We start from the raw sequence: 71,108 nt of genomic DNA on the forward strand, positions 1-71,108 counted from the left end.
TAGTTTTAACTATAGGAATCCGTTAAAAAAAGACGTATTAATTTTGGGTATACGCTGTACAGTTTGTAATGTCCGCCAAAATAATGACGAATGCCGTTTCCCTGCAGATATGGATTAGGAAAAACTGTCCTTGTCAATAAAAGTTCAAGGTAGGCGAGTTAAGCACAAAAACAAAGTGTGCATAAACTCCAAGAGAAAATGAGGGGACAGAGAGGGAGGCTCCCGGTCCAGCCCTTGGGATATGTCATGTCCACGAAAGTTATTTTTAGACGAGCGGAAGTCTTTGTTCTAGCGGAAGTCTGTCTTCCGAGACGTCCGCATACAGGTCAACCTCGGTCTGATGTTTGAAAGAAAAGCAAATATTTCATGTAATGGCGGGCGAAGTGGACTTAACGTCTGCATGCGAACGTCTCAGAAGACAGACTTCCGCTCGTCTAAAAATAACTTTCGTGGACATGACATATCCCGGCCAACGCCCGGAGCCTCCCTCTCTTTCCCCTCATTTTCTCTTGTAAACTCTCAATGTACCTGAAGAAGGCTGGTTTGCCCAGCCGAAGTATAGTACACCATTAAAATCAAATCTACGTTGTATCGGCTCTTGCTTAAAGTATTTTGCATAAAGAAAGCCTATTTAAATGAAGGAGGCTAATTAACAAGGAAGATTTAAGGCGGGGAATTATCCTCTGGGCAAATGTTTTCTTTAGTTAGTTTAAAGTACATTGGTGTTAGAGTCAGGAAACTAAATGTTTTAAGCAAGAGCCGATACAACGTAGATTTGATTTAAGTGCCTTTAATACACCACTAAAATCAAATCTACGTTGTATCGGCTCTTGCTTAAAATATTTAGTTTCTCAACTTGTAATTACGCCGATCAGATCAAGCCACTGATCCAACGTACACCGACAGGAAGATTGTCCACGGTTGCTTGCTTCAAAACTCTTAGAGTCAGGGGCTTTTTTCCGGGGAGTGGTGACCTGCTTCAGCTCTTGAGTAAGTTATTTGATCCACGAAGACACAGGGGCCGCGGAGTACGTTTGAAAGTGAAGGGGGAGGGAGGTGGGGGTGGGTTTTGGTATGGATCACGGAAGTGTGAGGGGAGGTGGAGAGGTGGAGAAGTTTAGAAGAAAACAACTCCGTAGGAAAAAAGTGTCCTCTGGACATACGCTCGAAGTGATACGTGCGTCACTGCGTCATTGTCAGTACAGTCGTTTCCAAGTTAACCTACTCTAGCTTTTCCCAGATTTCTCTTTGTCCAACTGAACCAAAACCCGTGAGGTCCATGGCATATTAAAGGACTAACTTTAAAACTCAAACCAGGCATACGCATAGCGTTCTATTTCAAGCAGGGTGATCAAACGATTGCATATTCCAATTAACCCAAAGACAAACCCCTGCTTTAATTTATCAAAATTTCTTCTGCTGCTTTACGTTATATCGTTCAGGATGTTGCACAAACTGAGCCAAAAACGAAGAACTAACTGTGGTGTGAAAAATACGGTAAGTCAATTTTTGTTTAAAAATTGGTGACAATTACTGGAAAGCATGTGTTATGTGCTTCTTATTTATCATGCTCGATTTTATTAACAAAATCCAAAATCCTTCGCTTGCTATGCATGTCCAGATTTTGATTGAACGTGTGTTCCTTAGACTTCTTCTAAAGACTTCTGTCTGCAAATTCTTGAGAATGTCGAACCGATACTCTAATGAACGAAAATATTTATGACGAGTAGCTTCGGCACCAATAATTTTTCGTTGCTTCATTGTACAGCCGCGTCTGAACTTCGGCGGAGGTAATAGTCAGGCAGTAAGGTTTTATTTAATGAAACACTGCTTCGTCTGTCTTTGGTATCACTTGCTGCATCATTTGCAGACTTTGAGTCCTTCATCGATGGAACTCGTGATTTCACGTGAGAGTAGTCGGATTTGAAGTGCGGAATTCTTACGCTGCTTCTTCGCGGTTTGTAACCTCCCATTCCACTGTCAATCTTGGATTGGGCATTCCAATTTAATTTCCCAAAAGTTAGTTTTCTGCGTCTTCCTCTTCCTTTCCTGGAGCCTCTTTTTGTTGCCTTAGGTTTAGCTGCGCCCGACGGGCTATTTTCACTATTTTCCGAAGATGCCTCTCCTCGATAATCCTCGTCATCATCATTATCATCGTCGTCATCATCGTAATCACCTTCGTCGCTCAAAATTTCGATACTCCGCTTTCTATCATTCTTTTCAGCCCTCTCCCCTTGAAGAACGTTTTCTTGTTTCTTCAAGGCTTTGTCTTTTATGCCACCAGTAGAATCTGCATCTTGTTTACCGATCGTGTCATTGTCACCGCCAGCCGGAAAAGAAATTTTGTCCCCTTTATTTGGGCTGTTTTTCTCAGGTTTGTCTTCTCGTGTCTCCTGTCCACTTTTTCCCGCTTTCTTCATGCCTTTGTCTTTATCATCTGTTTTCTTTTCGTCTTTTTCGGTTTGCAGGTTGTTTTTATCTGCATTTTCGTTATCGTTAAACAGCCAACTTGAAATCTTTCTATGGGCCGGTTTCTTTTTCTCTTTATCCTCTTCACTTCCAGGCCCCTCGCTCTCACCTTTCACGTCACCAGCAGCTTTGGGTGGTGTTGAGCTCTTTGCAGTTTTTGTGGGAAGTTCAGATAATGTAACCTGTGATAAAGACGCCCGATGTTTTGCATCGTAAGTTTCCTTGTTTGCAGGTGTTTCTATGTCTTCCTTACTCCTGCTCGCTTTCCTAAGTTGCTCGGAACCCGGACTTGACCCTGGCGAAACCTTTTTGCCTCTTTCATTCTCATTTTCACTTCTGCTTCCTTTATTCAGTTTCTTTGGAATGTTCTCCATAGCCGGGTCAAGGGTTGAATTCTTGTTTGACTTATCTTGAGTCTTCTCGTCAATTAAAGGTTTTGCGGGTGTTGCGTCGATGCTCTTCCTTCGTAAGGATTCCTTTTTGGGGGGTATGGCAGTTACCGGGAGTTGTTGAACAGTGGATGTCGTTTCCGGTGGAATGGGTGTCGGTGGTGTCTCCACCAGTATAATCCGTTGCGTGGTGGGGGTTGAGCCCTGTGAAAATATTTAGCCTGATTTATACAACCTTCAAGCCTAAGATTAAGATATCTAAACAAAACAAATGGCTTTCTTCTGAGGGTGTACTGAGGTAATGAATTATTTTCCGTATAACTAAAGGCAAACTTGTTTCTCTGGCCAATTTAAACTAGTCAGATTCAAAACAATTATAAGCAGCTAGCGGTTAGCGCGAGGAAATGTGTGGGAGTAAGATTGATTTTGAAATTTTGCATTTTAACTGGCTGAGAAAATGAAACGAGATACCTTTGCAAATCGCATTGCATGGTCTTCAATATCAAATAAATAGGAAAGTTAGGTCTCTACCTGTGATTGTGAGGGACTTTGCTGATACTTGACATCTATAGGCTTTGTTTTGACTGTTTCAAGCTCCTTGCGCAGTTTGGCTATTTCCTCATCTTTCTGTTCATCAAAGTTAAATATCCATCAATGCATGAAGCCATCTTATTATATACTCAACCGAATATCGCGTTTCTTATTGTTAACGACGAATGTATGCATAGGTTGGAGGGCTTTCAAAACATCGCTCGTGCCAATAAAACACGAAACGCACAAAAAAATTCATACTATTTCCAATACATATTGTATGCAAGTTATCAGATCCCTTGTTGCAGTGGCATTAATGGATTCCAGTGGTTTTCTTTACCAAGTGAGGTCCCATGGAAACAAGGCTCAAACTCGTTTCCAAAATCTACCAGCAAACTAAGGTTGCCCCTTTAACACGCCAACCAACAATGACGCGGGCATGCCGCGTCCACGGCGCCGCCCTCGACAGAACGTAACTCCTTACCTGTGCCAAATTTGCTTTTAGTTTCCTCCTCTCTTCATCCGACATAAAATTCTCCATCACCCGGGAGCCTCTCCTGGGCTGTTGACTGCTAGAAATACTCGTTCGTCTGATTCCAGTATTGACCTGCGATAAAAAAAAAAAACAGGAAGGTTGCTTCGGTTTCTTCTTGTCTAAATCCCAGAAAATATGCTGATTTCTACTTAAAAATTAATGTGAGACCCACTCGATTGTCTCGATCACACGAGGAACGCCAGTGACCCAACTCTTACCCCTGCTTACGGATTCCGCGCCCGCAGTGCGCGCGGCAGCCAAAACTGTGCTATCCTGTCAATCATTGGCCCTTTCACCGGAAACGGTGCATTTCTGTGCAGGGACGCCACCAAAGTCTTTTTTGCGCGAAATTAACACAAATAAATACATTATCAATACAGTTAATTCGAAAATAAAAGACTGAATTCGTCTGAAAATAGTTACAAAAAGCACAAATAACAGCCAAAGCACAACAGCTGTCGCTCGAATCGTCGCTCTGCGACAACCCAGTTTTGGAGCCAAAGTTTGTTGACAAAAAAATTGCCACTAAATCTTTTTAATGGTTTTTTGGGCTTTAACTACGAACCTATTGACGTGACGTCGGATAGCACAGTTTTTCCCGCTCGCTGAATTCTGATTGGTCAATTTATATTTCAGTAGCTCTCACCGTATGCACGGACTAAATAATTTGACGACCAGGAGGATTTTCCTCGTCGAGGAGTAACTAGATACAATACAATAGACCATTTTACAGTTGTAGCTGAGTCACCTGGCCTAAGAATGGAAGTGAGGCTGCCGGTGACCCTGTTTTAATACAAACCTTGTAGCATTGTTAATGTAGGCTAATGAATTTATTGGAGTTGAGCCTGCAGGCACATTTTCTTTCGTTTAAAACTACATGCAAAAGAGGCTTAAGGGTCAATTCAATACAAAATGCCCCCTCGTTTATGTGACAAAACCGCTGATAACTCCGATAAGGGCTTTTGTTCGTGTTACCTTGCTTTGCACATGGGAGTAGTCAGGTGCCTGATTGAATATCGTGAATTTATTAGCTGCGCGTCGAAGACGCCGTGAAGCCTCAGAGCCTTGTGAACCCTCGATGTCACTTGCGTTGTTGTCACTCATCCCGCAATCGGAATTGTATGCATTCCACACATATCTGTCGTTGTCATCCATGGTCTGAGTCCAAATGCTCTTGACCGTGCCTTTGTAGCCGAGATTGTTTAACTGCGAGTTTTTCTAATGGGGAAAGAACAGATCTGGTTAATGCATTTTTTTTTTTTGATCTTCTAAAAGAGATTCGGTAGAGAAAACAAAGACACAAAGAGAAAGAGAATTTTAAACCCTACCCAAGAAAATAAGTAACTACAAGAGAAAATGAGGGGACAGAGAGGGAGGCTCAGGGCGTTGGCCGGGATATGTCATATGTTATTTTTAGACGAGCGGAAGTCTTTGTTCAAGCGGAAGTCTGTCTTCTGAGACGTCCGCATGCAGACGTTAAGTCCACTTCGCCCGCCATTACATGAAATCTTTGCTTTTCTTTCAAACATCAGACAGAGGTTGGCCTGTATGCGGACGTCTCGGAAGACAGACTTCCGCTAGAACAAAGACTTCCGCTCGTCTAAAAATAACTTTCGTGGACATGACATATTCCCAGGGCTGGACCGGGAGCCTCCCTGCTCTCTGTCCCCTCATTTTCTCTTGGTAACTAATAATAATAATTTACCCTCGGATTTCAGAGTAGCTGGTAGCTAATATCTCCGAGTATTGAACATATACAAGTGTTAAGAATCCCAACTGGCGGAAGGCAAATCGATTGGCTATTTTTCAAGTGCGCCAGGAAATTGAACCACGGAGTACTAGAAACAAATTCAATGAGAGGTCAGAACGCGGTCTTGAAACCAGGATCTCTGGATCTCAAGGCACGGGCCCTTACCACACTTGCTCCTTGGTCACCACTTTATTGTTGCTAAAACGTCTGAATGTTGGTATCAATGTTTTTTGTCAGTCTGTGTGAAATCAACGAAGAAGAAATTATATAATCTAAGAATTTCTAAGCAAAACAAAGATAAACTTACCTCTCGCAGTTCATTCCTGAGGCGCAAAATATCAGAACTTTTGTCTTGAGGAACGCCACCAATATAAAAATCAGCGTTAGCGTCTTCTCCACCACCTTCAGAAGGATGTGTGTGGGACTTGCACCCGAATATCTTGCGGAAACATGCGTACAGTTTGGAGCACAAGAAACACGAGCAAAAAGCCATACAACAGGCAGCCGAGCATGCGCAACAGGAAAAAAGTTTTGCAAAGGCAGCCCCACAAGTGAATTTGTTGATATTGTTGTTGTCTGTAGTCTGTACAGTTCTCACGGTTCTTTTTGGTCTACTTCCACAGGTTAATCGAGTGATCTAAAGACAAAGAAAAAAAAAAACAAACTGAGACTATGGCAGCACAGATAGTCTTTCTATAACAGCAATTGCGCAATCTCTACTCGACGGATCCACTCCTGCCTATATATGGGCATAATAAATGCACTGAACCAAACAAAACTGAGCATTACGGTTTAATTAAGTGTTATCTGCTATTTGCTTTCTAAAAGAAAAAAAAAATTACCAGTCCAGTGAAAGCTAGTCACTGAGTACTGGAAGACTACTCAAGAATTTTCACTCACCTTGTTCGCAAATAACAGCAAAAGAATCAGTGTGGTTGCGATGATTATAAATACTCCAATAACTCCATAATAAGCACTTGGGTACAGGGTTGTTGTAAACGCCACAATGGCACCAATTAGACTGAACAAAATCACGACAAACATACAAGAAACGCAGTGCTGGGTGTCATTTAGCGATGTAATGTAAACACGCCTCGTCTGCCAGGCAAGGAAGCCACCCGTCAGGAGAAGTAAGACTTTGAAAGTAAGAATCACTGCAAGCCAAAGAGTCAGACTTGCGCAGTTGCAATACTCGACGACCTCGATTTCTGCTCTGAAAGCTTCCGCGGTTATCGGCTGAAAACGAGTTCAAAGAGCACTTATTTAGATAAAGGTTGTTTTGCATTGTTCATTTTAAAACTTAGAAATCCCTAATTGACAATATTTGGTTTACCAACACTAAAGAAAAAACAACAGCAACACATATGAAAGATAGGTATTCACAACGTAAAAGACACACACACACAACACAAGTAAGGACGAGGTCTATACTTGCAGCATCCATTTTCACATATAATTCAAAACTATATGAAATGATTGATTGATTTCTTTAGGGGTGCTCTCCAATCTAGACCATTTACGTGGAATGCGTTTAAGGTACTGCCGTCTTTTACGATAAACAGCTTTGCGACAAATACGTGTCTTTTCCGTTACAGGCCTTCGCAACTTCTTCTCACGATTTTACCACGGGTGAAAACTTGAAGTGTTATTATGCAAACGAAACGTAGCTCTATCCTTATGGAGATATGAAACCGCCGAGAAAACTTGTTGCTAGGAGGGGGAAGTAGGATTAAAGACGTTGGAAGCGTGATCTTCTCTGAGAGATAGGCGTATTATTTACGCCGCGGCCAGAGTAAGCCGCGGCTTAATTTCTCTCGTGTAAACGGCCCTATTGTCCTCAAAGTTTAAGACTTGGTCATTTCAGGTTGTAGATTTGCAGAGAACTGTGAAGAAATGTACAAATCTTTACACCGCACGTGCGGAGCGATTGTTAAATGCTATTGTTTGGTGGCGTTCTCGTTGACGTTGTATAATCTTACTTAAGGTCCCTAATATATTGAAATACTCTGTTTTAATCTGTACATGGTGTCTCTAAATGTTTATTCTATGAATGCGTAATCCTTATGTATAACTCCAAACGAAAGCTACTGCGAAGTATCTTCCTGTGCTGCCATTAATTACACTGAACAAGATGTTTCCAACTTCTTACAATGAGTAGGAAGTCCTCAAGTGCAAACATTCAAATGAAGGCATCCACGCAGCACGCTTCGGTGATGCACAATGTTGCGCATTGTTTTCTTTGAGCTCCAGAATCTAGGGCATCAACTTACCTCAAAGCACTTATATTCCGGCTGAGATCTGACATATTTTAGAGCTCGATATAGGGGATCCAAGCCTTCCCAGCATGCCAAGATAATGACGTCAATGATGACAAGAAGAAGCAGGATCCCCAGCATCCAGAAAGTCATGGAATTCTATCAAAATAAGTTACAACGTTAACGTCAGTGGAGTTGAACATAGCTTAAACTCTGTACCTTTCGCTTGGAGAGTAAGTCTGTAGCCAAGAGAGGACGTGGGGAGAGAACATATCCCATACTCCACGATAGTTTTGTTTTCAATCTTTTTTAAACTTCGCGTCATGCATTGAAAGTTATTTTGGTCTCATACCTATTGTCGCGCGGCCATTGATCAATTACAACTAAACAACCAATCAGGTGTCTTCCTTAAAATAGCCGCGGATCATGACCACGGGCTAAATTTAGATTGAAAACAATTATAATTGGAAGAGGCCCATGTGGGGTGGATGTGTTCTCCCCCTTCATTGTATCCTCTCTTGACTGTGGCTCAAACACATAGTGAAAACCACGTTTGAATCATCAACACTGACAATTCACTACTTGCACAAATACCATAGATAGAGAGATAGATGACCTTTATTTAAACACGATGAAAATTAAAGCTACAAGCTTTTACCCCCAAAAAGTTGCATAGGCATTGTGTTTTGATTTCTCTGCGGTCATCTTCATGTTCCAGGTGACATTACAAACAATGACTATGCTAAATTTTGGGGGTAATAGAGGTGTATTATGGGATGATTGTCCAATCGTCCAATCTCTATCTCTGGGATAATCGTCCAATCGTCCAATCTTTCCAGTCTCAGATTTTTAAAGTTAAAAACTTTATCAAATAAGAAAAGCCCTACCCTACTCCTGACGGATCGTTCTTTGAGAACACTGTAGGCTATCCACAGTTTAGCTGTTAGTCCTCCAACTGACAGAGTGAAGCCGATGGCGAATGTCCAAGCACGCGCCTGCAAACAACAAATTAAGATGTCGTAAGTCTTAATTCACGATATGAAAACCAAAGAGACAAAGTTTCAATTGATCCTGTTTCCCAGAATAGTTCCTCTTGTATCTGCCAAAAGCGAAATTCTCTCAAACCGAAATAAAAGAGAAGACAAGGGGAAAAGACAGGAGCGGTTTGGTTTTAGCACATTTGTTATCTGTTAGCTACAGTTATCTAGCGACTTCAGAAAAGAGCTAGAGAGACGATTTAGAATAAATTAAAGAATTTTCATGATTCACCTGTCGTTTCACGTCGACGCAATGCTCTCTAACATCTAGCAACCTTGATTGTGGTCCGAGAATCGCTTATAATCGTAGTCAAAAAACAGCCATTTGAAGGTTATGAATCAATGGTCTCCACATGTCAATTTCCTCCCTGTCGAACTCGAACCACTCCTTTTTCGAAAGTCCTTAAACTTTTTTATGGATGTATTTTAGGTCAACAAACTTTACTATCATTTTTGCTTTTTGTTATCTTGAAAACATGTTTAAAGATCAGCTTATGAAAACAAGCGGAAGGTAGTATCGTAAATGGCTTTTCAGGCCCGAAAAGGTACCGGGACTTTCGAGAAACGGGCCCCAGTAGCTGCGATAGCCTTTATTAAACGTATGTTTGAAGCAGTAGGTATGCGTTTTACATACCCGACAAAGTCTGGTGACCACATCTGTTGACACCAGTGAATAGTCAAACCCATAAAGAATGACAGTGACGTAATTTAAGACACAGCCAATGATTATCAGCAAACTTATCAGTGGACCAGAGTTTCGAACAATTCTGAAAATTACAACGAAAAATATTGTCAGTATAGTGTGTCATAAGAGTATTATTATTTATCATATGGCCCGTACGGCCCCGCTCGCACTTTCATTGTAAGCATGTTGTGACTGGGCAGGCCGTATTCCAAAGTTTTTACTTACTTTTTCTTGAAGTTCAACACCAACATCAAAAGGCAGGACAAAGCATAAACAATGCCAAGAGAAGCAAGAACAATCAAGGCGATGAACAGATTGCGGTCAATTGTCCGATAAGTGAAGGTCTCTTGTGTCTTGGTATAAGGTGTACCGGCTGCAATATGGACACGAAATAAAGTTATTCGAGAAGAATAGGCCTCATTCAAAATGGTGGCCAAATAAAATATTATTTATCGGCCACTTTCAAAAATACCATAATACTCTTTGTGCGTCCCGCCCAAATTTTGCATAAGGATTGTTTCTGTTTTCTCTTGGGAACATTGTAAGTCATAAGAGAAACTGGAAACAATGCTTGTGCAAAATTTGGGGGACAAGCAAAATATATTATGGTATTTTCGAAAGTGGCCTATTAAGCGTTTCCAGCCTCGCTACGACGAGCTTAATCGATGGTCTGAGAGGATTTGTTCCAAAATGAATCAATAGGTTTCACTCATAAAAGACTGTCAAGTTGGCTGCCATTTGTGAAAGTGGTCTATGCGGGTGTGTAGTATAGAATAGATAGTAGTGATGTTACTTTGTGTAACTAGCTGAGAAAATGGCTTCTCTCTTTATGGTGTTAATAATTTTATGGTGGCAACGTTGACGATAACTCCAGTGACGTTGATCGTAACGTTGGCGACGGTAACGACAAGGATGACAATAGTGATAACGATGATGATGACAATAACGATGACGATGATGAAGACGATGATGATGACGATGGTGAAGACGATGACGATGACCATGACGATGATGATGATGATCATAATCGTGATGACGATGACGATGACAATGACGCTGGTGATGGTGACGATAGATAGAGGCAAATAGCGATGATGATGTTTCGTTTACGGTGATGACAGTGACGATGACGACAGAGACTAGAAATTATTATTTTAAGGATTAATTTGCTCTCAAAAGAACTGATCATTTAAATAAAGACTCAATGATTGTGAAAAATTCGCTTCAGCCTTAGTTGCTCATATTAACATCACTAAAAAAGCACGCTTACCAAACCAATGAACGTCAGTGGATTTAGTAAATACTTTGGTATCTACGCTGTATTTCCCACCACTAATCAACTTAAACTTTCCATCTGCATGGATGAAAAAAAGAGCAAAGATATCCATTAAATTCGTTTTCAAATGAATGGTGACCGTACACCTACCAAAGACGGGGGTCTATTAGTATCAAAAGTATTTTCGAGATATGGGGCTCTAGTATATTGAAGAACTATAGCATTTGCTTCAAATCCATGCGTCACATTCTTCTTAGCCAATCAGAGGTAAAGACAAACCTACGTGAGTTGGTTGCACGCTTTTTTCCCGCGTTCAGCGCCGGCTGCAAATATTTGCTTTTGCATTTTGATAGGCTCATTTTATTATGCGCACGCAACTCCTGTTGTGATTGTCCAAAGTAATCACTCATTTTACGTCTTATGACAGTAAAATGGAGAACCTTTCACGGTGCTTCAATAGGTTTGTAATTTAGACGTTTAATAATTCACGAAAATCCAATGAACACAAAACAGCAATAGGTCACGTGTTTCCATGCAATGCACACAATACTGAAGATCCCTTACCGGAAATCACTAGCTGTTTTAATACAATCGCATTTTTCCTGTCACCGTTGGCGTAGTACCTCACACTCAACTGTAACAATAGAAAGAGCACTTTTAGTTTGTGACGTCAAATCAGGAAAATTGCCTTCGGTCTTGGGACTAGAAACTCCTGGTCTTGTTGACTTAAGATACATAAAGTTCGCAAAATGTGTTATCTTCATCGAGAAAAAAAAAATGGGAGAAGGAGGGACAGAATGATCTTTAAAAATTAAAAACGTTTGACGATAGGTACATTAACGCACTAAAATACCTCGGGCCATTTTTTTAACCAATGAGAGGCGAAACCATCGGCGAATTGAACCCTGGCCATTTTTCAGCGCTTTGAGCTAGTTACATGAAGCTGCATCGAATTGTTATGAATTCATTTCTATGTTATTGCGATTTTGCAAAGCATTTCGCTTTACGTCATTCACTTGGAAAGTCGCTTTCAATTTTTCTACGAAATATATAAATGGGACGTAGATTTTACATAAGAAATGTAAAGTGAAGTACGTTTACTTAGCTAGTGTTTAGTAAACAGATTTTTCTCTTACCCCTATGTTTGGTGAAGGAAAGTTCAGATTCACTGCATTTCTTCTAAACACAGCGGTTGCATTCTTGTCGCCATACGTCAAATTCTCCAAGACTTTTCCTTGCATATGAAACAGCTGTGCTCTTGATTGGTCCAATACAAATGCCATCGACCACACTGCATCGTAAACATCGAGAAAATTCTGGCTCTTGTTTGATGTACCGTCGTTGTTTTGTACACGAGCATTGTAGTCAGCAATGATTTGACTTCTGTTCTGTGTGACAAAACAAAAATGCGCAGACTTGAAATGTTGTCTCGACCTCATTGTCGGGCTTGATTTAATCGGACACAATAGGCAAACATGTGCAACATTAAGTTAAGTCGAGGCTTTTAGCTGCTTGTTAAAGTATCAACGCCAGATCCCCTCAAATTCTCAGCCAATCTGTTGCCACCTGAACTCATCGTCTTTACAACACTTCTCAGTGATTTATAGAAAAACCCCGCGACTCCTCCTTGGGGTGCAGGGATGGCGCAGTGGTGAGAGCATTCGCCTCCCATTAATATAGCGCGTGTTCGATTCCCAGACTCCGCGTCATACGTGGGTTGAGTTTGTTGGTTCTCTACTCTGCACTGAGGGGTTTTTATCCGGCTACTCCGGTTTTCTCCTCTCCTCAAAAACCAACATTTGACTTGATTTGCTTTGATTGTTGATTTCAGTTTACAGTGTCCCTAATAGACCTCTTTAGCTTGTACATTTTGTTTTCCCATTTCAGACCACGTGATGTTACTCTAGGGAAAACTTTCTTTCAAATGTCGTCCTATGCACGTGAATATGTACGCATAACTTATGAAAAAACAAAAGGAAAATTCCCTTGAGAACATCACGTGGTCTGAAATGGGAAAACAAAACGTACAAGCTAAAGAGGTCTATTAAGGCTTATTTACACATACGACGCAAGCATAACCAAAAGCAGCATACGCAGGCGCCTTAACTTGTTGTTAGTGTTTTTTTGTTCAAATAGAGACCTTATTCATAAATGGAGGTCAATTTATAATTCTTTTGTCAAAGTGCAAATTAGTCTACTAAGCCTCGTTACCATACAGTGAATTGAAAATGAGGCTTGGTAGGCTAATTTGCACGTGGACAAAAGAATTTTAAATTGGCCTCCATTTATGAATAAGGTCCATGAAAGGTAACAATTATCAAAACGCTACTGCGTCTGCGTATGTTACTTGTGCTTATGTTTACATAGCCTTTAGCGCTCCATCGCTAGAACAGCTAGACAAAAAAAGTTCCTATTAAAGTTCCTTTCCTTCCAAAACAATCATGACGCGACCAAACTAAATCCAAATCTGATTGGTTGTATTAAATGTGTTGGCATCTGTGATTGGCTGAAGTAACTTGATAAGTTAAAGTTGGTTTTACTGACGACCGACACTCAATACGTTTACTTTATATCTGTAGTTACCTTATTGGCGTAGCTGTAAAAACGCTTCTTGGAAGCGATGATTCTTGTGTGGTAAAAGGAAAAATGGTTCTGAATTTGACATTTCATTTCCAAATCCGAGCAAGCGATGTCTTCACCCTTCTTTGGTATCCACCAATTGTTATTAACACTGTTTATCAACATCCAAACGAAATGTGGACCATACATCTTCTGTCGATAAGCCTGACAAAAAATAATAAGCCAAAGGACCCGGTTAGATACCCTCTTGCGTGTTCTCATGGGTGAACTGCAACAAGCATGGGGAAAATGGATTTGCAAAAAGAAACGTGAAAATACGTACAAAAATAATGTATTGCAGGATAAAAAAGTCACACTGTAATATACCACGCTGTGGTTTCCTCACCTCGCAAATCATCCTCCTTGTCACCGCATTAAAAGGGAAAATTCCGAGGATAACGTGTATTCCTTTGTCCTGTAAAACCAGATTGAAGGCACGTTTGTGGGGGGTCATTACATCAACTAATCAAATGCGAAGAAACGTAGAAGAACTTAATAAGGTGTCAATTTTGATTGCCTTAAGAACACAGCAATTCTTATTAACTGTGTATTCGTTACATCACATCTGTAGATAATAATTATAGCTTTTATGGGAGGAGCACCAAATTTTGTAAGTTTGAAAATAATTTTTTATAAGAGGATATATATACCCTGTACGATGAAATCCTTATGTCGGTTCTTGTCATTCTATGCTCTTAAGTTTATGAATAACAAAACAATTATTAGATTCAGTTGTTGCATAGTATTCTACAGTTCTGAGCTTAGTGGCCAGGCCACTGAATGGCATCGAGGCTGGAGGTGATCACCTCGGTAGTTTTCTCAAGTGCTTCTCATCCGCACTAGTTCGTATCAAAAAAAGAGTAGCAGTGAGGTTTTCATTAAAACGAGGTCAATTGCAACCTCTGAGTCACTTTCATCTGTCATCCTCAATCCAAGGATTTCTTCAGCTTTCAACATGCTCACTGTTATTTTGAAATCCAAGAAGAGCCTGGAGACAAGGTTATTTATCGACGGGTCGCAATTGTTAGCTAGTCTATTGTCACGATCTTTCAGCCTTTGTTTCCTCAACGCTGTCGTTGGTCTTTGCAATACCAAAGGGAAATAGAGCCAAAGAGTTTGTCAGCTCGCTCTTGGTGCACTCTCTCTTGGTGGGGCAAATACAAAGAAAAAAGGAACTTCTTCCATTCCCTGTCCCTCATAGGTCTTGTTCGCCAGCATACATTCAAATAATCCTTCCAGCCAGAAAACGTGCAGTTTCCCTCCCTTTTTTGAATTCATTTTATAACACTCTTTACCTTTATAGTTCGGATGGCTCTTGCTGGATCGTTTGCCTGTAACCGCACCTCGGCTAAAACGTTGATATTATTCTGTCTCAATCTTGCTGCTAACTGATTGGAGAGCTGTGGAATAAGGACATGCAAACTTATGGTGGATCAAAGACATTCTGTAACCCCCCTCGCCCGAGGAATCGATTCTCTCCCTTTCTCAGATCCTCCGCTACAATGGCTAGAAAGGATAATACTTGGTGGCAAAGTTGTTTTAGTCAGAAGTCCATGAGTAGGAGTTCGCCTCTCCCATACAAGCCCTATGAATCAACCTTTTTTCAAACGAAGACAAAAATAGCACAAGCAATGTGCAAATTGATGTAAATGTGAGTCTCCAGCTGAAGGTTGAGTTCTAAAAATAGAAAGATACGCTCAAAGATTGACTCAAGGATATAGTGCATATAGGGAAGCTCCAACTCAGGCGCTATTGTTTTAGTAAAACAATACAATGCATACTTTATTGACCACTCCCCATAGGGGCTTTTCAGGGCCAATGAAACACAATCACAACAGAACAGAACATTCAACACTCAACGCAACTGTTAAGAATCCCAACTGGCCGGAGGCAAGATAGTTGGCTATTTACAAGTGCAGCTGAGAAGTTGAATCAGGGACTCAACCAGTGGTCAGAGCGGTGTCTTCAACCCGGGATCCCAGGATCTCAAGGCAAGCGCCCTAACCACTGGGCCGCTCTGCCCAGGCCCCTTGCCTTGTCTCCCGCAAGTATTTTGCTTTCTAGCCAATCAACGCACAATATGTACCCATTTACATCACATGGGTATAAATAGGAAGTGTAAGAATTGACGACGGCTTATGCAACGCCACAAAGCAATAATATCATTGGTTAAAAGAGGAAGGATAATCGTGCTTCACGTGCTGCACGTGCGATTTATTTCCAAATCGCACTATTTTTCGCTCTAAATCGCACCATTTCCCAGCCAATGAGAAAGGAACACTAAAACAAAACAGCCAATCAGATTTCAAGGCTTGTTTAAGGTAACCAATCAAATTTAAGTAAAATGAAAGACAAAGAAAATCATTGAATGGAGAATTTTGAAACTTTTGTTCCCAAGATGATGAATAAAATGTTGGTACTGACTATAATCCTGTAGTTTAGCCATAAATAATGATTGTATGATTTCTAAATGGATGTAATAAAGTGGTAATTGAACTGAGTAGAGTACAATTTTCGTCTGAAATCGTACTTATGATTTCAAATCGAACTCGCCCTACGCGCTCGTTTGATTTTGAAATCACACGTATGATTTCAGACCAAATTGCACTCCACCCAGTTCAATTACCATCATTAACTACACAGGAAAAAAAAAACGATAAAAACATGAATTAAAACATAGTCAGGTATGCGAAACACGATCATTCAAAGTGTTATACTTGATTTTCTATTCCAGCAGGAGCCCAGCAGTAGAAGCATTCCTGCAAATTGACTTCTGGTCGGGCGTTTTGACAGACCAACTGTAGTTTTTTTAGAAACGTCTTTCCCGCGAATGAAACTCCCGCGGGAGCCGGATGACCAACCACAAGAAACTAAGTTGACGTCATAGCGTCATCCAACCGGAACTGCCTTTGTTTCTTACGGAAAAGGTAGTCTAGAGATATATCTGTCTGCAAAAATGCTATGACATAGGGTTCGTGTGGGAGTTGTTCGCTCCTAGTAATGGACTCCTGTTTCCAGTCATAATTCTCTACTTCTGTACAGGCATGATTCAGTGATTCAAATGGTAAATTAGTGGAGTGGATCGTACTCCTCTCGGATAACGAAAGCATCGTAGCTTATTCTAGGCATGCTTACCTTCAAATGATCCACACTGTCTCCATAAATGATTCCCACCTCGTTCCATCCGTACGCCTTAATGAATTGTATTCTTGGTGCATCCAGTGACGCTGCAGATGTTACTGTCCGAAAAAAGTTGGGATACAAGTCTCGTCTGCTGGCGAGCTCCAAATCATTGGTTCCATAGGAGAACTGCGGAATGCAAAGAATGCTAACTTAAGCTATTTAGCCGTACGCTCGACTCTAAAAAAGCCTGTGAACTAACGGAGAGTGATGAATAAAAAATATCGAACAGGGAAGTAGGAACAGGAACCCGGGAACGGGGAGCCAAAAATAATTTTTTTTTATCAATAGCAGTCACCAAAACATAAGTACACCTGTACTCATGCTATTGTTGTAGGAGTCTTTTGCCGTCTAACTTAGTAGAGAATGTAAATGACTTTAATTAGGTTTGAAAAAATGCCATTAATTGGACACTTCATTTTCAAAAATGGATACGAATGTGACGAATGCTGTAGGCGTGAGCAAAAGTACAATGATTTTCCCTTCGTAAAGGGGTAAAACAACTCTTAAGGAAGTGGCTCTTTATAACCAATTTTTATATCTTTCCAAAGTAAGCTACCAACTACAAAAATGAATTTCAAGGGTTTGGAGTAACGAGGCAAGTCATTTTAACAATACAATGTTGATTGTCAGTTGCGAAATATATAAGGTACAATTACAGCCTATTTTTATCTCTGGCGTTCAAAAAATGAACCGGCGCTACTAAGCGATACTTTCCTCTAGTGAGTGGTACTGTTCAGTGCGCGACACAAGATGGATGGTTCGATCTTTTCCTGTAAATGCAAACTTTATTTCTGTGAATAACGCATGTCGAGATTCGCTATGGTATACCCACCTGCATCAGACTAATTTCAGGGATCCCAGCGTACGCCGCGATTGATTTAGCTAATGAATCCTCTCCTGGTCCCAGCAACATGATTTTCTTAGGTCCTTTGTTAAGATACTCATAGAAAACTTTCTGTCCAAACCCAAAGCTTCCCTGTGAAAAAAAGTAAGAAAGGATTTTACAAAGATAGGTTCTACCGGATCGCCTTAGTTCTAAGAAGCCTGTCCTTGTCGAATGTTGGAAGTTAAGGGCCTTTCGCGGGAAATCGGTCACAACCTTTAGCTCTCAATATTTTGCAGGAAATCATGCCCTAGGGCACCAGGGAGTCTTGAAAGCTTGAAAGTAGTTGGCATGCCGTCTATTTCTTTTAAGCTATTGACCTATAATCTGTAAACGTCCATCTGACTTTTTTCTTGTACGGGCTATATAACCACTTACTTGCGTTGAGATTGGCACGAGTTCAAGGCGATAACCTGGCAATATATTCTCGTTATTGTTAACCTCTTCTATTGCCTGTTCCGCCATTGGCAGCCTACCGTATCCGCTCTTACTGTCGAGATCAAAAAACGCTCCAATGTACAAAGTGGTGAGATTTGTCGTAACATTGGGACTGTTACTGCTGCTGTTTGTGGTAATGCTGGCGTTTGTTGCGTTTGTAAAATTTGCTGTTCCTTGGGTGAGCTTTACACTCAAAATAAAGAAGAAGATTGCACTCAATATCTGCCTCATTGTTGTATCTGTAAGAAAAATAAATGAAAGAGGTGAAAATGTTTTTGATTTTCAACCATTCTGTACTGATAATGTAATAATTCCTATTTTCAATGCTCACTGAATGATTACCTCGTTTTGTGGGTAATCTTGCCAAAAATTCTAACACTGAATCGAAAGACAAATCTCAAAACTCAAACTCGATCTCGAAGACCTGACCCCGTGGCGGGTTTATATATCTTTGAGTCCTTGGTGAATAACCTTAACCGGTATTAAGCTCTTTGAGATCCTTTGACGGTTTTGCAGTGGCTGACATAAAGCTTTTAGCAGCCACGCTGTAAAACCGAAATAAAGAAAATATTTACATAACAATGCAGATAGAAGATTAGTTTGGTACACCAACATGGCTGGGATTACTTTGTTTTGGGAACGAAAATGGGTGCCATGACGTCATATGCATATCTGTGAAATCCGTGGATACTTTCTGGGCCATAGTTTTGTTGTTGTCGCTCAAAAATCGGCTGTGTACAAAATTAGCTTTCCATTTGCTTTAAGGTTAGGAATTCCTTTGAAATGAGGCTTCTTATTATAAGAAAAAACAAGAGATTATTCAATATTTATGAAGAACATATATATATATATGATCACAAAGAACCTAATAAGAATGCGTACATGTTATTTCAAACGCTTCACTTGAAGTGAAAACTGTCTTGTGTCATGAACATAAGCTGGCACAGAGACTGGACATTTTAGAAGTAAGGCAAAAACCCGATCTTTTTAAGTCGGATAAAAAAACCCAAAATAAGTAAAAGACGGAGTTTTCGTTGATCATCATTGTTTCATCAACAATGATTATCATGATCGAGTTAAGGAAGAAAAGGGGTCCAACAAATCATTTATAAATAGAGATGCCTTTTGGGAACTTATTACTGAACATGCAAACATTTTATTCCTCGTTTCCTTTCGAAGACTTTGCAGTTTATGATGATATATTGGAACAACCATCTATACCGAGAGTTGTTCCCCAAAAAAGATTTAGTGATTGGTACACACAAGGAGTTATCCATGGAGAGCAAGAGCATCATTGAAGAGACTTGAAAAACGCAGAATGAGGGCATTAGGGCGTTCCTTTATTTATTTTCCCTTGTTTAGGGTTTCAATTCTAATTATCCAACTGGGAATTAATAGTAGCGTAATCTTTTCTATAAAATATCAACTTCGGGGTCTGAAAAGTTTTCCTGTCACAAAGGAAATTCGTGAAGTTCTGGCAATTGAAACCCCTCATCCTCTAAGTTAGGGCGTGTTACCCTCCCAATATTCGAACATGGCGATGAAAACTTAACATTGAGCCATCTCGTTGAAATCGAATTCAATACTCGATGCAACTAATTAAAGTCTTAGAGCATATAACCCCCTAATTGCATGGTTTTGTGTTCAATACTGATAGATGACGCCAGTTCGCACTTCTAAAAATTGTAATGCAAATCCCTGGTTTCTTGAGAATATAAAAAAGATTTGCATGGAACTTTCTCGAAGCCTAGAAATGATGCCTTTTCAACACGCACTTCTACATTTTGGACATAATCTCAATAAACCGAAATAAGAATTGCCTTGGTGTGTATTCAATTAAAGAATCTTTTGGATGTTCTATTATATAAGAATTGGGCAGTCACCATGCCGTGAGCAAAATGCGAGAGGGAGAATTATATGGACAAACAAATAAATTTTGTTGAGAAGATAAAAATGTAGTTTACATGATTGCAACCGGTTGGCATAAAGTTTTAAAAAAGGCCATGAAAGTCTCTTGAATATGTTAATTAAATCAATGCAAACACAGCTTGCAACACAATTTATGTACTTCTATTTCGTAAACTGTTTATCATATAACTGTTTTTTTTTTTCATGGTGATGAGAAATTGATCTATGCTGTTTGCTTTAGAAACAGAACAAACAAATTGCTATTCACCCAGTGATAGCGTTTCAACCAAAACGAAAAACAATATTTGAAGAACAATAGAGTACAATTCCTTGGGGATCACATTTCGACATCAGCATGGCCTCGATTTCTTAATTTGGCACACCAGCAATATCGTCCTGACGTCACAGGCATGCGCTTTTAAAACTTTGTAGCGTTGCTCAACAATACGGCATTAAACAGTATGTACGCTTTGCGGGCCTATTTGGTTGCCACCACCGACGCACGGTCAGACAGAATGATACACTGAATCACACAGAAAGCATTGGAAAATACCGAGTCTACTGTCCACTAACTCCTGAAAACCATTTAATTATTTGCATGTCATTGAATAAGAATAACGTATCTTCTTCTGGCTCGCTCTTTAAAGAATGCCGCCAAATGGTGGTATCAGTTTTCAGAAGTGGCCGGTGTTTTGATCAACAATTAAAAATGTTGATTATTTTATCAAAAGAAGCAAATAAACAACACGCTTTTGACCCAATGGAGGAAGAGAGAGGAGCATGGAAACCCAATACAGAGAGAAATACTGAATACAGGCAGACTTTGTGCTTGTCAGATCAATTAGATAATTCGTAATTAATCGCGTATTTGGAGGTCCGCGTAGCTGGAAATTTCCAAAGTACTAGCGCAGCAAAATATAAGAATTATGAGCCGTAGTTTTGGCAGAGTGTGTTGAGGAACAGGCTTAAACCCTACAAGTTACGCAAGCGTCTTTGTTGGCAAAAACAGACAGAACAGATTTTCAGGCTACTTTCATGTAAGAAAAAATGGAGAATCGTTGCGTAATCGATGTCAAAGTTAAACCGTTCCATTTTCGAGGGTGTGAGAGTAAGACGAATCGCTTACAACTCTCTCCACGAGTCGTATTTTACACGACATTTGTAAATAGCTTTTTTAGCAGGGGCCAGTTTCTTTAATGTCGCACACCGGTAACTAAAACCATGCAAGCAAATCCGATCACCTTTTTCCAAACCTGATCTTTTAATTGTATTTTCTAGCGAAAAAAAAATACTTGAGGAGAACTGTAACGTTTCCTACTTAGAAATGTCTTTCTTTTGAAAATAAAGAGCGATTCTGCTACGTGTCCGACGAAAATGTCTGGAGCTTTCTTCAGCCCAAAGCCAGAAAGATGTTACTCGATGATTTGGCGGTAAGGTGGCTCTTCTTCTGCCGTACTTCACTCACCATCATCAGTCCATCAAGTTAGAACTTGTTTTCTTAAATTTCCTATTATAGGCTTCTCTTTTGTTTTGGGCGAAACAGTCTGAGGTTTGAAGGTATTTGAACTCCGTTCCAATTGTTATTTGGTATTTCTTATCATGCTAGGATTTTATATAAAAACGACGTTTAGCTACGTTACGTCGGAATTTTGCATTCGCATGAAACAACACTTCTAACTTGAAAGGATTGTGTCTCAATATTTCGATGCTGAATAGTTTTGAACGCTCATGAATTCGATTCGTTTTTCGCTAGCATGCACGGAGCCGCCTTCTTGAGAGGAAACGTCCGCCAACACATTGGGAAGAACACCTTTCTTCTCGAGTGTGTGTGTGGGTGTCAGTGTCTCTATAACTGAGTAGTGTGTTTTGCATGCTATAAAGCTTAGTCGTGTGTCATGCTAACATAAATAAAAGTTTGTACTTACCTATTTCTTCTCGCGTGAAGTGCCACTGTGCTAATAGTACATAAACTTCATAAGAGAGCTTTACAATAGTTAAGTGTCGGAAAACAGAAGTCACAGTTTCTTATACACAAGCGTATCTCTTGGCCTCACTCTTTGCACTGGCCGCTTTAAGATTTACATAAACAATAACTAGATCTTGACGCTTTTTAGCGAAATTTATTCAAATATTTGAAAAAACGCTTTTCCCTGATAGGTTTCATTGTGCTTTAAATACCTGCACACAAAGAGATCGCGCTAATTGTTCATTCTAATGAAGCCTAATTAATCGAATTTACGGCAAAGGTCGGATTAAGGCGGGCTTAGTCCTAAAATGGTGTCGAAACGATTAACAAAAATGCGTTTGAGGTCACTCGAAGAGAAAAAGGAATATCTGTTGTTTGAGTTTGGATATCAACCCAATCAGCTACAAATGTTAAAAGGCCATGTTTAAAGGCCTCGTTCGACCGAACCTCTCAAAAATTATCTCAAGCAACATAAGAAGACAGTTTAACTTGAAGTTAATTAGGGTCTTTTGTTCTAGCCAAAAGTCCTGATGATCAAAATGGTACTGCGTTTGTTGGGTATCCTTAATAAGTCCTTCTCGTTTTGCGTAAAGAAGCCTTTTGTCAATTCCATTAGGAAAATCTTGTCGGGCGGCTATACGTCAGAGAAATCAATGTAACGTTTTTGTTATTAATCCAGCAGAGTTTGTAATCGCAAAGCTTGTTTGCTTTACACTTTGCAGTTAATTACGCACCAATCTATGTAATAATCCTGCCCGGAACTAGCCCTCGATGACTTCTGTGGCTTTTGTCAAATTTTCATGGAGTTTGTTGAGCATGGGACTACGATGGGGAGGGGCGAGAGACCGGGTCGGACCAGCGGCTGGATCGCCTTCAAATGGCACGGTTAGATTTCATGTCTTGTCTGATAAGGAATGTAAAACGAAGGCCCCTTCTCATAACTCTTTCTGTTAACAATGTGGCAGGTTGAATAAAAAGGCGACCCACTCATTGTTCGTAAAGAGTAGGGCATGAGTTCCGCGAATTGATGTCTCATATCTCTGGATTAGTTTCACTGACTTATAATGCGCGAATGAGATCACAAAAGCAAAATACAGTTGGGAATCAGGCTATTTACAGAGTGCTGAAACTTAAAACAAACAAACAAACAAACAAACAAAAACGGCCCATTACTACCTCTAATCTCATGAGACCTGGTTGAGGTAATATCAGGGTCTAAATAATCTGTTTTTTGGTTTTAGCCACGATGTTTCCTTACTCGATGTCAAGAGATCATGTAATAATTCCAAATTCCCTATTTCATTTGCATGATCAAATAATATTAATCAACCAACCATCAATCAACCATGTTCGTCCCTAGAGGCCACAATTACCTCGGACAGCAAAGGGAATAACGACCTTGGCCACTCGCCATTTTGACAACGTCGGGAACCAGTATTAATTTAATTTTTGAGACTTGACAGATTAGCTGAAGTCCATGATTAGTGGACTTACTGGTTCAAAACTTACTTCTCAGACTTGACCAGCTTGTAAGCCAGGTTTCCAGTGGATTTATTCGGTGTGCAAAGCGTCTCTGAAAAAAAAAAAACTAGGCTAGCAAGCTAAGTAATGACCAAAAGAATAGCGAGTAGAACGCAGAGAGAGTTTCCTAAGCCAAATTAAGTGACGTTGCCATTTATTAGTCGGGGTTGCTAGCGGGGACTCTAATGAGCGAGTGCAATGCGCCAGCTGCCTGCAATTTCACTTTAGCCAAACCAAGAGAAAATGAGGGGACAGAGAGGGAGGCTCAAGGCGTTGGCCGGGATATGTTATGTCCACGAAAGTTATTTTTAGACGAGCGGAAGTCTTTGTTCTAGCGGAAGTCTGTCTTCTGAGACGTCCGCATGCAGTCTTGCCTCGCTCTCAGGTTCTTAGTGAAAAGAGAAAATGATGGCGCGCGTGGCGCGCGTGGAAGGCTGATGAATATATATTTTCTTTCAAACATCGGACCGAGGTTGGCCTGCATGGGGACGTTTCGGAAGACTTCCGCTCGTCTAAAAATAACTTTCGTGGACATGACATATCCCAAGGGCTGGACCGGCAGCCTCCTTCTCTGTCCCCTCATTTTCTCTTGGCCAAACCAATGGTCACTTAAAGCAAATACGGCGATTTGCGTTGTAAAATGCATGGCTGATAATTTAAACGCTGCCGGATTTATATGCGGATTCTCAGTCTGCATGAAACCATCTCTCACCTCTGGCTCGAGAAGACCAGACACGCGCGCTTCTTACCTTACGAGTTTATGCCTGTAGAATCTGTTTAACTAAAATGTCAATTCCTTGTAATTGAACCAACATCTTAATTTTTTTTTGGTAGGCTACGTATCGGAGAGCCAGAAAATTTACGCATCCGCTGACGGAATGTTTGAACAAGAGAGAAAAACGCAGTACCTCCAGACACCGGCGCTAGAGCGTCGTACCAAACGAGTCATCCCGGGATTTCGGCCCGTGCGATCCCTTTTGGACGCAGTTGGCCCTTCGCTGCTTTCTGCTACCGACCTTGCCTCCCGGTACGGCATTGAGGGAGAGATATGTCGGCCCCTAAACCATATGTGACAAATCCCACGCCTACTCACAGCTCCAAACCGCCCTTGTCAATTTAACGTAAGAATTCGATGAGTTAAATATACAAGAGAAAAGTCATTTTATCTGACATGTGGTAAGCACTGAAGGTCGCAGATTACAAAGTGTGCGCACGCGCCCTACTAAAGGTAACATACATACATACATACATGCATGCATAAACTTTATTTCATCTCGAATTTTAGGCTAACTGCAAGAGCTAATATCTTCGAGACATTACATTTACAGCTAAACTACATAGCATATACAGATACATACTAAATGCATCATATTTATAGATATAGTTACTAATTAAAAAGACAAGCCGCTGAACAAATTGAAATGCGGCCCTGGATTCTCTTTTGAAACCAGTAAACTCAGTGGTACGGATAAAATCAGGTAGCGCATTCCGCAACTTAGCTGATACGTAAGAAAAAAATAATATAAAGTAATATGAGGCGATTTTGAATGCGCTTATTGTATAGAGATGTAGAGTTTGACTTTCGCAGTGAGAGAAAAAGTAATCTGCAAATTTAAATCTGGTTATTCTCTTATTTACATTATACCGTTCCTTTGATACGAGGATCACAGCGAAAAAAGCACAACTTTGTCGCGAATTTTCTATGACAAAAATTTGTTCAGAAGTCAAAAGTCTACGTTAACTGCACACACCAGGGTTACTGCTTAGTATCTGGCTGGAAATCGTCTTCTCACTCTTTCTGCCGGCCGCGCTTCAGCCATTTGATGAGGGCCAGTCTCGTGCTTCTCAAGTTGCCTCCTTCATGCCCAAAAGAATTCTGGGTAATTGTGCTATTCCATGACAAGGGAAGACACCCGATTGTCATTTCCTGTTGAAACAGAGCTGAGTAACGCAAAGGCCACGTTACAGCTCAGCGAATGGGAACGTGGGCTCACGTGCGCGCAGTTTGAAATGGCTGCGATTCGCGGGTAATTTTTTTTTCGGTACTTAAACCTGAAAAATAAGGCGGTCGTTTGAAAAATAAGGAAATTGCTTAGAATTTGGAGGAAAGAAATAAGTATCTCGAAAAATGAAGGCCTGTCGAACGTTGGCAAAAATGGTTTTGTTAAAAAAATTAGCCCTCAGAGTTACATGCCATGTGCTACTTCTTATATTCCTGTACGTAAACTTGACGATAAAAAACAGAATCCATCGAGTTCTAAGGTCCGTTTCTTGGCAAAAACCAGACAAACAAAACGTCGAAAAAACAGAATAGAAAATCAACACTTACAAACCACAAAATCGGATTTCGGCGCCAAAGTCTCATGCATGAGCAGACGTTATTTAGCTCTGTCTTCTGCAATATAGAAATAATGCTTTCATATTTTTCTATATTGCGTAAAGTAAAGAAAAGGTATTATTTTTTCTTTCTCGCTTTAAATTAGAACGTGAGGTTGGGTTCCCCGCCCTAGAATCCTCAAAATCTGTGTTACTATTATCATGATTTTAGATTAGAATGAACGGTCTTCAGCAAATCATCAGTAACATGGGAGATCAACCAAATGATAACTGTTTTTAGAAAAACCAGTCTCCAGCTTTTTAGTCTTTTTTACAATTAATGTGTTTGTTTTGAATAGTATCCGCCCCTTTCAGATGACTATCGTATAAAGTCAATCTTAATTTCTGTAAATATGACGATATAGCATCAATGCACTGTAAAAATTCTGTCTTGTTCAGCTTCGTTGATTCCACATTAAGTGCATACAAATTGTATCCTAGTTCCGTTTTGTAGGGGTGCAGGGATGGCGCAGTGATGGCCCAGTGATGGCGCAGCAATGGCGCAGCGATGGCGCGGTGGTGAGAACACTCGCCTCCCACCAATGAGGCTCCGGTTTGATTCCCATACTGGGCGTCATGTGTGGGTTGAGTTTGTTTGTTCTCTTCTCTTCGCCGAGAGGTTTTCTCCGGCTACTCCGGACTAACGTAACCAAAAAAAGCACCGGATCCTGTTGAGTGATCTAATCAGCGTGTAACTATTTTAACACCCTGATGAAGAAAGACAGTACCTTTCAAAATATTGGTAAATACAACAGACATTACTTCACTATTTGATGAGCCTTTCACTTCTCGTTCAACCAATAGAGCGTTTTCACTCTCGTGATTAGAATGGATGCTAATTTATGAAACAAAAGAACTATTTGCATAAAAATAGAGTTACAATAGACCAATTTCGATATATTAAAATTCAGTCCTAAACAAAAGGCATCATCTCGAGGCTCTGGGGAATAAACTCATACAAACCCTTATATTTATTCCCCAGAGCCTCGAGATGATGTCTTTTGTTTTCGACTGAATTTTAATATATCGAAATTGGTCTATTTCCAGAGGATTAGTTTGGTACACCAACATGGCCGCCATTTCTTTGTTTTGGAACACCAACATGGCTGCCGTGACGTCATGTGAAAACGCTCTAAATTTGTTTCAATCTGGAGGCGATCAGGAACTTGCACAGGCAGGTGCGAACACAATCCAACACAGGCCACCCACAGTGTGTTGACCTGTCACACCTCACTAGACGAAAAAACCGTCTCACCATTTCCATTCTCGTGAAGTATTCAAAATGAGGTGACCAATTAAAGACGTATGCGGGACGATTTGTGGTATGCTTGTCTGTAGTTAAAATCCGCAAAAATGCAGCAAAATCCCTCGAGTGTGAACAGCGGTCTCTTTCAACACGTCGTCATCAGGAAAACCAAATCGGCTCAAGGAACTTATTATAGATATTGCACACTGATAAAGACGTTTCCACTGTAAAAGTAAGACAACTTAGGCGTTCATCACAGGAAAAAACATCAAATCGTCAACTCTGGGAACCGGATCTTAAAAATGGCTGCATTAGCAACAGAGGTCGACAGCTTGACTACTCAGACAACTCAGAGTTTGGTCAAAAGAGCGATCAAGCAAAACAAAGAAAATTTCGACGAAAGCGAGATATTGTATACAATCGAACTGTTGGAGGCTGGGCTACAGGATATCTTCAAAGAAGTACAAGAACTGAGAAAAGATTTTGAAGAAATCGAGGAAGACACTGAAATTATAAAAGAGGAACTTAATATCTGTGCGTCAAGGCTGGAAAGTGATACGGAGTCAAGTGACTGAACTTATCATTAAGAAGGAAGCACCAAGCTGAATTCAAATTACGTCTTAATCAAATAATATAAACCGTTGTACAAGCCAGTGAGAAAAAAAAAACTATTATTTGGCTAGCACAAAACTATAGATTTATATGAAGCGGTAAACTTCGTTTCACAAATTCACAGAAAATCGATATAAACCTTATAGAAACGTGAATTGGTTCGCCCGACTTAACTTGTAAACAACCTTGATATATTGCACGTCAAAATTACATATTTTTACAAGTTATATTTTGCTTCAAAACAGATTAAAGGGATTAACAGTCAAGTCGTCAAGAAACTCTGTCAGTTATTAAACACAGTATATTTTATTTCAGTCATAACGCTCCTTTTTTTCCGATATTAAAACTAAAGAAAATAACAGGATATTTTTCTGGCATGGAATTGTACGTGACGTTCAAATTATAATATATCCACAATTGGCCGCGTAGAACCTATTATAAAAGAAGTGATGTTTGCATATTTATGAAAAAGACGACATGGTTTTTCAATTTTGTCGATGACTCCACACAAATTCAGTCAATTTCGCAATGAGAATATATTCTTTCATCAGTCCTAGATCACCCAATGTGGGTAGACAAATTATCGTCCAACATATTATTTCATCGAAAAGAAGAGTTGATTTTGCGACCAACTCAAAGATTTAGATTTTCTGAGTTTTTATTTTTTCCAGACATGTTTATTAACATTTAAGTCATCTTCGATCTGTGCATGGCAGTGAACCAATTTTTCATTAACGAGTCTGGCTCACGACATGGATGGTTGCCATGTTATCAGTTGTACCGAAAGCCACCAATTACCAGTTGACCTTGTTGCTTTATCATAATAGCGTTTATTTCTACTCCTAAATGAATGGTTGAAATTTCCACTGAGTCTACTTTGCACCAACAGATCTGCGAAATTTTGAATTGGAGCTTGAAGCGCAATACTCAGATAATCGTCTTTGGTAGTGGAAACTGGATGACTCATGGTGTTAAATTACGCAATAGGAATTTGTGTTTCTTAGTATTTATTACAGGTGCTAATAAAAGAAGAAGAAAAGAAGAAAGATGGAAAAAAAGAAAGATGGAAAAAAAAGTAGGAGTTGGAATTCATCATACCGCTCTACCTTGCAGACCACTTCGACTAAGATGATACGATTGTGGCTTGCGCCAGACTTAGTGGTCGGCTCGCTGAACTCATTGCCAAAATTGATATTATCAGAAAAGCTGTCTATGATTTTCGAGAATAAAGTTATCAGTTTAATGTAAGGATTATGGGGCTCCCTGAACTGCCGGTCAAAGCAAATCGCAATCTGAGACAATTTTCCTTTGTTTGAAGCTATTTAATGAAGCCGAAGTTTCAATACCAGACGTTGATTACGCTCACAGAGTTACTCAAAGAACCGCGAGCTCCGGTCCTAAACCAAATTACCATTGCAAAATCACCCAAAGATTGACCAAAGACAGCGTTATCACTTATCAGTGTCTCACCGCAAAGATGCCTGCAGGACAGAGCCAACCAAATTGTGTCATGATGCTCGGCTGTCGCCAGAGGCTATCAGGATCTTCAATATCTCTCTCCCAGGATGCAACAAGTGCTACTGGATGCGCATGCGAAGAAATTTAAAAAACGACATCAGATTCAGTTTTGTTGGACAAAAGGATCTGTAACGTATCTTCACAAAGATACTGAATCGTTTTGAAAATCAAAGAGGCTGCTTCCTATGATAACTGAGTGACAAATTTGAGTGCAGTTAAGTAACTTACTTATTTATTTCATTTGTTTTATTCAATAATTACTGATGGTGATGAGAATAAGTTAGGTAAAGAAATATTTCGCGAATTACCATATTTTGTTGTTAATTTCGTTCCACACCATGGGCAGTTTAACAATAGTTTACAACGTCATCTCCCAACTGAAAAATCTTTGGATAAACTCTCTACCATTCATGATTTAGACCTATTTACTGTCAATACTAACAATTAAACCCTGATTTACATCTTTTTTTGCATAGTCATTATTGTTAAATTTTCAACCTCGGTTAATGCATTTCTCGTGCTCTGATTGGTTCATTCAATCTCGGTTATCAGCTCACAGCAACCTTAGTTTGACCTAAAATGGCAATTGATTGCGCTAAGTGTTAGCTAAGCTAATTTTTTTTTTCGCCGGAAAGCGGAATTTCTCTCTGAATAAAGCAAAAAAAAACCTTTTTGTGGAAAATTTGGATCAATTCCGATGTTTAGAAGTACGCAAAAAGGCACGAAATGGTTTTGTGATTTAGCCTGCGTCTGTCTGACCACAAGGTATTACACAACATCGCACCTTCATCAAGTTTTTCCGATTTCGCCCGGATTTTCTCGCTTTTTTCGCTCGTATTTCGTACTTCCAAACTTTTAGAGTTTAAAGAATTTAATAAAACAGTTATTCCATTCGCGCTTGTCGGATATGAGACTAGTTATAGCCAACTCGGCGCTACGCGCCTCGTTGGCTATTTACCATTTCATATCCAACGCGCGCTCATGAAATACAATTGTTAATTATTCGCCGCATAGCTTCAATGTGAAAGTCTTAAAACAGCGATTATCAAAATCCGGTTTCTCTTTACTTCATACTAATGCAAAAAGCATGAAACATCACCTTGAAAATCTAGCACTTAAAAGGGCGGCTAATTAGCATTTTGTACAAGAAAATTCTTCTCTGCTAGTGCCAATTGCTATGGTGGCAAGTGTGAATTTTAGCCTCTCAGACAACTGCAATCTTCAACATCCCACTTTCGATTTTCATGCTTTGGATTAGACTACCACAAAAAGAAAAAAGAGTTGAAAATGGTCCGGAATGATATTATTACAGAGAAGCCACGCTTTTGACACAAATAAAGAACTGAAGGGGAAAAGTGGTCTTAACTTTCTTGCTTGAAATGTCCAAGAATGAAGTTGTTTATACTGCTAGGCTACTTGCATTGTTCTCAAGGGACTATAAGAGTATCACTGTAATACTTTGTACGTTATTAAGTAACAATCTCGCAGCCGCTCCTCGACTGGGTTGCTGTGAAGCTCGCGTTTCTCTTTCAGAACCAGACGCCACTTTCCTGTTTCTTCCAACTTTTGGCAGGTTGAACTAAACCCGTACTCTGTCGGGTCATACGAGTCACAACGAATGGAGAAAATGAACAGACCACCTGAAAAAGAAGCAGCATCACAAAATAAGTGAAGTTTTTATTTTCAATTTATGGTCTATGGATGTTCTCCGATGACAGGAGTGATTCGTAAAAGGAGTATCTCCATCAACCAGGCTCCGACCCAACCATTCAACTATCTCACAGACAGGGAGCTTCGCGCATGTAAGAAGAAGTCTATCGGGCTGCTCTATTTAAGAAGGCAAGATATCATACCATTTTCAGATGTCACTACCAAGGCAGCACTGTCTCCTCGGTCATTTTGTTACCCTAAGTGTTTCTCCGACCCGGCGGGGTTAGAACCTTTGCCTTCCCTCCAGGATTCATACAACTAAGCCAGATGGTTAGCAAAGGTTGCGTACCCCTCCTCACTTGTTTCAAAATGCAACCCTCCAACCACGCCGTTCTACTGAGATGTGCATGACACCGATTTAAAAAAAATTCCAAACATTTGATCCCGGCCTGTTACCGGGATAAAACTGACTTCTGTTCCTGTAATCCCCAGGATCCCGATCCACTCATCACCGAGATAAAAGTGATGATGCGAATATTCTTAAAACCCGCATGGCAAGTATTTGCCGCCTTTGCTGGTTTAATAAAGCTCAAAATACTTTTAACTTTACCACTATCGACAGATATTAATCAGAGCTTAACTACAGAAGACAAAAGAAGTAAAAAAATTTAGATGTTGTCCGTTCTTTAACGAAAATGCATTGTACGATTTTCACACCAGGGGCCCGTTTCTCGAAAGTCCCGAAAACTTTTCGGGCCTAAAAGCCATCTGTGAAATTGCCAACCGCTTGTTTTGGAAAGCCGATCTTTTAACATGCTTTCAAGGTACCAAACAGAAAATTAAATGTGACGTTTGACGAATTAAATGCTCTCCGTTCTTGAGTTACAAAAGGAATTGTGACACCCGAAAATGGCCCGTAAAGTTTCGGGACTTTCGAGAAACGGCCACCTGAAACAGTACTTAAGGAGGCTCGAACCAGTTTCAACGCCTCCAAGTGACGCTCTTATTAGAAGGATCGGCACCACAACGTTGTATCATGTATTGGCAATATTGTGGTACCAAATGAAACACAAATTATTGCTGAACAAGATACAGTCATTATTGTGACATAATATGTCACCGTGGCAACGGGCAAGCCCTGTAAAAACACCCTTTATTTTGTTTTTAGTTGCTTATATCTCAAAGACGAACTAGGTGACCCCCACTTTTTATTTCTCAAAAGTAATCAGAAGGGCATGATGAAACTTTCTGCAACTGTAAGTTTTAAAAAATTATGTCTAACGGATTCAGAGCCACCTTAATTTTGTGATTTTTTTAAGGTAGCTCTGAATTCTCTAGACAGATTTTTTTTTAACTTTCCCGAAAGTTTCATCGTGGCCTTCTAATCACTTTTCAGCAATAAAAAAGGGGGTCACCCACTTTGTTTTTGAGATATGAGCAACTAAATCCAAAATATAGGGTGTTTTTGCTGGGCTTTCCCGTTGCCAAGGTAACTTATTACATCACAATAATGATCACATCTTGTTTGGAAATGATCGATGTTTCATATGGTACCATATTAAACATTGCTGTTACGTGATACAGTGTTGTAGCGTTATGCGATCAAAACAGAGAGTCTTTTAAGCGTTGAAACCCTTTCGAGCCTCCTTAATTGTTCAAAAGGAGATATCTCTTTCCCAGTAACCGAGATCTCAGTAACTGTGTCAGTCCGCCCTCTCGTGTGAACTGAGCAAAACCGTTTTACAACGGCTTCAGTGGCGAGGCGAGATCTCGGAAACCGAGCCATCTCGGTCAACTAGGCTCATAAGAAGAAGCTACAAATCTTGAATTGACTCATACAACCAACAAAACGATTTGGTGGAAATAGGTTCCTTACCAGGCTTCACAAACCGCGCGCACTCTTCAATCGCGCCAGGCTTTACTTGTCCATACACAATGACACCTGCGCACAACACGACGTCATATTCAGCAGTACCTATCACTTCCATGTGTGTGTCTGTCAAAGGAGCACAGATGAGTTTCTTGTATAATCCTCTTTCTGCTGATAAATTCAACATTTCTTGAGAAATGTCCAAAGCGTCGACATTGATGTAACCTCGAACTTTTAACATTTCGCCAACAGCCCCGGTCCCTGCTCCGGCATCCAAGATTTTCATGTCTTTTTGTGGATTGGGGAACACGTCTTTTGAATTCATGGCACGATCAAATGCTTCCACGCAAAGGACATGCCCTTTGTAACCCTGGTTATCCATAATCTGTCGTATAAAGCAGAAAGTTAATAACTGAAGGAAAGAATGTTTCCCTGTCCAGAAGCCTTTGTTTATCGATTTACCGATTTACCCCCTCGACCCTGGAAAACGAGCTTTCCGTTAAGTAAGTACTAATTTGAGGTAGAGTGTATAAATCGGATTTTTAAAGTCGCTGATTCGCCAAACCAGCGGTCAAAACGTCGTGATCCCAGATGACAGCTGCTCACAATTCAGTACGATTAACTTTACCATTATTACCAACCCAACAGAGAGAAGTAATCAAATGAAACATCTCCAATGACATTGAATAACTACGTTATTAAACGCTTATGAAACCAAACCAGCGGTCAAAACGTCGTGATCCCAGATGACAGCTGCTCACAATTCAGTACGATTAACTTTAGCATTATTACAAACCAAACAGAGAGAAGTAATCAAATGAAACATCTCCAATGACATTGAATAACTACGTTATTAAACGCTTATGATCCATAAAGGAGGTCACCAGTACTTGATATTTACCTGATTCCAAACGGGAGCCATTTCATCATAAGCCAGTTTGGATTCCTCCACAGAGGAATCTTTGCTCAGGTCCAGGAATCGCTGGCTGTACCCTACTTTGCTCGTCATATTTTCTTATGATGCGGATCCTGTGAAAGAGTGCATTAGAGTTAAATATTAACATGCATATTCCCTTGACTGTTCTTGAGACAAGATTTCATTGTTTTAATGAAATTTTGTTTTCCCATTTCAGACCACGTGATGTTACTCTAGGGAACCGCTTCTTTCAAATGTCATCTTATGCACTTGCATATGTATGCATAACTTATGAAAAAACAAAAAAGAAAACATCACGTGGTCTGAAATAGGAAAACAAAACGTACAAGCTAGAGGTCTATTGCTGGTTTTCACTCACGTGATCAACAGCCATGTTTTTCAACGAAAACAAAAAGAAGCGTTTGCATAATAATAGAGTTAAATTCCCGGAGGATTTAGTCGGGGCACCAACATGGCCGCCTTTTCTTTGTTTAGGGGCACCAACATGGCGGTCGTGACGTCATGTGAAAACCGAGAATTGGAGCCGACATTGTTTGCGACCGCATTGGGGAGTTAACACTGGTGTTAAACTAGTGTTAAATCAAGTTCTATTGTTTAGTGTTTGCCTAGGGATTCAAAGCACCAGAGAGCTGACACAAGAGTACTGTCAACACTAGTGTTACGCTGTCTTTCTCTCAAGTGTTACTTCAACCATTGATTACGCACACAAAGTTCCTACAAGAACCGCGAGAGACGGCCTAAACCTTTTATTTGCAAATCATTCACCCGAATATTGGCCAAAGACAGCGTTATGTCCCGCCGCAAAGATGCGAGAAAGAAAGATCCAACCAAATTGGGTCTTGTTGATCAAGTTTCGCTGGAGGTTGTCAGGATCTTCGCTCATCTCTCTCCAGACGTTTAATTTTGTGCTAGCGGACATACTTCTCAAAACCTATTATTCTCTTATTTTTTCTTACAGTTATGGTATGGGGTCAAGCTGCTGAAATGCACATGAATAAATACTTATTTTACAAAAGCGGGAAACGTTGAATTGAAATTACTGGTTGTTTGCTAAAATTCAAGGGATCCTTTCCGATAAGTTTACTGTCTGTTAGCCGAAGTTATATATTTAAAAAACTCAAAAACAATGAGATTACAGACTTATCATGTTTAGCTGCCTTTGGCCATAGTTAGTCCACTAACTATGCTTTGGCTTTGCCAGTAGCACGGCCGTACGTTGAGTAGCGCTAAAAACTAAAGGGAAAAACTCGGAAAGCACTCACCCATGCAAAGGCGCTTTTTTGATGGCTCCAATCAACTCTGCATTCCCTCCCTTAAGAACGCAGCTGCTCACCTAAATCACCACTACTTCTCCTACTCAATCAGCCACTCTATCTCACACGCAAATTCACACAGCTTTTGAACTAAACCGTGTTTGCGGATCAAGAATTCATTCGGGCTGGTCTTTCATATACCGGATCCGAAATAATTAATGTCCCTATAACAAATGAACAAAACCAATATAACAACAGCTAATCAGAAAATCCTAATCAGAATAACAATGGTTCTATGGCCTTGCGTCAATTTATTCCGGAAGATTGGGTAGACTTTCATATACCGGTACTAAATTAATGGCGGAGGACAAAAGAACCATTAGTATTCTCGGAAATGCCGTGCTAATTAGGTATTATGCTCGCTTTGTTCTTTTATTTCATGTACATTAATTATTTCGGATCCGGTATATGAAAGACCAGCCGGAATATTTTAAAAAAATCTACCAAGAAGTCGGAAACAATCCTCAGACTCTGATTGACACTTAAAATAACAACAACAACAACAAGCCCAAACAGTTAGAGCGAGTTTCAATCGAGTGTCGAAAAACCAAAACGATAGTAATTACTTTGGCCAAACAAAAAGGACGGACAATCCAGTAAACCAATCAAAACTCGAAGTAATTACACTTAGCCGACACAAAGCGCGGGGAAATGTGCACGCGCGAGCCACGATTGATTTTGGTTTAACTTCTGATTGTTTGAAAAAGTGGCGCGAGAACTTTGAACCAATCACTGAGTGAAGTAATGCAAATCCAAAGCAATTCGCTAATTACTTTCGACACTAAGCTGAAAACCGCTCTACCTGTGAACACACACAGTATTGGCCACTTTTCGTAGGCACATCGCTCTCTCCAAAACAGAACACTTTCTGGTAGCCCGAAAATAAAAACAAGAAGGTAAAAAGAAGACTATTGGCAGGAGTTTATTGTTTAGAAGTTGGTCTCTTTATCAAATCGATCAGCCGAATAGATGGTTTGAAACCAATCTCTAGAGACACCAGAAAGGAAGGTCGAGGCGTGACTGTGATTGGACAACTCAGTCAATGCATTCACGTCGGGAGACCCAGGGAAATAACGAAATTTGCGGTTGACAAACTACGGTCTGCCATCCCGATAAGGCTCAGTTTGTCGTCAACGGTTGAAGCCGTGGCCACGTTGGTGATAAAGCACCTCTTTCGAAAGCTGTTTTCTTGCAATCGAGTGAAAAAATTACCGCTTGAGGTCGCTCCTAGGACTACTATTGCGTTGATGGTGGGTTGAAATGAAAGTTAAATCTTTGTCAATTGAGCGTGGGAACATTTCATTAAGGAATATTTGACTCAAATTGGTGGGCTCCTGAGAATAGTGTGTTCAGCCTCGGGATTTCAAGTTATTATACGTTGACAACCGAGAAATTGAAAAATGGCTCAAATTACGTCGGATCTGGGAAATAACCACAGAGGAAGGAAGCGACCCACAATGGCAATAAGTATTTCAAGGTACCGTGGAAAGAACCGCATGGAAAAGATGACGACAAAAGATGACTACGAAATGTTGCCTTCTAGTCGTCGAATGTTCCTGATTTCAGTTACTATCATATTTTCAAGGCATTTTCAATAATCATGTAAATTGCTTTTCAATTGATTGATTTGATTGTATCAAATAAACGTTGATGAAAATTAAAAATAAATGCTGTTTGTTGTTGCCCATCCTCAGTTTCCTTGCATCTTTCACTTTCATTTACCAACCTAATTACATGCAACATAATATTGTTGTTGTTACTTCCTAGCTTAACAAAACGCGGTCTTTTCAATAAGCAAGGGGAGTACGCCAAGGCTGCATCTTAAGCCCTTTGCTATTTAACCTGTATCTTAACGACTTAGCTTTTTCATTTAACAGTATCCTATCTGACCCATTCGTTTTACCAAATGGCATGAAACTCAACTCTCTTTTATATGCAGATGACGTAATTGCTTTACTTTACTTTACTTTATCACGGTCTAAAGTAGGGCTTCAAAACTGCTTGAACACCTTATCCTCGAATTGCAACTCCTGCTGCAGGATGCTAAAAACAAATCCTAAGAAAACCAAGATAATGATTTTCCAAAAATGCAAAAGAAAGGCTACTCTAACTTTTACATTGGCAATGGAAAATCGACATTGTCTAAAACTACACCTTCCATGGAACTTTCATCTCATCTTCTGGAAACTTTACGCTTTCACTGGACCACTTGCAAAAAAAAAGGCCCTCTATACCCTCTTTAGTTTAAGACGACCCATTGATTTTAAAAGTCTGAAACCTACACTTGCATTTTGACTCTATGATCTCACTAATTTTACCTTACAATGGTGATGACTGGGGTACCTTTGTTAAATCGGATTTCAAATCCTGGGACAACTTTCCAATCGAAAAAACCCATTTACAATTCTGTAAACAATTGTTGGAAGTGCATAACAAAGCGTCAAATATGGCAAGTAGAGCAGAACTTGGTAAATACCCCATGATCAATAAAAAGATCCTCAATTACTTAAGCTATACATCTATGAGACAAAGATGATGGTTGGGGGCAAACGCTTAAATTACAGTGCATGTATGGGAATTTGGCCGACTTCAAACCTCTATAACTCCGCTACAAAGCGGCAGATTTCAAAAATTTTAAAATAGTTTTAGTCATTTTATTAATGTCATTCACTCAACGTTAAATTAGATCATATCACAAGGCACAACGTCTGAAAATTGGATATTAGAAATCTCATGTCAGGATCCCAAAAACGATGCGAATTTTGATCCCTGATTCCATAAAAAATACTGCTGATCCCGATCCCACGCGTTGTGATTCCAGATCCCAGGGCTGTGATCCCTTATACCCGGCCCTTTTCAGGCCTTTGATCCCTGATCCCGTATACCTCGTTACGACCCTGTCATAACGCTTCAAATTTTGCGGGAATTTGCATAATTTTGTTTACAAGGGTTTATACGAAATTTACAAAATTCCGTTTTGGGTCGTTACACCTTGATTTTGATCGTCATACTTCACCAAAATAATATCAATAGAAGTGCTTTTTGAGAGGTATTCTCGCTATCCACAATCACCACACCTTTAAGGATTTATAACGGATCAAAGTCGACAAAATTCCCATACATTTACTGTAATTTAAGCCGTGTTTGCCACCCTACCAATATGGCGTCAGAAACTGTGAAAGGGTCTATTTATATCAAAAGGTCGAGACAGCAGAAAGCAAATCGTTATCTTTAAGAAAGTTACGACATTTTTTAATTTCGAAGACATGTTTCGATGTTACAAACATCATCGTCAGTTACAATCAGTAACGATGATGTTTGTAACATCGAAACATGTCTTCGAAATTAAAAAATGTCGTATCTGTCTATATTTATATGATTTTAATTACAATTCATTGAATGACATCAAGATAAAGCAATTCGTGGACCTCATGAAAAAGAAACATGTCTCTTATCGGAACCAGACACTTCAGCACTCACGTTAACAAAGCTTTTATTACTCCATCAAAAAGAATTTGATTCACCACGACAATAGAATAGGTTGCCACAAACTACGTGTTGAAACAGGTAGGTACGACAAAATCCCTGTCGATGAAAGAACATGTTCCCTCTGTGAATTGTGGACGAAACCCATAAAGACGGCCACAAGACGCATTATGCGTCTGGACGAAGAATCTATTTTAGTGCGTCTTCGAAGACGCACTAAACTGGAAAGTTCAGACGCATTATGCGTCTAGTGCCCGTCTTTATACTAGACGAATTTAACAGACGCAGAAAAAATGTTTGCCCAAGTTCGTCCAAGACGAATTATGCGTCTCATATAGTTCGTCCCGTCTTTACACTACACGGATAACATGAGAGTCGCATAATTCGTCTGGACGGATTATGCGTCTCTAGTATAAAAACGGCCAATTACTATCACTATGATTACTACATTAACTTTCAATTGCGTTCATCTCATTGTGCTTTGCAATGAGAGACAAATTGACTTGATTCTTTCTTGGAATATTGGATAATTGCCATTATATTTTAATCTTACCTTATCAATGTTATATCCTTTCGACGCTTTCAAGTTGTATTGGTTATGGTCATGCAAATAAAGCTCACTTTTGAAAGGAAGCGTGACGGAGCAATAAGCGCATTGACTAATGTCACGCTGGACTGAATAAGAACTACAAAGTTTTTCCAATTATAGCGGCCGGTTTATGTAGGTTTCGGGCAATGACTGTAACTAATCGAATAATTCTGCGGGTCAGAATATTCAATTTGATAACTTTAAATTGAACTCTTCCGGAGTGACGGTATCTATTTGAAAGCAGGAACCATGTTCTTTTACCACGCAAACAATGCAAATGTAAAATGAAATTATAAAATTCGTACACAATTGTTGTCTCAAAATTTACCGATAAGCCTTACAGCTAAAAAAATGCAATGAAAATGCTTTATCGTGAAATGAACCGTTACTTTGTGCGAAGGAAACAATAACTAGGGAACACTTGAGTTACAATCTGTGAAGCTGTTACATACATACATACTATGTTTGATGAGTAGGTTAAGAAATAGAGGCAGCCAAAGGGCTGATGTGATTGATTTTCAACTCTGCTCACAGCGAGGAGGAGCCGCGAGTTATCGGTGAAGATTCTTTAAAAATTAGACACAGCAAAAGACAAGGGAAATCCTCAGTAGCAAAAGTCACCTACCTCTTATAGTTCGCTGAGTCGGAGAGAAATGCGTCACGCGCCTCTGAATCACATGATGCAGAGAGACAGTACAGTATGTTGCCCAGTTTCCGGCCACTTTAGTTTGTAATCGCCCTAACTTCTTGTTTATGCACGGAAACTTTCTCATTTTTCTACAAGAGACAGTTTATTTACTTACCTTTAAAATATTCGGAGATCGGCTGCCCACCTCAAGTACTAAAGAAATTATGCCATTTTTTGCAAAACTAGTAAGTTGCCCAGTTTCCAGTTTGGCCGGAAACTGGTACCGGCCGGAAACTGGTACCGGCCGGAAACTGGGCAACACACTGTACACCAACCATTAAACCTGGGGGAGGGGATATCTTAAGGGATTTACCCAAAAGTTGTAAGATATGTATACAAAAAAAAAAAAAAAAAAAAAGGCAAAAACTCTGTTTGGGATCCCCCGTGCTACTTTCGATCCAGAAAGATCCTCTATTAGAATATATAGATATAAAAGGATGGTCTATACGTTGCAATTTTTTTCTTGCATTTCTTCATGTGGTAAGCACACTACCAATCACACGATAGTACGTACAGAACGCATGCGTTGAAGGAGTGCAAAATGGCTCATCTTTCAATTAATCGAATAATACCGGTTACAACACGCGCGAAAGAAATGTTAGTCAAAGATTTGAAAAAAGCGAAACCCTTCTGTTATAATATCACTGAGTCGTCTTCAATGATAAGGGTGCAGTGGTACGCACTTAAGTATCTTTCTCAAATATTATTGCTGCCGCAGTGAGTGAGCCTGAAGCGAACGAACGAGGCAGTTCTCTTATCGAACTTTTCTTCGAAAGGTTAAGGGGATTGTGGTGAAAAGCCCAAGCAATTGTGGTTATGCGGGAATGGAGGAATTAAGATGAGGGGTATGTTGACTACTCGTATCATCAAACTATGGAGATAGTTTACAGTGTCACGCAACAAAAAATCAATTCGCAATCGTTCAATGAAAAAGGCCAAGCATGGGCGTAGCCAGGATTTTTCAAAGGGGGGGGGGGGGGGGTCACTCTTTGTCAAACAGAGGGTACTCGCGTTTTCGCAACCTGAATATTGTAGGTTGTTTGAGTAAAAAAACGGCTTACAAAGGGGGGGTCACGGGCACCCCAGGACCCCCCCACCCCTGGCTACGCCCTTGCCAAGAACTTGGAGTGTTGGATAGGAAGCAAATCTTTTAACCACCTCTCCAATTCTCAGGTCTGTGCGATACGTCGTTTCGGAGTTATTTGACAGAGCGTTCCACGCAACGTTACAGAGAAAAATTTGTGTGGACACGACTTGTGGGCCACCTACAGCGGCCGGTAATCAACGAACTCATGTGGAGCTCACTTTGCGAGGGAAACGTTTTTTTCTCACTCATGGGATAAAATCAATGCGTATGAACTTGAAAGGCTCAAACTGCTGAGATTCAAAGGGATAGCCATTTTTTTTCAACCAAATAGCTTTGAATCATGGTTTCACGGAGGGTAGGAAATTCAAAATGGCTGTATTTTCGAAACGAAAGACGTCAAGGAACTGGAAACACTTGAAAAAAGATTCAATTCTTGATCATCTTCAACCTCCTTTAGAATTGATGACGTCACTGTGAATTCTTTCATCTCCTGGGTGGGGTCCAGGAGAAGGTCCACTTGGACGTTTCTTTTTTCCCCAAATTTCGTTCAAACCTTTTCCCAGCTTTTTGATCCCTAAAATTGTTTTAACTTGTTTTTGTTCCCTTGTTCCCTATAATATTTTGACATATTGTTCCCCTGTTTCCCAAATCCCTTGGAAGGCCTTGCTAATAAGCTTTTCTAGCCTTGCTACGACGAGCGAATGAGTAACATAAATACAAAAGAACGTGACGGAGGTCGCCATTTCTGATAGTGGTCTATACAGCTGCATTTCTGACAACAAACACACGTCACCATGTGTCACAAGGGCGCATGTTAAATTTGGAAACTAAATATTTTAAGCAAGAGCCGATACAACGGTGATTTGATTTTAGTGGTGTACACCACGAAAATCAAATCTACGTTGTATCGGCTCTTGCTTAAAATATTTAGTTTCTCAACTTGTAATTACGCCGATCAGATCAAACCACTGATCCAACGTACACCGACAGGAAGATTGTCCACGGTTGCTTGCTTCATAACTCCGTTAAATAAGGGCTCACTTTGTGTCGCCTACATCTCATTGCCGCTCTTTTGGAAACAACCATCATACCAGACGAAGTCTTAAAACAAGATTTACGCGGTAGTGTAGCAACTCTCGTAACCTGCTACTGTTTACCCTGCGATCAGGTCCAATTGACAATCGCTCTAACGTTCTCTTATGTCGGCGCTATAGCGTAACGGAAATGGAGCCTGATCGAAGGTTACCTACTGTTTGGTATTGTAAGCAGCTTCTACTGCGTTTAAGTCTAAGTCACTGTTTCAATTGTTTAGTCTTTATTTTTGGCTATGGTAGCGAACCAATCACATTATACGTTATGAGAGCTGCTACATCACCCGAAAATGAGGGGCTTTTTCGCAAGGCAGTGGATCTGAATAAATGACGTACTAATTCGGAAAATGTTCTTTACACTGCATAGAAGTACGAACAAGGCAGTACATTTCTCTTGTCGGCCCGGCCAAAATTATTTTATTTGTTCATTAGTATAAAATCCTTTTCAATTTATTACAGCTGAGATCTCTGATATTTGAAATATATCCTTTCATCGCATGGCCCGTGCGGACTGCGCGCGCTTTGATTGTAAAACTATTGGGAAAATCCCCGTATGAGGGCCGTACTCATTAGCGCAAGCAGGGCTGGAAAAAGCCCTACGGCCTTGCTAGGAACACGAATTGATCCATACGATGCGATTTTAGAGGTTTTCGTAGCTTTAAAACATCTAAATTATTTACAGCCAGAAAAGCAAATGCAAACAACCAAGAGAAAATGAGGGGACAGAGAGGGAGGCTCAGGGCGTTGGCCGGGATATGTCATATCCACGAAAGTTATTTTTAGACGAGCGGAAGTCTGTCTTCTGAGACGTCCGCATGCAGACGTTAAGTCCACTTCGCCCGCCATTGCTCATATGAAATCTTTGCTTTTCTTTCAAACATCAGACCGAGGTTGACCTGTATGCGGACGTCTCGGAAGACAGCCTTCCGCTAGAACAAAGACTTGAGCTCGTCTAAAAATAACTTTCGTGGACATGACATATCCCAGGGCTGGACCGGGAGCCTCCCTCTCTGTCCCCTCATTTTCTCTTGAAACAACATATTAGATAAATTTTGTATGAAAACGCAGTCAATAAGCATTTTATCATATTCTCTATTTTCGAATTCCCCATAATACACTTTGTTTGCCCCCCAAATTTTGCATAAACTATTGTTTTCAAATGCTCTTGGGGACACTGCATATTCCCAAGAGCATTTGAAAACAATGGTTTATGCAAAATTTGGGGGGGCAAACAAAGTGTATTATGGGGAATTCGAAAATAGAGAATGGGCTCTTTTATAATATTCACGAGGACTCAGAAGATGAAGTTTGGACAAAATAAGTAACAAAAATGTCCATAGAAAATTTATCTAATATGTTGTTTGCATTTGCTTTTCTGGCTGTAAATAATGAAATCCTCTAAAATCGCATCGCACGGAGCAGTACGTGTTCCTAGCAGGGCAGTGCGGCTTTTTCCAACCCTGTTCGCGATAATGCGTACGGCCCCCATACGGGGATTTTCCCCACTAGTTTTACAATGAAAGCGTGCGCGGGGCCATACGGGCCATATGACAAATACATACTTCTATTTTACAGTACATCGAAGTCATTATTGGCTACCTCGAAGCGGACGTTAATACGCGAGCGCTATACGCGTTGTAAAAATTAATGTCTTAACACGCACCTCCATTTAAAGACACGAGACAATTCTAAGCTAAGTAAGCCAATACTGTGGTTTGAGCAGTGTTCAATTGAGTGTCGTAAACCAAAACCGTAACGATCCCTTTGGCCAATCACGACAAATGTTGACAATTAATTAGCCAATCACAATGTAGATGGATTACACCAACCGTCGCTGAAGGCGGGAAAAACGCACTTGAACAAGTCGCATTTGGAAAACCGAAGGAAATCAAGGAATTTCCCTGGACACTCATTGGAAAACTGTCTCTCTTAATGTTGTTTCATGCATTTTGAGCTCATCTACAAATTGAACAAATAGGGCATCAAGTGACCTTACGCCACAAACTATCTCCCCTGTGAAGAAAGTTGGGCACAACCTCTCAATGCTTGATACACTTAATATTAAATAATTATCAAATATCAATTTTACAAAAAGATCAATAATGCACACATTTTGATTGGTTCTCAGCTACGACCTATTACAGGACAGACGCATAGCTAATGTCACCATCAAAAACTCTTTTAAATTCTTTACTTTATAAAAGAAATAGATTCCATGTTGCCGAGCGTCTGTTCAGTAATAGTTCAAAGAAGATGTGAAATATGGTAAGAACATCAGTGACACACTCGCCTATCGCCACGTTTGCGACTTTTTTGTTCTCCCCATATTTCACGTCATCTCAGAGGGAGTTTAGGGCGCTTAAGCAACGACAACGGCGACGGCAACAGAGAACATCATCTCAAAATATACATTTGCGTTATTTTAATCGCTTCGTTACTATTTCAACGTTTTTAATATGACAAGGGTGTGGTAATTCCTCAAAAATGACACCAGTCGGAACGGCACTCAATTTCGGGGAGAAAATGAAAATTTATCTTCAAGTGCTGACGTTCTTCATAAAACCATAATCTTGGATATTTCACGTTCTTGTTTTGCTGACGACGGCAACGAAATGGACAAAAGTGAAAAACGCACGTGCAGAGCGTGCAAAGCTATTGTTTTTACCCACTAAATATGCAAATTTGTGACGTTCTCGTTGCCGTCGCCGTTGTCGTTGCTTAAGCTCCCTTTTCACCAAAGACGACGGCTACGGCAACGAGTGCAGAAGAGCGCGATTACATAAAGAGGTTGGCCTCAGTATCTATACCACCCTAATAAGACCCATCTTGGCCATTGTCAAAAACTGACAATAGGGCTGTTTATACGAGAGAAAAATAAGCCGCGGCTTACTCTGGCCGCGGTGTACATAATACGCGAAAGGAAGTATTTATACGAGTATAAACTCCCAGGCTAGGATATGCCGCGGTTTGAGAAAGCCGTGAACGTAGATTTTGTACCATTTATACGGGGTGTTCGCGTCTTATGAAAGCCGCGGCTTATTTTCTCTCGTATAAACGTTCCTATTATAAAACGACACTGAGGTCATCAAAGCCCACTCACTCTGCACTGCACCCGCCCCATTCCTCCCGCGTACGAATACGCCCATTCTCCATAAATAATCTGTTAAATTCTTTCTATTTGACAAATTTGGAGAATTTCATTCGTGCAACAAAGTCTTTTTGCCGGTTTATACTGGCATAAGACACATCATTGAAATTGGATCAACAATGATTACATTCAGTAATTTTCTCCAAACGTCAGCTGAAACCTGAACTTCTCACGAGAACCAAAAATTGATCGAGCTATGTACAACGTAAAATATAGATTAAAAATATTCCACTCCGCGAATGAGTAGATTCTTCTGGTGGAAAATTAAAACAACAGTCGATATAAAATCATAATATTAAAACGTTTTCCTGACTTCAACTAGTACTGAAATGGTATTTGTCAAGCAGGAAATCGATAACTTCTCTTGTTTGCAAAAGACACATTCATATGAATGTTTTTTTTATTTTTATCATCGATCCCTGGTGAAAGGGAACTGTAAGGGATCGATAAAAACGATTACGAAAATCACGTAAGGACGGTGCCTACTAATTTAAAGGTATTTTTGCCCTGGTTTATCATTATGTAAGAAATGTAGATCTTGACAAGTGTTATTGAAATCCAAAATGAAAATTGGGGTTAAACCACGCATTTTTCAGAGATAATTCATGAATAATATTTGCAAAAAGCTTTAAAATACAAAGCAATGTATGGTGTTCTTTCTCAAATTGAAGCTTAATATTGTCTCTGAAACATGCATGTTTACCCCCAATTTTCTTTTTGGATACCAAGAGTACTTTCTAAGATCTACTTTCTCCAGATAGTTTTAAACCGCACAAAAATATCACTTTATCAGTAATATGGGGTCTGTTTCTCGAAAGTCCCGAAAAGCCATCTGTGAAATTGCCAACCGCATGTTTTGGAAGGCCGATCTTTTAACATGTATTCAAGGTAACAAAAAGAAAAATGACTGTGAAGTTTCACGAATTAAATGCTCTCCGTTGTTCTCAAGTTATTTAATTAAGGGGGAAGAGGAAGGGGGGGGGGGGGATTTTCAGCATTTCACGCTAGCTAACTGCATCAATCAAACTGCAAACCCACCCCTCACCAGCATCAAAGAACGACGTACTCCTCCGGAGGTGGGGAACAGCTTATTGTGGATAAACGATGTGAAGTTTCCTGTCTTCCGTCAACCAGCTCGGGCCCAGGCTTTGAACACTCCAGGAGGCTCTCGGACAGGCTTGCACTTCGCACCGCATTATCTGGAGCCTGCGGTTTACGGTGTGACGCAAAAATAAACATGGGATAATCACCGCGTTGCATTGGCGGACGTAAAACCTGCATCAAACGTGAATAACATGAAACATTTTTTTTACCGGAATGCAAGAAAAACAGATCATCATGGCTCAATTAAGAAACATCGCGCGGAATGACACGCGAGTCCCAGTGGCGACTGTCACGCGAAAACACGCAATTTGAAAGGTGTGTTCTCACTCAACTTGGTGTTTAGGGCATCTTCCTTTCACACGACCTTTCTGTAAAGTTCTCCTAGATTTTCCTCTGATTTCGTAGGAAACATAACGCAAAGTCTTTCAAAAAGGCTATACGAAAGGTTAAATGCAAATGCATACACACTTGTCGTAATTTTAGCCATCTTTCTGTTGTACTATTTCAGAACTATCCTTACCTTAATTCATCTATAATTTTGTTAGATCATGTATCTACTGATTTTTTTTTGTCGCTTGTCTCTTTGCTTAACCGACCAGTTAAATCTTATAGATACTTTTATATATATGTATATATGTAAAGTGATTTGATTTTCGTAGAACAGTGCTCAATACATAGAAGTAGAGCGAAGTATATATTGTGGAAGAAGAAAACAAATAAACTACAAGTTCATCCCTACAAGCCTGTTTCCAGGGTTGTTGGGATGAACTTGTAGTTTATTTGTTTTTCTCTTCCACAATGTATGTATATTTGTATGTAACTCCACTTCAGGATCGTGCGCGTTTGAAGAGCTTACTTCTGTTGCTTGTTGACGAAACAGCTCAAAGTCTGCTTTTGAATCACAGTAAAATCCTATGGTGCATGAGGGATCCATCTTTTTAAATGACATTGTCCTGGGCTGAATACTGTGGAAAGACTAACAAAGAGACACGAACAAGGCACAGTTAGATTTAGCAAGATAGGGATCCCACATTCACATGGAGTCATGAATTCCAGAATTACAAAGAAAGTCTCGTTTGTCTTGAAATTATTACCGCCAATATTAACATTGTGCAAGTCTGTCATGAAAGAAACATGACCGTGTCGTTATTGTTAACAAAAGACGCTTTTTTTGTTGAAACTGGGCAATAAAGACCACTAATGATGATTTGATGTTTGAACTCTGGACCCAAATACCTCGCAGGTTTCTATCTTCCATATGACATGGGTCTTCCCTTGAATCACCAATAAATCAAGAGCAAACGTTTAAATTGTACGATTTTTGCCCCGGTTTTATGTCCGTTTGAAAAACTCAGCCAATTTCCACTTGTCCCTGTCCTTGCTATTTTCTTGATACGTAATTAACTGCTGCCTGTTGCACAAAATTCTGGGAAATTACGAGAAATGACAAAGGTGCTTGTACACAAATCACGAGACGCTTTTGTCCGGAAGGCTTGATGAAGAGCAACCTCCCCTTACCTTAAATATCCATCTGCATTCAAAAATACAACCTACCTCTGTGGGAAAATCTTCTCGTGACATATCAACCGCTGACTGACAGTAATGAGGATCCAAGCAAACCATCTTTTCATCTGTTCAACACAACACAAATCATCAAGTGGATGAAATGTGTAAAAAGTGCTGAATTAATTTACACATGAGTTTCGTTAGAGCGAGTTTCAATCGAGTGTCGTAAAACCAAAACCAATCAAAAAGGACGAAGACAATCCGGTAAACCAATCAAAACTCGAAGTAATTACATGTAGCCGACACAAAGCGCGGGAAAATGTGCACGCGCGAGCCACGATTGGTTTTGGTTTCACTTCTGATTGGTTGAAAAAGTGGCGCGAGAACTTTGAACCAATCACCAAAGCAACTCGCTAATTACTTCTAACACACAGTTAAAAACCGCTCTAACACCTGGTTTACCACAAAATTATATTTATCACTATGGTGTGAGCCACAGAAAGACCACTACAATTTCAGAAAAACAACAACTACATCTGATATGTAATATACTCATAAGCAACCAAGCGGAATAGACAACTTTGCCTTACTTGCTTAATTTTGGTATAGATCGAAACTGAGGGAAATATTCAACCTCGTCCCCAGGGCCTCTCTTCTCTACCTCCTTTGTCATTGAAGAGAGACCCTGGGAACAAGGTGGAGAAATATTTTATCCCAACAGCTGTAGGTACCATCTCAGAAACCCTAATGGTTTTGCTATTCCAAAGATTAATACAACTTTGCATGGATGACAGTATTATTTTGGTAAGTCAATATGGTGCAAGTGAAGTAGCATGTAGAAAATTCAAAACAGACCTTGGGTCAAATATTCAACAAAAAGTTACACTTGTAGTGTACAAGTTGAACCCTTGTTTTTACATGCGTGCACGAAAATGAGTTCAATAAACATCGTTACAAGTTATTGTTACAAAACTCCGACATGTAATCACAGTTGTAACGCTACACCTGTGGAATTTGGTAAGTGTACAATTCAATAAAAGTTTTACAGGGGTCCGACTTGAATCTTTACAAACGTCCAAATTAATTACAAGTGCGAACTACAAGTCATAAGTTACTTGCAAGCTTAACGTATGACATGTAGGAAACATATTTCACAACTTTGATATGTTCTCATCAAGCGAAGAATAACTTAAAGAACCATTGAGACACATTATTCAGCAACCTAGAAATTTTGAGGAAAGACGGTTGTTTGATATTAAAAGTCCATGTGGATTTCAGGAGAGATATTGCCTTTCTGTCGAAGCATTCGAGTATTTACTTCCACCAGTGGGCTGACAGTTGGAATAAAATTTGTCCAAAAACAAAAAATTGGAACTTACACATGTAGACTACAAGGCTATTCAAGTTACCATACAATAGTTGTGGTTACACTACCCTTTTATCCATAAGCAAACAGTGTTTGCCCAGGGGAAAGGACGTTTTTATGTGTAACCACTTTCCCTAGACCGAAACTACCCTAGGGTTATTTCCATGGATTCATCAAAAAGAACAAAAGAACTTCCCATGACAGTTCCTAAACTGAAAAGTACAGTTTATCTGCTCCCTGATGAGGTTTGGCCAATCATAACTAGCAGAACATAGCTAATACACTAAGATCCCTAATTATATTAATTATACCCTATTATTTTACCCAGGGAGGCGTGGTGGCCGGATCGAGTAGTCCGGGTTCGGGTCCTGGTTGGGGTCATTGTGTTGTGTTGTTGGGCAAGACACTTTACTCTCACAGTGCCTCTCTCCACCCAGGTGTGTAAATGGGTACTAGTGAATTTAATGCTGGGGGTAACCCTGCGATGGACTAGCATCCCATCCAGGGCCAGGAGTAGAAATACTCCTATTCGCTTTATGCTATAGTAACCAGAGATAAGAGCCAGCCTGATGGGCCTTCTAGGCTTGTAGAAGACTTTAATTTACCCTGAGGGAAGTCTTTTACTTTGTAATCACATCCCCAAGGATAACATGAAAGCTGAGCTGAACCGAACCCAAGCCATTTAACCACCAGAAGACCCCAAACCCAAGGTGTGTGTAACCACAACTAATAGTATATCTACAGATGTACATTGCAATTGTATTGTGACCCGGGCTACACATGTTAATTCCAGTGTAATTTTTGAACTGATAAGTACTTTAAAACATTTTTTAAACAATTTTTTAATAGGCAGACAGGTGTCACTGATTAGTTTACCTCATTTGTAAGTATAGGTGATCGCAAGATTCTCAGTGCAATTTGGTATAAATACATGTAAGCAAGAGTAATTTTTTCAATTATCGTCATAATAAGTAAGTAAGTATCATTATTTACCCTTGGAGTTTTAGAATAGCTAGTAGCTAATATCTCTGAGCATTGAACAGAACAACTTTTAAGGACCCCAACTGGCCAGAGGCAAAACAGTTGGCTATTTACAAGTGCAGCCAGGAATTGAACCAGGGACTACCTGGAACAAATTCAATGAGTGGTCAGAACATGCCTTGAACCCAGGATCTCAGATCACTATCAATCATCATTAACATTGTTATTCATATCGTATGGTTATAGCATGCCTCTCAAAAATCTATAATAACATTGAAAAACCTTCAAATGAGACTGAGCTTGACACACACTCATTGCAAATTGTTACATAAGTGCAATAATTTTCACCTACATAAATTAATTAATGTAGCTTGTTTTGGAGGCTTTGAATGATTAGACGAAATGACACCCGACACCTAAACAACTGACACCTAAAACTAAAGAATAATAATAATAATAATAATAATAATAATTATTATTATTATTATCATTATCATTATTATTATTATTATTGCCTCACCTTGAAAACCAACAAAATAAAGAGAATGTCTTGGCCGTCCACCAATGACTCCAATGCAATGATCTAGCGTAAAAAGAGACTGAAGAAACACACTATCAGTAAACTGGTGTTAACCATTTTTTTATTTTCCTAATTTCATCTGGGCTTAATTTATGATGTGAAAAAATCGTAAGTGTTTGAAATCGCTCCAAGTAATGAATACCAATAAATTAATAGTTAACTGTTATTCTTAATTTCTTTACCAAATGAAACCAATCTGCTCTCATCTCCCACCGCTTCTTCCCAAAACCCTTACTCTCTTAACATTACTCATCATTATCCATTTCCTCAAGTGGGTATGATATTAGAGACAGACATTAGCTCTGACCAGGTTTTGTGATGTCTGTCCCTCTTAGTTTTTATTCACATTAGTTTCTCTTCACATTACTGAGCTGTATTAATGATCAATATTACAAAATTAATATATCATAATGACAACCCTGGCAGGGTTCGCACTGGATTTTATACATAACATTCCAGGAGTATTCAAGGAGTTTTCAAGAATCAGAAAATTGACTTTTCAAGGAGTGTTTGTAAGGAGATTTCTATCCCATATTTCGTGTTTCAGTGTTTCCTTTGCTGAAAAAGCCTACCTTGATATTCTTTCCCACGTCCCTGCGAGGTAAGTGCACGCACAGGCATTTTAATTTTTGCATTTAATTTTTCCCTGATAGTCAAATTTGCGCTCTATTTTAAAATGTCCCTTAAACTTAGTATGATGCAATCTCAACAATTTTCATCCAAGCAAAAATTCAAGAAGTTTTCAAGCAGTTTCCCACCAAATCCTTTTTTTCAAGGACTTTCCAAGCGCCCTTGAAGTCCAAAATTAAATTCCAGGGCTTTTCAAGGACTTCAAGGAGTAGCACGAACCCTGCCCTGGATATCGATCATTATTATTTTGATTGTAGTCTTAATGGGGACAGAGGTTTTTCAGTGAGTGATTAACCCATTGACTCCCAGGGGCTCCCCATTGACGAGTAAAATCGTCTGGCATTAGACAGAGTAAAATACTAAGTCTGGCCGGGTTGGGGGTCAAAGGGTTAATGGGTGATTAATGGCTGCTTCTCACCTTAACACAAGGTAAATAAATGGGATTTAATGCTTCTCCTCCCAGACGCACAGGGACTAAAATTATAACTGACTGCCATTTGTTACCAGAGCAGTTCCAGTTATGTGTTCTACAGGTCGTACAAAGACGTTCCACCTCATCTGTGTAAACTGTGAGCCAAGGCAAATGAATGCAATTACATTAAAGGCAAAAAAAGATATCAGTGAACTGATAAAGAAATATCACAGGTTTTTAAACTTTCATTATGGTGGGGTTTGTTGCTATGTCAACCCATCCTAACCTTCTAAAACTATCTCTAGAGGAATCATGTCTTAGAATAATACGGCACAATTTTGCAACCAAAGCAAACTTTTGCTGGACGTAGCTGATAGTTCACCCTATGCATTGTCAGTATAGGGTGTTCCATGACCACCTATCTTTAATTAAGACTGACGAGGTCAGAGCTGCCACATGAAGTTATATTACTTCTTGTTTTTATTGGCCTTGCTTTGAACACGTGGTTACCAAAACAGCTACTGCCAATAATACTTTTTTACTGTGGTTCAAGGGATCAGAGAACATAACACACTAGAAATGTCTGCAACTCTTTGGTGACAGCAGCTGGGTTTTGCCTGGCTATCACTACTTCTCTACAACTTTAATTTCCTTCTTTTCTACTTTCCTCTCACTTTCCTTATTTCCCTGTCTAAAAATGGTTCAAATCCCGTTCTGACCTCTGGTTTGGCTTGTTTCTAGTTGTCCCGGATTCAACTCTACCACACTTTGTAAATAGGCAACTGGTTGCTCCTGGCCAGTTGGGGTTCTTAATAATGTTTCTGTTAAGTTCAAATTGTTTCTTTCACATTGTTAAAAGTGGCGTGCCTGTAAACTAGTTAGCTTGATAGCTAAGTGGACTTGCACTATAAACAAAGCGTTTACAGCATTTATGGCCAAAGAAAAAAATAAATTTTAATTTAATATTCTATAATGATGCTGATGAGAAAGTTTGCTCAGTGCAACACCTAGGACTTAGTCAAAAAGATTTTCTCTAACCTGTACAATCTTGAGCTACATAAATATTTACATCATGGAGAAGAGGGTGGGTTCCACCTGCCATTGCTAGTCTAAAAGGGAAAATAAATGATTGTGTTGTAGTTCAACAAATTATCCCCTAGTTAATTTATTTTAAATCAGTTCAAAATGTTTTTATCTTTATCAACTGTCTAAAAAAGGGATTTTCCTTTTTTGGGGGGTGTAATTAAAAACAGGGGCTTGGGTTTTTTTTTTTTTTGGGGGGGGGGGGGTTAAAAAAAGAACAAGACATTCGTTTTCTTCATTCTGCTTTTCCTACCCCTCCCTGATCTTCCCCATTGCCTCTATCCTACTCCACCCTTCCTTCACAGATGTATTCATAGTTCATTGGATATTCATTACCCCTGTGTGACGACATTAGCTATTATATAAGACCACACTAAATATGCGTATGTGTCAGGTGGTTAAAGTCGAAAGAAGAAATTGTGTCCACTGATTCTATGCACCTTACGGCTCCCCAATTTGCTGTGGTGTTGAGAGCACTTTCAAACATGGTTTGACCACCAACTCGAAATGAGCCTAACAGAGCAGCAGGAACAGCAGCAACCCCAGCAGTTTGTTGCGGGTCTGGTTTCGCAGTCGACTTCGACTTCCACGTCAACTTCAACTTCAACGTCAACGTCAACTTTGACTTCAAAAGCATTTAGTAACTTAGTTTCGTTTTTTAATGGCAGTAGCTTAGCCATTCGCTCCTGTTTTAGGTAAAATCCGGTTCCGTGGTTTTAAGGGGGGTTAAATCTACCGAGAAGGGTAGTCCTGGACCAGTTGAGTGGTTTCAAGGGGAGTTAAAATCTACCGAAGAGGGTAGTCCTGGACCAGTTCAGTGGTTTTCAGGGGGGTTAAATCTGCAGAGGAGTCATGTACCAGTTCAGTGCTTTTCAGTGGGAGTTAAATCTACCGAGGAGGGTAGTCCTGGACCAGTCGTGTGGTGTTCAGCAGGGGTTACGTCTAATTGCTATTTGGAAGATGACAACATTGCAAGATAAAACTGAAAAGCAACTCAGCCTTTCAGGAAATGATGATCAGGATTGATCTGAGCTGAAACAAGTAACAAAATGACAACATCACATGATAACTCAGAAGAAATGGGCTTGCAGCAACTGCAAACTCTTGACAGGAAACAACAAGAAAGTAGTTTCAAAACAGGAACTGTTTCAAATCTTGTCCCAAATACATGTACAGAGTCAAATTTCTCACAGAGGTCCCAAATATAAAAAAGTGGCTTCAAGAAATTATGCAGAAAGCAGCCAGAAAGTTGTTAACACACTCGTCAAAATGTGCTTATTCCATGCCTAGAAAATGCCCACCAATCAATGGCAGCTCCAACATTCCTCTTTGATAGAAATCCACTGAATGGTAAAAGGTCACCATTGTACCCCAACAGTATTTCCTTTTAGCATAAATAACTGATATTAAAATTAACCATTCTCCTCGAGTAGTGACCAAGTTTGGAAAAATCCAATCACTTATTTCTCCTACAAGATTAGATCTGCGCAGTGCTACTAATCAAGTGCAACAAGATTGTTCCCAGTATCTTGCAACACCCGGCATTCTTCAAGATGGCAAATACAGGGATCCAAAAGAGAAGACACACACAACTGTACTTAAAAAAACGATTTTATTTCATTTCCAGTATAAATAAATTCTGGTGATAATTCTGTATGCTAACAATAATAATATTCAATTTTTTTTGTTAACACATTGAATGACATTTAAACTTTGTAGAGCATAATTTGTGATCTTCCATGGGCGTAGCCAGGATTTTTCAAAGGGGGGGTCACACTGTGTCAAACAAAGGGTACTCGTGTTTTCGCAACCTGAATATTGTAGGTTGTTTGAGTAAAAAATGGCTTACAAAGGGGGGGTCACGGGAACCCCAGGACCCCCCCTGGCTACGCCCTTGTCTTCTCTGTCGCTTAGATCGATGGCCAAAATTCAGCCGGCAACCACCCCTTTCTCAAGCAGCGATTTTCACCGGCAGCCAGTGCTTAGCGACATTCGTGCCAGCTTACCTCAACTGTAATCAAGATTGCAGATGAAATCGAATCTAAATCTGCCATTTTGTTTGTGGATAGTGAGTGATGACTGGCTAACTGCCTTGCTCTCATTTGCACTACAACATAAGCATGACTTAAGAAGAAGACGATCGTGGGTGTTCTCACTTGCTTATGCTAGTGCTTGCACTAGTCTTATGATTATGCCTTTGCTTCTGCGCTAGTGAAAACCTTGCTTAAATTAGCAGGTGAGTTGGTTAGTTGGTCAGTGAATGAGCGAGAAAGTACAGTCAAATAGACCTTTTTGCAGATATGGCGACCATTTTGATTTCTATTGTTTCAAATAGCTCTCATAGGATTCCCAGGGGGCAAATTGGGCAAATACATATTTATTTGCCCCCTGAGCATCCCATACACTGTAATGTCTTTCAAAACAATAGAAATCAAAATGGCTGCCGTATCGGCAAAAAGGTCTATTTTAAATGGCTTCTGTAATCATTATGACAACTATTACATGTACTAAAAATGGTCGAATGCATGAGCATTCTTCATTTTAGTCCCCACTTACCTAAAAATGTGAGCTACAGATGCTGGTCCATACCAATCACCTGCCCTTTTTCCTGTTTGTTTACCAATAGAAACAAGACGATGGAGAGAAAATGGACAACGTTCCTCATCTTCCAAATCCCCAAAGAACCTAAGTATCTGTATTCAGAACAGTGACGCATTGTCATACATTACAACTTAGGCTCAATAAGAATTGAAAACAGAAAGCAAAAAAGACAATCAGATGTTAGTGCATCTGGCCAGAAGATTCTTTGAGGGCCATTGGTTACATTCCCATTTGGGACTCAGAATTATCAGAGTTCTACTTGGTCAGCACATAATGTCATGTTGTGGTTCAAATTTTTCTTGGTTAAAAATTTTCAAACCAATTCAATTTTGTTTTTTCATTAGTATTAAAAAAATTAAAATTGAACTAGTTTGAAAATTTTTAAACCAAGAAAAATTTGAACCATAAAATAATAATAATGATCTTACTGTATTCACTACGCACACAGCTGTATATCTTTGAAAGTAAGGAAAATTATGCCAGCTCTGGAGTCACTTCAAATTTAATTTAATTTCATTTCATTTCATAAAAGCACAGATAGGAAAAGTTGATATTAAGCCACCAATCACAAAAGGACTGATGATAGCAGTAAAAAATGTTTTATTTGTTACTGGTACTTCAGTATTCAAGCCATTCAAAGCATAATAGGAGGTCAATAACATTCAACTTACCGTTCTGTAGAAATGTTCCTGTTGTCTATTATGACATCTTCCTGTGGTTCTCCAGTCTGCCATATCATTAAAAACCCATTAATTTTACCAACCACAAATATCATGACGTAAAGTGTAATGTAATATAATCTCTCAATGTCAAAGCTTGACACTTCTTGACAGTTTTCTGTATTAACCTAATAAATCTTAAGTAAAGCTTATGTGAAAATGGTACATGGCATGCTGACATCACAAAAAAGGTGACAAGAACCAGTAATTTTCTGTCACTGTGTAGATGCTGATTATCCAGGTTGGTTTGTAAGCCAAGGCCACGTCTGACATTAGAGTCGGGCCAGTGGTCGAACGCCAATGCCAACTTGAACCCTTAAGATTCCCTGTGGAATAAACCTGTCTCTAAAATTTTGGGAGGTCGGATCGGTGTTAAAGATTTTCACTCTCATCACCAGCATCTGCGAGGTTCACGAGCCAAAACAAATTAGCAGGGTTCCCATACTTGTAAGTTGAGTTCGACTTCTCAAGGATTGGTTTGGGATGCCATTGTGGCCAATGTTTCCTTGATTCACACCAAAATCAGATACAATTCCACACATCATAAACCTGTCATGTCATTGAATTAGCAAACAATACAGGCAACTTCTCTCTAAAGGGTTAGGGTCCATTCTTAGTGAAGTGCATGGTCCTTGAGTTTCTATTGTTTTCAAAATAATCAAATAAGCCCATCTTGACCCTCAAAAATAGCTGCTGTAATGTCATGTACATGTAAAAGAAAAGGCTGCAAAAACGTGAAAAACAAGATGAGAACACTAGTCTGCTTACTGTACCTCTTTTAAGAAAATGATAAACCAGCCCAGTAGCTATCATCATCTGGCCACTCCGTATCATACAGCCCCAACCACAATCAGTTGTTAGCATCGAGTCTCCAAGCTGAGGGATTTCACGCCGATATGTCAACCAAATTAATGAATTAAAGTCCCGCTGAAATTCATCCATACTAAGAACCTTACATTTTGTTGAAGAATGCACACCACTAAATTCTGCAATAAAGAACAAGAATTATATCCATGGCTATTAAAATTCCTTACAGTTTAAGATTATGCAGATGCTGTAGGGATTTTACCTACCATGGTTTCTTGCATGATAACACCTTCCTAAAAGCCATATTGGTGAGTCTTCGTTGAAGTTTGTTTTGAAGGGGACAACAAAACCTACGATAGATGAAAATTAAAAGAGTTACAATTACTAACAGTCGTTGCAAATTTGATGTGCAGGATCCTGGTTAATTAAATTATTTGAGATCAGTTCACCAACGTTTATGTAATGCACAATTATTGTAATGTTAAAGTTTATTCCACCGGTGTCAACGCCGGTTTGATTCCTAGACTGTTATTGTTGTTGTTATTGTTATTGCTCGGCATTTTTAACTTTTAGGTTATTTCGGGCAGCCAGCACCCCTATTCTATGCTGTACTATTGTTATTATTGTATAATTATTGAATAATTGTTATTAGTTTATTTGTAACTATGGGATGAAATAAAGTATTGTTGTTGTTATTAATAATTATTATCATTATTATTATTATTATTATTACTATTATCATCATCATTATTATTATTATCATCATCATCACTATCAATATTATGGTGCGGCTTAGAAGTCAATTGCGAATATAATAATAATAATAATAATAACATGAGAGATTTTTTTGCAATCTATCTGACTTAATTTCTCAACACGCTCAAAAAAAGAAAATACTACTAGATGCTCGGATCAAAGATGCAAACTTAAACTAGACCGCCGCTACAAGCGTAAAGAGCACTACATTATGCAATAAACACTGAAAGCAGCATGCAAAATTAAACAAATGCCGTACAAAGTATATTAGTTCGTTATCTTCCCCTAGCTAACCGTGTCTCATGTTATTCCACATCGACATCAATCGTGTTTTAAATTTATCGCCATCGAATAACTCATCATCGTCGCTATCAATGCCATCATTATTTTCTCGAGCTTTCACTCTGATATTGTTTCTAAACGAGCTGGATAGGCTTCCACCTCCTGAAAAAGCCGCCATGTTCCTTTATGGGAACCTCTCGGGACCATATTTGAAGGATCCCGGAGTTTATTCAGTCCCATTCTCTTTAAGATTTTTCGTTCGGCACGGGATTTCAACACTTTCTCCCGTCCCCACATTTTTGCTTTCCCTTTATATCTGAAATCTATTTTTCTAAAAAGCTCTTTAAGTAAATATTTATGAACAGGTGGTTAGTTTTGAAAGACGGTGCTTTTAAATTTTAATCAACAATTCAGGGGCACCCAGCGAGAATATAGTTCCAAACCAGTTTAACATAGAATTGTTAAACGCATTTTAGTATTTTTATTTTTAAAACAGTAGATATAGGCAGGAGCCTAGGCACATTTTTATCCCCTAAAAAATTTTCATCTGTTCAGATTTCCTAGCTGAAAGTTTAGTGATCCGAAAATTATAGGAATTAAAACTTACCTTTTCGAAAATTTCAGCCGGAAAAAAGGCTCCCAAAAATTCTAGGTGACCTTTTTAGGGTAAAAAGCCGTTAAAAATGAGTAATTATACCATTTTTTAGATTTTCGAAAATCCAAGGACGGGCAGGCAAGCAAGAAATTTTACAACAAATGTTCCGAAAATCGTCTTCCGAACAGATATTTTCCGAAAATTGACCTTGGGTGCCCCTGCCAATTTGATCTTCCCTGCAAATTTAGTTCCCGTCTCTAGTTACTCGACATTTCAGCCAAATCGAGAAACCTTTTCCTTGCAGTGATCTGTGAAAACGGAAACGGAATCTTTAATTGCTGACTGCAACCGACGGGTTTAAAACACGGGTCATATTCCACAGGTCACTCGATGCAGGTCATTGTTTTACCTTTCGGAAAGAGTAAGGCCCTCTTTAAACGTCGCATTTCACATGTGCCAAATCTAAGGCAAATGAGAAAAATCTATTGTTTTCGCTCATTTGCATTAGATTCGGCACATGTAAAATGCGACGTTTAAAACACGGGCCTTAGTAGCCCTATCCCTCAATTTGCCTAACCCTAGGCCTAAAACCAACTTTGGCCTAGGGTTAGCCAAATTGAGGGTTTGGGTTACTTTCCAAAAGTTAAAACACTGACCTGCATCGAGTGATCTGTGGAATGTGACCTGTGTTTTAGACCCGCCGGACTTCAACGGACGTTATCGATTTCGACAAAGCCATCTTCGCGATAAATGACACTAGAACAGGATACCCTGAAATGTGTCATTCAGTGCGTGATTAAGCTGATTTAAAGGTGCTTTGTTCTCCCTGGGTTCAAACGCGATACCACTCGGAGGCAGCCTCTCGCAGCTGGCAGCGCTTTGCCGGAAAGACGTGTTTTGTCACCTTGAAAGACGTGTTTTGTCACCTTTAAATTGCGGCAAAATTCTATTCGTCGGGTGTTTTGTTCTCACAACTGACAGCTAAACTTTTGAGAAAGCACTTCTTGCTTAAGGACATTTCCACTTCAGTACAGAGCGAGGTGGAATTTTGAAACATTCAAATGACAATGATATTGTTGATGCACCAACCAGAACCTTAATTAAAAAAGAATCATCGGTAATATTAAATTTGACAAACACCTCTTTCCGCAAATGTGCCAAATCCAAAAGAGTCCTTTGTTTCAACTGGAATGAAACGAATCTAACCAAATACCGCAAATCACGTGATCTTTTTCGCGCGCAAAATCAACCAATCATCGTGTAATGTTTTCGTGTGCTCGAAGTCCATCTCATCTGGTGTTGCATTTTGTCACCTTTTTTCGTCAGATGCGGTAGATTCGTGTTTGAATTTTACTTAAAATCCTAAAGGTGAACGACACAACTGCAGTTGGTTTGAAGTGGAAATCTTTGAACTAGCAATACTGCTAAACTTCGAGGAAAGCGATCACAAACATCGAAGAACAACATGGCGGATGACTGGGAGGAAGATGGTGGCTCGACCTCTGTAGTGAGTGAACGCGGTTTTTTCTGTTTTCAACTCCCTCATTTATAAAACCCTGCGGCGTAGAATGCATGTTAAAACTGGCTTTGTTTGTATCTCACAGAGTTCATTTGGTGGTGGAGGTGGATTTGGCCGGGGCAAATTCGGAAATCCCAGTGGCAGCACTCCAGGCGAAGAAGCTCCGAGACGAAAGGGTTTCGGCCGTGGCGGCTTTGGCGTGGCGAACAGCAGCGAACAGATGAATGGCTTCGATTCTGGTAGTAGCGAAAACGGCTTTGGCGGTAGTAGAGGCTTTGGCCGTGGTGGCGGTGAAAGAAGCGATTCCGATAAACCAGCACGTGGTTTCGGTAGTGGACAGGGTGGAGGAGGTGGTGGTGGTGGTGGTGGTGGTTTTTCAAGGAGCGGCGGATTTGGATCCGGAGGAGGCTTTGGCAAGAAAAAAGATGACGACTTTGAAGATAGTAGTCCAAGCTCTGGTAGAGGGGGCTTTGGTGGTAAGAAAAGCGGGGGATTTGGCGGTGGTGGTTTCTCAGGGGGAGATGATGGAGAAGACGGTGGAGGCCGTGGTGGTGGTTTTGGTGGTGGAAGCAGTGGAGCTCGCCGGAAGAGTGGCGAGGAAGGTGGAGGAAAAAGTGGGGCTTGTCATAAATGTGGGGAAGAAGGGCACTTTGCACGTGAATGTCCACAAGCAGGAGAACCAGATCCAAGTAAGTTTGTTCATTACCTTTTCTTACAAAATCAATAATTTGACCTCAAATATTAATGTAGCAGTTAGTTAGTGCTTGACAAAATTACTGTTTTAACTTATTTATAAATTTTACAAGATACAGTGTCTAAAAAAAAAAAGTGTTAAATTCCGAAATTATGAGATCCAATAGCTAGACTGCCAATCTCGTACCCAGAGTCCTCGGGCTTTTTGGGCAGTGGGTGAACACCCAGAGAGACTCTGGGATAACGGACTTAAACTTATAATTTTTTTGATTGGGCGCTTGCATAACAATGTCAGTCTGACAGGAAATTGATAAGTAATTTGGAAACCCCAGAGTTTGGAGGGAGAATCAAAATCAAAAACTACAATCCTAGACAAAATTGTTGGGAAGGTTAGCACTTTTGAAGTCTTCATTGCTTCTCTCCCCTCCCCCCTCCTTCAATGTTGTGCAAAACTGAATGGTTATAGTGGAAAATTGTTGACTTACCTTCCAACATTGAATAGGGGGGAGGGGGCTATGCCCGGGGGGGGGGGGGGGGCACTCCCATATGGAACAGACGGGGATGCTTGTTGGAAATTTTGAATTTAACCCCAAAAGGAGACCATCTGGGCGTAACTCAAGCTTTTTGTGACCCCTAAAGGAGACCAATCTGGGCATGGCTTAAGGAAATTTTGACCCTTAAAAACAAGTTAAAAAGAAAATTTGACTTCTGTTTCTCTTCGCGGAATTGTCTTTCTTCGCGGAACCCTAAACGAGACCTTGGCGGCTTAAAATATTGGCGCTTTGCCCGGAACACCCTAAGCAAGACCAAAATCCAAAATTTACACCCCTAAGCGAGACGACGAGCATCCCCGTCTGTTTCATATGGGAGACTCTCTCTGGGTGCTCACCCGCTGACCAAAAAGCTGGAGGACACTGGCCGTCTGCTTTAGTCACGCAAATAAGCTGAAGAGTTGAGGGGATAATATTAATTGGGAGAGAGTGAGAAGTAAGGACTGCAATGGTGCAATGGGAAATTGGGATTGGTTTGTTGACAGTGGACTGCTGACAGGTTTTTTTGACAAGTTAAGTAATGCTTGTCAGATGTTGATGTAAATCTGTCTTCGGTTTTGCAAGGAGAAGAATCAATCATTTATCCCTGAAATGGGCAACATTGACCCCAAACAAGAGCAGAAACGATAGATTGAATCAGTTGAATGAATGCAGGGTAAATATTCCCACACTCCAACGCACATGTTGTTACTGGTTATTTTAAGTCTTCATTTACATTTTTCAATTATAACGAGGTTTGGTTTCTGATTGCGTCAGTTACAGCAAAGCTTGCAGTCCACACTGCAAGAAAGGATTGGAGTCTCCCCTTTTGAAAGCTTATCGTGCCGCATTGGAATTAACGTCACTAAAAAACCGGCACCATCAAGGATGATGGACGGCTGATTTTGGTTGTGAAATAAAAGTACAAATCATAAGTATTTTCTGCTGCTTCACTGTTTTCATGATAAAAATTCATTTATACTGGCAGGTGTCGGAAAAAAAAATGTTTTGAATTGTCCAGCGGGTGAGGTAAATTGTCTTCGGGGCTCCTTTCTATTTGCAATGTTAATTTTTATCATTTTGCTTATTTCACCCAACATTATTACTTTGCTGCATGCCAGAAACTTTGTTAGGAAAATTGGCGTTTAAAACCTTGCAGCGTTAACTGCGTGAAATATTCAGGCCTTTGCGTAACTTGAGCCGTGTGCTAGACGGCGAATCACAAACATTTGCATAAATACACGCAAATGGAAATTGACATTTTTGATTTCCTAAACTATCATCTCCACTTTTTACCAAACATTTACCTTGATGTGTGTTCGCTTATCTCAAAGCTGCGCTGTTGATATTAATTTGGGTTTTTTCATTGTAGATCGTCCTGCCCCTGTGACATATGTTCCACCAACTCCGGATGAAAGCGAGGAAGCAATGTTTCGTTCCATTGAACGTGGTATCAACTTTGACAAATATGACGAAATCCCTGTAGAAGTAACTGGGAAAGGAAAAGAAACAATTGTTCCAATACAAAGCTTCAGCCAAGCACAGTTATATGAAACATTCCAAGAGAATGTCAGAAAGTCAAACTACACAAAACCAACACCAGTTCAAAAGTATGCGATACCAGCAATTCTTGGAGGGAGAGATGTAATGGCATGTGCTCAGACAGGATCAGGAAAAACGGTAAATTTAAAACAAATGTGTTCATTTGCCTCTTACAAAAGAAAAGATATCTCTCGCGTCATTCGGTGTTGGAACAGATTCTGGGAAGAAAATAATTTTCATTACTCTTTCTGTGGAGAGAGGGAGAGAGAAAGAGACCATTTGTACTGTGACCCTATTGGAGAAGACCAGGGGTAATGGCAATTGCATTGAGCTGTTTTTCATAGCAACTCATTTGGAAACGTTGAAAAGCATTCAAGAACATTCTCAATGCATATTTAAACATTTGTAATGTTCCCCAACAGAAATAAAAACGTTCAATACCATTGGAGGGAAGAAGGAGTGAACTGAATTTGATTTGAAGACATGAGGTTATGCTTTTCCGTGAGGGCTATGTGTGTGTTTGAAAGTTCCCCAAAGATAAAAGATATGTGATACAAGTCTCTGGTTGATATACAGTACCGCTCAAAAGTAAGTTACCACCCTCTCGCGAGACGAGACTTACTTTTGAGCGGTACTGTATGACTTTCCAGCTATGCTGGCTTCTATGCTAGGCGAGTTGATGGCCCGTTTATCATTCTCTGTTCAGTCCAGAAAAGTGCCGACAAACAAACACCAGCAATTGCTATAAACTATTATTTGCCATTGAGAATAACCTCTGATAATTTTCTAAAATTCAAACAAACCGATAGATGAATACTCAATGGAGTGCTTCCTAAGTGACGGGACTATACCTCACGCTAAATCAGGTAGCTAAGTCTGTGACTTAGCTTTCCAGTGATATCATTGCTGAAAGAATCGACGTGATAGTTCCTAATAATACGCAATGTAGTGTATTTTCAAGGTACGAACATGTCTATGTTTATAATGACCAGTTGATAGTAGAAACGCCTTCGTAATTAACTTTCTCGGTAAAAATGTTTGGAAACATTGTCAATGCATTTGAAAAACGTTGGAAGATCATTGTGAAACATTGAACAAAATTGCCCATGATCGATGGAAATGTTGTAATGCATTACGAATCATTGGTAAAGGTTAGAATGGATTGTGATGCATTCGAAATGCATTGAAATGCATTTGAACACAAATTTCATTTATCCTGGTTTTCTCGAATAGTCACATTTTAAGTGTTACATACTGAAGCATTCCATTGTTCAAGCATTGTTTAGAGGATAGCTTATGGAAGACAAGACCTGTCATCAATTCGATGACTAATAATAAATCATTCTAATCTCCTGCCTATAGGCTGCCTTTCTTTTGCCTGTGATGACAGGAATGCTGCAGAAAGGGTTAACGAGCAGTTCCATGATGGGTGGTCCTCAGTGTCCTCAAGCATTAGTCATCTCACCAACTCGAGAACTTTCCTGTCAGATTTTCAATGAAGCACGCAAATTTTCCCATCAAACTATTGTTAAGCCTTGTGTGGTGTATGGAGGTGTCAGTGTGGCTCATCAGTTGCGAAAACTTGAACATGGATGTAACTTGCTTGTTGCGACCCCAGGGCGTCTAAAGGACTTTGTTGAGAGAGAAAAGGTAGGTCATTCATTAGGTACTTGGCGTGCATGGTATTTGGGTTAATAAAGCAGTTTTCAATTGCGTGTCGAAAGTAATTAGTGAATTGCATTGGTTTTGCATTACTTCACTCAGTTATTGGTCAAAGTTCTCGCACCACTTTTTCAACCAATCAGAAGTGAAACCAAAACCAATCGTGGCTTGTGTGTGCACATTTCCCTGCGCTTTGTGTCGTCTATGTGTAATAACTTCGGGTTTTGATTGGTTTACTGGATTGTCTCCGTCATTTTTGATTGACCAGAGTAATTACTTGGTTTTGGTTTTACGACACTTGATTGAAACTGGCCCTACCAGGAGTTACTAATAGCAAGTGAAGATTACCTGTCTAAGGCACCATATACAAGGCTGCTGCCTAAGAAAATTTTAAAGGGGCCCTCAGAGCTAAATGCTGAGAACTGAGGAGCCCAACATATGAAGTGAAAGGTGTTGCTGTGAAAAATTAAGGCGCCCAGAGCTATTCTTTGGGAGCCCCAGGCTACCGGGTTCCTGTTAGGCGACATCCTTGATATATATGCATAATTTACTAGATGAGTCGAGATGCCATGCAGACGATGCATTTATTAAAGCACGTCTATTGAAAGTATGAGGATGTGGATTGTGGCTAAAAATGGAAATTTGGAGTATGAAAGTCAAATTACATTTGCCATGAAAACTGTTGGAAAAAATATAACCTTACCTACTGATCGACGATTGCGCAAGGACAATGCCTCAAAGGAAAGAGGACCACCAGTCAATGCCAGTGAGCCTTCTGACTGCATCTTCCCAAAATCAACCAACCAAAAAAATCTTGGTGAATGGATTGAATCTTGGAACGCCTATATAAAGACTTGGTAATTCAAATGATCTAGACTCTTCCTTCTTGCAAAAGGTATATTTCAACTTTTACTCAGGTCTCTCTCAAGAGTATTCAGTATCTTATACTGGACGAAGCAGATAGAATGCTGGATATGGGATTTGAAAGTGTGATAAGGCAGCTTGTAGAGACATTGGGAATGCCAGACAAATCTGAGAGGCAGACCCTTATGTTTAGTGCAACATTCCCAGAAGAGATCCAGCGTCTGGCCGGGGACTTCTTAAATGATTACATATTTATAACTGTGGGAAGAGTTGGAGGGACAACTTCTGATATTCAACAAACTGTCATGGATGTATCAGATGAGCAGAAACGAGAAAAACTGATGGATTTGCTGAGTTGTTCAGGTAAACAACAGACAACTAAATGTCTAATTGTTGTTACTTAGGTTTTTTGTATTTCCATGTGGAGACGAAATTAACCACTAATAATATTGCTTGACTTTTTACAGTGCAGACCAGAAGTAAGTGTCCTATGCAGACGCAAAATGCACGCACGTTTTTTGCACACACACGTTTTCAAATGTGCGTTTTTCCTTTTGTTAAGGCGGTGAAATACGAGATACAAAAACCCTCAACTTGGCACGCAACATTGTTTCGTTGCAAGTTTGGGTCGATGTCTCACATTTTTCACCTTGCATGGTCAACATGTCGCGCAACAAAAACATTGTGGGTTGAAGAAAGTTGTTGCGAAAAGTAGAGCGCGGATCTACTCTGAGCAACAAGTTTTGGCTTTGTTGCTCATTTTTCATCAAGCTCACAACTTGTTGCACAACAAATGTCCTCGTGTACTAGCAAATCAGCCAATCAGCGCCCTGCATTTCTTCAACCCGCAGCAAATGTTTTTGTTGCGGGTCAAGTTGACCACGCAAGGTGAAAAACGCGAAACATCGACCAAAACTTGCAACGAAACAATGTTGCGCGACAAGTTGAGGGTTTTTGTATATTGTCTTTCGCTGCCCTTATTCAAACTCGTATTTAGCTGTGATGTTCATTGTTCGGCGAAACAATAGACAGGCAATAAAATGAATATTTAATTCCTGTGATCAATTTACCAGAACGAAACGAATCAACGTAGTTAAATTTCTTTTCACATTCACTGAATGAAACACAGTGAAACTCCTTTGTCATCCCGTCGCTGACCCCTGGTCGTTATTTTGACCTTTTCGTTGCCGAAACTGGAGCTTGGATTGTTGACATACCCAGATGCCCGTCAACGGAGGAAATAATTATGCAGACATTGAAAGAAGTTGGGCATGATAAGTTGTTACCTTTCTGAAGATTTATCTCTCTTTTTTATAGGATCAGACAGGACCCTTGTTTTTGTGGAATCCAAGCGAGGGGCTGATTTTCTTGCCAGCTTGTTATCACAAGAAGGTTTTCCAACTACAAGCATTCATGGGTAGGTGAACAATACAAAACCTTGTTGAGTTTGTTTTTCCACTTGAGTTGTTGTGTTAAGTCTCTTATGCATAAACAAATACAGAAAAAGCCACTGACTGTCAACTAAATGTTGAGGTCATGCGCTGTAACAAGAAAATGTAAATTGTTGTCATTTTAGTGATCGTCTGCAGCAACAAAGAGAGGAAGCATTGGAGGATTTCAGAAAGGGTCGCTGCCCTGTCCTTATTGCCACAAATGTAGCTGCACGTGGCCTGGATATAGACAATGTCAAGCATGTTGTAAATTTCGATCTTCCATCAGAGATACACGAGTTTGTCCACAGAATAGGAAGAACAGGACGCATTGGACATCAAGGAAAAGCGACAAGTTTCTTTACACGTGGGAGGGATGATAAGATTGCCAGGTCCCTCGTCAAAGTCCTTTCTGATGTAAGTACAGCACTGCCATGAGTATTTTTGTGTGAAATTCATGTTATCTGTGTTCAGGAAAAGCAAGTTGAGTTATCTTAATGGTTACATGTACATACAATACAATACAATACATACAATACATACTTAATTGACCGCTCCCCATAGGGGCTTTTCGGGCCAATGAAACACAACGATACGACAGAACAGGACAACAACAACTGTTGAGAATCCCAACTGGCTGGAGGCAAACCAGTTGGCTGTTTACAAGTGCAGCTGGGAAGTTGAACCAGGGACTACCAGGATCAAATTCAACGAGTGGTCAGAGCGAGTCTTGAACCCGGGATCTCCGGATCTCAAGGCAAGTGCCCTAACCACTGGGCCACACTACCTCCTATACATGTACCTTGAGAGAAAAATTATTATTATTATTATTATTATTATTATTATTATTATTATTAATATTATTATTATTATCAAGGAAATTTCACTTAGTTTTGTTAATTGGCTCAGATGGAAAAGTACTGGATTTTAATGAATTGCTCCAAATTCCATCCAGAGAAAAAGAAAAGTTGTTTTAATTGTTTTTCTTTTTCTTGAAATTAATTTGAAGGCTTGTTGCTTGAGAACTGATTGGCTTTAGTTGTAATCCAATGCCCCAGGGCCTGCTAAAGCGTTTCGAAGTGCCTAAGAAACGCAGAGACAAATTAGACTGCTTAGTGTACGAAATGCTTTTTATAAGAGCGTTAAAGCCAAATCCCAACGTGCAATCAGACTCCATTCGTGCGAAAGTATTTAAAATTATAATCTTTGCACCCTCTTATGTTAATTCCTCGCACCAAAATCGCTTTAAATGTTGCAATTTGCATGATCTTTTTTATATTTTCCTTGATAATGGAGTCATGACTACTACAAAACGTGGGATTTTATCGTTCGTTTTTACAGTTTTATGTTTTAAGAAATCTCTTTTAATCCAAAGTCTGTTTACTTTAACTCCAGTGGTGCCAAGCTTAAAGTAATCTGTCGTCTGCTTGAAATAACACTTAACCCATTAACAAGTAAAGTCATCTGGCGTTAGACCAGTAAAATACTAAGTATGGCCGGCATTTCTGAAGAAAAACAAGAGCGCGTTTTTTCGTAGTTTTCATTGCAGTTAGTCCAAAACCAGAATTTTCTCAACAATTTGGTCCAAGATTGTAGGATGCCCACAGTTGACAAGTAGGTCAAGTCCCATGGATTATGGAATGGACATCGTTTTTGACTGGTTAAAAATGCAAGTAAACCCCCAACATGCATGCCTACATAAATTATGTAAGAACACCTCATTATGGTAAATAAAATTAATGATAAGGTGGTTACATGGTTTTGTAGATGCAGACACTGATACGGTGTTTTACTTGTGAAGGTTAAGTGGAAGATGGAGGCGCACAGTTTTGAAAGAAGAGGGTTCTTAGTTAAATTGTCTTGTCATCTTTTACAGGCTTCTCAAGAAGTTCCAGAGTGGCTTGATGAGATTGCAGAGAGTGCCGTAGGTACCAGCTATGGCCCAGCAGGTGGACGATTTGCTTCTAGAGATACAAGGAGACAGGTATTGCCTTATTGTTGTTGCCGCTTGATGTCAGTTTCTTTGGCAGTTTAAAATTAGACAAAATGAGAGATTTGCTAGCCTTTGGAACAACCTTGTCTTAATTAAAAGATTTAATAAGGGATTTAACAACTGCATCACTTAGTGGAGGTTGGGTGTCTGAGACATCCTGGAGCGAGTGTCTAATTGGCATGGGTGAGTGGGTCGTGGATCATGGGTGACTCGTTGGTCGTGGATCCCCAACCCATTTTTTTATCAAAGACTGGAAATTCTTGAAACAGACAAGACCGAAGACAAATTTGGACTGAGCACTGAGGGAGCTAATATATATCTTTTTTTATCTTCAAACAAACACTACCCACGACCCACCCAATTTAGCCTCACCCCCTGGAGCTTCCACTCTTCTCACTATTGGAAGCCAGCTCCAAGATGGAGACTGCAACTGTGGCTGGAAAAATCTGACAACCCAGCCATGAGCCCCCATGCAGCCTAGAGGTTAAGGCACCCATCATCCTGACAGTGGAAAGAAGGGGGAGGGGAAAACCGTAAATGCTCCACACAAAATGCTCCTTCTTTCTGCTTCACAGTTTTTGGGAGGAAAGATCAAGATTTTGAAATCTGTGAAATCAAAGCAACAGGATGTCTTTTCTGAAGTGTTAGTCAGTTCAATTGATGTAACATGTAATTTTACCTAACAAATAAATGCAAATTGGGAAAATGATAAATACAGTGACCGAGCTCCTAGAGGGGGGACTGGAAACTAGACATTAAAAGGCTTTTTTCTTAAACCGTTAGTTAGCAAACAATTTGAAGCTCAAACTGTCAACATTTTTACAAGAGATCTATCAGTTTTTCAGTTGTTAGCAAAATAGATCTGTCTGACAGATTTTTAACTAATTATTTCTACACATGATGATTTTTTTTTTCTCACTAAGGAAATCCTGAAATTTTAAGGTGGGGTCATACAGTTTTAAAGAAAAAAGGCCCATGAAATGTCTAGTTTCCAGTCTACTCCTGATTTGCATTTATTTGTTAAGTAAAATTACATTATTTTTACATCAATTGCAGTGACTAACACTTCAGAAGAGACATCCTGTTGTGTTAATTTCACAGATTTCAAAGTCTTGATCTTTTTGTTCAGAAAACTGCAGGAAGCTACTTTAAACCTTCAATGCTAAATAACTTAATTTTTTGATATTTTACAGTATGGTGACAGCAGAGGGGGGCGTGGGGGAAACAGCGGTGGTGGGGGTGATTCAGGATGGGGGACAGAATGGAACAGCGATAGCACCAACTCACAAGTCAATGGCACTTCAGCCTGGTCCCCTGGCGGTGGTGAAGAAGAAGAATGGTGATTTTCGCGATGTCTTTCATCTTAATTTTCTACAACAGTTGGCTCCTTGTTTGGATTTGTGTTCCAGTTGTAGTTGGATACATTTTTGTTCAAGTTAGCTGTTTGCATCGGATTGTAAAGTTTATTAGAGTTATTTGGACCATACAGTTGTCTCTGTTGCTGAGAACTATGCCTCTTTTTATTGTGGAGATAATTATCAATGTGTGGGCAGGTGGTCCAAAAAACTTCGGCATTCCCATTTCACAGGATAAGTGCTTTGTAGTTGTTAAACCATTAAGGGTATTATGTGGGCATATCTCTAATTGCTGTTATGTAAATAGTGGAACAAACTGTACTTATCTAGCATCCTGGAGTTGGCCATGAAGCTGTGGTTGTTTTTTTTTTTTGACAACTTTTCATTTTAAAAAGGGGATAACGTTTTTCTGGCGGTGAAAAAGAGGCTGTTGTATTTCGAAGTTGTATGCCACATAGAAGTATGGTTTTCCCAAATACTGAAAAGCTATTCCTAAGGTATTGCAGCACGTTTCAGGTGAAGAGAGAGAGGAGGAGGGAAAAAAAGGATGAAAACACTCTATTCAACATGGACTGTTTGGTCCTTTGAATGAAGACTTTTGAAAATCTGTGCAGGGAACAACAAGTGTAGGTTGCCAGAACCAGCCTAGACTGGCTTCAGATCTTGGATGAGATTTGATAGCAGCAAGTCTGTCTGACGATGGCAATCTTTTCTTTTATGGCACTTTGTTTGTGGCCAGTTGTTGTGAATGTATCACATGACTGCTAAATGTATGGCTTCTATGACAAGCTATAAAATTTGGAGTTTGGAACATGCAAGTGGCCCCCTTACGGCTTGTTGTTGGTATAACACAGACAACTGGTGAATGAATGAACGTAACAAATGTTCAGTAGGAGCTTGAAAACTTGCAAAAGTGTGGTTCATTTAATCAAATCCAGAAGTTACAGAGAACAGATCATCATGTTCCTCCTGGTGATAAGCTTTTCATACTTAAAATTAAACATTTCGTCATTGATGCTTTACTACAATTAGTATTGTGTTG

The 71,108-nt window shown here is 39.8% G+C and overlaps 4 protein-coding genes across 7 annotated transcripts in view; 1 reads left to right on the forward strand and 3 right to left on the reverse strand.

The window, feature by feature from the left end:
* Nucleotides 1-1,397: 1,397 nt before the first annotated feature.
* LOC137973500 (uncharacterized) lies at nt 1,398-22,019 on the reverse strand. Its single transcript, XM_068820326.1, has 20 exons — nt 21,884-22,019; nt 17,991-18,289; nt 17,562-17,705; nt 16,682-16,855; nt 14,842-14,946; nt 13,893-13,961; nt 13,511-13,711; nt 12,064-12,315; nt 11,492-11,561; nt 10,922-11,005; nt 9,877-10,024; nt 9,601-9,733; nt 8,817-8,924; nt 7,945-8,088; nt 6,575-6,910; nt 5,982-6,311; nt 4,900-5,142; nt 3,874-3,996; nt 3,390-3,485; nt 1,398-3,062 (listed from the first exon to the last, which is right to left on the reverse strand). Exons 2-20 carry the CDS (start codon nt 18,279-18,281, stop codon nt 1,758-1,760), a joined length of 4,356 nt encoding a protein of 1,451 aa, XP_068676427.1. The 5' UTR covers nt 18,282-18,289; nt 21,884-22,019; the 3' UTR covers nt 1,398-1,757.
* A 7,393-nt stretch (nt 22,020-29,412) lies between these two features.
* LOC137973353 (methyltransferase-like protein 27) lies at nt 29,413-39,728 on the reverse strand. 4 transcript variants are annotated; one of them, XM_068820143.1, is made up of 5 exons: nt 39,007-39,096; nt 34,917-35,131; nt 33,619-33,746; nt 32,724-33,102; nt 29,413-30,837 (listed from the first exon to the last, which is right to left on the reverse strand). In XM_068820143.1, exons 3-5 carry the CDS (start codon nt 33,724-33,726, stop codon nt 30,644-30,646), a joined length of 681 nt encoding a protein of 226 aa, XP_068676244.1. In that variant the 5' UTR covers nt 33,727-33,746; nt 34,917-35,131; nt 39,007-39,096; the 3' UTR covers nt 29,413-30,643. The 4 variants fall into 4 exon arrangements, with proteins under 4 accessions (XP_068676244.1, XP_068676242.1, XP_068676241.1 ...); XM_068820141.1 differs by lacking the exons at nt 34,917-35,131; nt 39,007-39,096 and adding an exon at nt 39,668-39,728; XM_068820140.1 differs by lacking the exon at nt 34,917-35,131 and having other exon boundaries at nt 39,007-39,130.
* A 2,574-nt stretch (nt 39,729-42,302) lies between these two features.
* LOC137973547 (cysteine protease ATG4D-like) lies at nt 42,303-58,221 on the reverse strand. The gene is made up of 11 exons (XM_068820380.1): nt 57,896-58,221; nt 57,112-57,195; nt 56,812-57,024; nt 55,991-56,046; nt 55,275-55,411; nt 52,674-52,744; nt 51,642-51,790; nt 50,534-50,612; nt 47,715-47,791; nt 47,017-47,136; nt 42,303-46,331 (listed from the first exon to the last, which is right to left on the reverse strand). Exons 1-11 carry the CDS (start codon nt 58,059-58,061, stop codon nt 46,107-46,109), a joined length of 1,377 nt encoding a protein of 458 aa, XP_068676481.1. The 5' UTR covers nt 58,062-58,221; the 3' UTR covers nt 42,303-46,106.
* Nucleotides 58,222-59,750: 1,529 nt separating this feature from the next.
* The window catches only part of LOC137973263 (uncharacterized), a 12,430-nt gene continuing 1,072 nt past the window's right edge, over nt 59,751-71,108 (forward strand). The window contains exons 1-9 of the mRNA XM_068820037.1: nt 59,751-59,985; nt 60,083-60,686; nt 62,593-62,900; nt 64,125-64,412; nt 65,342-65,651; nt 66,606-66,705; nt 66,865-67,135; nt 68,595-68,702; nt 69,905-71,108. The exon at nt 69,905-71,108 is cut by the window's right edge and continues 1,072 nt beyond it. Coding sequence (XP_068676138.1) covers nt 59,944-59,985; nt 60,083-60,686; nt 62,593-62,900; nt 64,125-64,412; nt 65,342-65,651; nt 66,606-66,705; nt 66,865-67,135; nt 68,595-68,702; nt 69,905-70,054 — 2,181 coding nt within the window. The 5' untranslated portion in view covers nt 59,751-59,943 and the 3' untranslated portion in view covers nt 70,055-71,108. The remainder of the gene's footprint in view (nt 59,986-60,082; nt 60,687-62,592; nt 62,901-64,124; nt 64,413-65,341; nt 65,652-66,605; nt 66,706-66,864; nt 67,136-68,594; nt 68,703-69,904) is intronic.

Source organism: Montipora foliosa, chromosome 10, assembly GCF_036669935.1.
Source record: "Montipora foliosa isolate CH-2021 chromosome 10, ASM3666993v2, whole genome shotgun sequence".
Classification (NCBI taxonomy): Eukaryota; Metazoa; Cnidaria; class Anthozoa; order Scleractinia; family Acroporidae; genus Montipora; species Montipora foliosa.

Excerpts from the sequence above, each read along its gene's own strand:
- LOC137973353 (XM_068820141.1), bottom strand. The coding sequence starts at position 33,726 with ATGACGAGCAAAGTAGGGTACAGCCAGCGATTCCTGGACCTGAGCAAA. Across the intron at positions 33,103-33,618 it reads TGGCTCCCGTTTGGAATCAG|ATTATGGATAACCAGGGTTA; the intron begins GTAAATATCAAG and ends TTTATACGACAG. Across the intron at positions 30,838-32,723 it reads CGCGCGGTTTGTGAAGCCTG|GTGGTCTGTTCATTTTCTCC; the intron begins GTAAGGAACCTA and ends CTTCTTTTTCAG.
- LOC137973547 (XM_068820380.1), bottom strand. The coding sequence starts at position 58,061 with ATGGCGGCTTTTTCAGGAGGTGGAAGCCTATCCAGCTCGTTTAGAAAC. Across the intron at positions 56,047-56,811 it reads TTATCATTTTCTTAAAAGAG|ACTGGAGAACCACAGGAAGA; the intron begins GTACAGTAAGCA and ends ATGATATGGCAG. Across the intron at positions 55,412-55,990 it reads AGGAACATTTCTACAGAACG|ATACTTAGGTTCTTTGGGGA; the intron begins GTAAGTTGAATG and ends TTCTGAATACAG.
- LOC137973500 (XM_068820326.1), bottom strand. The coding sequence starts at position 18,281 with ATGAGGCAGATATTGAGTGCAATCTTCTTCTTTATTTTGAGTGTAAAG. Across the intron at positions 12,316-13,510 it reads TTTACAGCTACGCCAATAAG|AACAGAAGTCAAATCATTGC; the intron begins GTAACTACAGAT and ends TTTGTCACACAG. Across the intron at positions 3,997-4,899 it reads ACTCCCATGTGCAAAGCAAG|GTCAATACTGGAATCAGACG; the intron begins GTAACACGAACA and ends TTTTTATCGCAG.